Here is a 71,058-nt window from a genome sequence, read left to right on the forward strand (position 1 = left end):
AGGATACAGTTAATCAATTAGACACAGTATTTCCAAATAAGTTAAATTGAAATCTTAATATATTGTATTGTTTACTCCATTTAAATATTTTTTTTTTTTCTTACTTTAAATATAATTATTACAGATCTTGCAAAAATACTACACTGTGCATTGGCTGTCTGCTTGTTTAAAGAGTGCCCGGTGCTTCCTGGATTCAGATATGTACACTTCATTAGGAATGGAAGGGAGCTCCTCGCCACCTTGTCTCCTACGACCTTCGGTCGCACGACGGCATCGAGTCACCTTCGTTCTCCTCTTTCTGTCATTTGGTCAAATGTCAATTAACGCTGTGACGACTTCAAACCAATTTGAAACAAAATAAAAAAAGAATGCATATTCTTTTCTTGATTTGTTAAGTTGTTTTTTTCCAAAAATAGTCTAAAAATATATTGCATATGCCATCTTAGGAAATCGACATAATAAAATATTCTTAATAAGGAGAAATTGTAAAGTAGGAGAATACACAATATATATATATACATATATACATATATATATATATATACATATATATATATATATTACATATATATATATACGTATATATATATATATACGTATATATATATACATATATATATACATACATATATATATACATACATATATATATATATATATATACATATATATATATATATATATATATATATATATATATATATATATACGTATATATAATATATATATACATATATATATACGTATATATATATATATATATACATATATATATACGTATATATATATATATATATATATTACTTCTCTGAAGAATCTGGGCGTTAATAGAAATTAAAAAAAAACACCCAATCATCAGGATTTGATTTTGTTTTGGGGTCAGGGGTCATGCAGCTCAAATAGAGAAAAAGGTCAGAGATGGCTTCAGAGTGTTACGGCTTGTCCAATGTTGAAGATCGGAGCGTTTGCAGCGTAGGAAAGCAATCAGGGACTCTTTACGTCTTTAAAAAAAGGTTCACAGCACTCCGACACCACTCGTTTCAGAGCGACAGTAAAACACTTGCAGGTTAAAAGCAATGCATGAGTGCGGCCTGAATCCACCACAACTCAATTAAGGGTTGAATCAAACCCCCCCCCCCCCCCCCCCCCCCCCCAAAAAAAAATCCAAATCCACTTCTAACATGATGCTACGTTTGTCTGCACAACGCCTCAGATGCTTTTTCGATTCTAGTCACATTAACAGAGGGAGATATATATATATATATAGATATATATATATCTATATATATATATATACTGTATCTATAGATATGGACATATATAGATATAGATATACTGTGTATCTTCCATGGGATTCAACAGGTTGTGCATCTGGTCACATGACGAACACACTGACCGACTCCTCTACTGGTTAAAGAATAGAAATATACAGACAAAATAAAGCAGCCATGACATCCTTACTGTCTCCTTCTCTACGCAACACACACACACACACACACACACACACATGATACACAGTATGTTCCCCCTGGTAGGATATTAGTAGCTGGAACAAAAAAACAAACAAAAATAAAACGTAATTAAGGAATGGATTAGTGCAATACAATAAAGGGAACGAGGGCAGAAGTGCTGACGAGGAGGAGAAGTGCGAGGGAGTAGATGGGGACTCTGGCTCGTGTGACATCCTTTGGTTTATCTCCGGGGGGGGGGGGGGGGGGGGGGGGGGGGGAATAATTGGTGTGGGTGTAGAACTAGAACGGGTAGAGTAGACATTAACGCAACACGAGCAGCTCGAGCCACAGCAGATCGATGACGTGAGAAGTGCACAGTGTTTCTAATCGGTTTAGAGCTGCAACTGGAAATTAATCTGCAAATATACTGATAATCATTTTTAAGAATTTCTGAAAAAAAAAAAAGGTGCAGTGTGTGGGATTCGGCGGCATCTGACCAACTGAAACAAGTGTGTGAGAGAACTACGGTGGCTGACATGATGGGCCGATCCAGTTCGTCTGTTCTGGTTTATTCTCAGGTGATTATGAACTAAAGGAAACACAGCTATTAATATTATATTCCATTTCTTCCAATAGATTCCCCTAAATGCTACACACCGTCCCTTTAAGATGCCAAACATCGCTAAGCTCGTCAAATGTGAAGATGTGATGCTTTTGTAAATACCAGATACTTGGACATCTGGGCTGAAACCATACGAGGCGATTTCAGTGTTTTGAAACACTTAACTGACACAGAAATGAAATCAATCATCAGTTGCAGCCCTAAACTGGTTCAGTTTGTCCAGTGATCGTGTCATAGCTGTCAGCTGATCCTTCTCCTGGGATTACAGTACGCCTGTTCTACCACCTCCTGGTTGTATGTTGTGACACTAGCTGCCTAAAGCTCGACCTGCAAGTCATAAGGCAAGTCACAGGGAGCAGCTAAGGTGAAAGAAATACCAGGAACAAAAATTAAACCTCTCTAGTTTTCAATGATAAAATCAGTTTCGGAGCCATTTTTAGTGTCCCGACCAAAGTAGCAGAAGCCCTGCTGTAGAGGCGAGTTGGGGTCAGAATAATCCGTCTCACAAACCCCCTTCAGGTACAGTATTTTAGTTTGCGCAGAGCATCACTCGAGATGAAAATGTTTCTGTCAGTGTCAGTGCGCCGTGGCTCACAGGAGAGACGACGGGCAAAGAGAGCGCCGCTTCCTCTAAAGCTGCTTGTTTGGTTTGATTGCCTGAAGCCTCCTTAAAAAAAAGGGGAAAGAAAAAAACCGAAAAAAACATCATTCATACCCACATTTATCCAGTTATCCGCACCGACAACACTCGCTTCTCCCACTCGCTCCTACACACACACACACACACACACACACACACACACACACAGAAACGGCACGACTGAGACGAGCTCAATCAGGAGAAACGAGACGACGCCACTCTCCGTTAGCTGCTCCTTCAGGCCGGCAGGTTGAACACCGTTTGACTTCGAGCTGACAGCGCAGGCGTGCATCCCCCCTATCCCCCCCCCCCCCCCATCCCCCAGAAGCTCCTCAGCGCCGGACCATTCCTGAGCCATTGGCGTACAAATGGAACAAACATGATTGTTGCGCTAAGACGCTTTTGGGGGGGGGGGGGGGACGCGGTCCTGACAGTGGCACAGTTCAGCATTCCTGGCAGGCGAGAAGGCAAAGGGGGGGGGGGGGGGGCACACAAGCCTCCATGTGAGCTCAGGGTGCTGAAAAAAAAAACCCCAGCTGATGAATGAATTCTCCTCCGTCGCTCATCCAAACCAGGAAATATCGGTGCTCTTATTGAGGATGATTCGTCGATCACGTTGTAACCCCTTTGTAGTCAACTAAAGGGATCTGTGCTTCATAATGTGTCAAACACTTTTTGCTTCATCTCCAAAACCAGCCCCCCCCCACCCCCCCCGCCCCACCCCTTCACTCTGATAACTCATTAAAATCCCCCGCATTAAAAGACAGGGGCGTCTAGTCCTGCAGCACCCCGCCTCGCCGCCGCCCCTCTGTGCAGGAGGGGGGGGGGGGCTACGTCATGATTAATTCAGACCCTCCCGTCCGCCCCTCTACTGCAGGTTCTTCAGGATGCGTCCAAAGCGGAAGTCGTAGACGTGCCGGCAGAGATACACCAGCTCGGGGTCGACGTCTGTGGGCACACAGCGGTGGGAGGGGGGGGCGAAGTCGGGGCGGCAGGGCACCACGCTGGTGCTGCCGGGTGGGGCGCCTTCGGCACGCCGCTTCACCAAGGCACAAAATCTGAAAAAAAAAACAATAATTATAATTAATATATATATTATATATTATAATATAATTGTTATAATAATAACAATAATCAAAAAGGGGGACACAAATCAAATATGTCTTCATGCTTCTGTGGCTTTATTTGAAAAATAACGAGCAGCTGAACTTGAAACAGATCTCTTCCAATGATGTCTAAGCAAATGTTCACGGCCTGGTGTTTCCCTCGCTTCGCGAACAGCTGCAGCGTCACAGATGTGCGATAAGAAAGTCAGAATAACAGCCTTCCAATTGTGGCAGAAGCCGAGGCGTTAATGAAGAGCAACGATTTCAAACCCGTTTTTAAAAAAGAAAAGAATATCTGTCTATTGCTGGGGTGTGTTGCTGTTTCTGTACTTACCTACAGTACTGGGCTAGCGGCAGAACGTAGCATCTGTCTTCTATGCAGGCCACACTATTTTCATCCTGATGCCGAGAGGCGAAAATCTCATTCTGAAACCAACAGTGGGTGTACAATGTCACATCATCACAAGAGTCTGCCGTGCTGCCGGCTGAGGGGCGGAGGAATCGACGACACGTTTCAGCCGCGATTGCTCCCCGCGCGATACGACGGCGCCTCTGCGTGTTTCCACCTTACATTACAAAAAAAAAAAAAAGAAGCCCTGCTCTGCTCAACACGCGCTGCGGCGTTTCGCTTTCTGACGGTGAAATTGCTTCTCCTCTCTTACTCTCCCGTCTGTGCTAGACCGAGGTGACAGGAGATATCATCATTCGCCGTTGTGGTTACACTGAAGTGCTACCCGACGTTCAACAGTTTCAGGGCTGCTGAGGGAAAGATAATAATGTCTCCGCGGCAGCAGAGACAGCTTGTTCATTATTTTCTTATGCATTATCGCCTGTCACCAACGGATAAATTGATAATTGCAAAATGTCTATTATAGCGAATAAAACAAGAAATACGTGAAAGGAAATAATCTTTCCTCCCACGTTCAAACGCATCCGATATGTCTGTTAAACACACAGAGAAGATATTATTAACAAGTCATGAAGAACGTCTTTCACAATCGTGAGAGGAACTTTAAATTGTTTGTAGAACATTATACAAGCACCGGCAACAGTGAATGTCCTTCTTTTGTGACATGATGAAATGAGAAATCATATGAATATTTACAGTCAAAATATGTAATAAACCATGACAATTTGAAATCAAGTAAATTGTTAAAGCTCAGCTCCCTGCATTGCTCCACCTTGTTTTTGGTTTTTTTTGGGAAATGTTGATTTTCAGCGTCGTGATGAATGAATGTTTGGCATTTTAATATCTGCTTGTAAAAACTACTTAATAAGACAGCCGGCAATACAGGAGTAGATAAATATAGGTGATGACATTTTCAGTTTTTTTTCTTCTTCATCTTCAGAAAAAAATGTGTTCATTAAATTCTGGACCAAGTGGGTCAAATATGGAAAGCCCTTATGGACAGATTTTGTGGAGGAATGGAATGAATGACCCTGTAAAGTACTTTTAATTCAGCAAATTGATTTTTTTCTACCCCTGATTTATATTCATTGTTCTTGCACGCACACTCTCCCAAAATATACAACAATTACACCATTTTGAAAATAAAATACATTTTGTCCTGATGTTTCTTTTTGGAATTTGTAACTGCTGTCCAAAAATAAAGAATCTCAGAAAACTCGGCTCTTTATTAAAAAAATGTTCTGGAGTTTATTGCGGGTCATTTCTATTAAATTCCAGCAGTTTTGTTATATTTCACATGGTGTATTATTTTCCTCACGCACACTGCAGCAACAGTCTGAAATGCTGGAGTGAAATACAAAATAACCTTCAATAAAATCTGTTATTGTAAAGAAAAGCAGCATGAAATAACATTTTCATTAAAAAATGTATTGGATTACTTCACACTTTCATGGTTATATGTTGTCTCTGTACATCTGTACTCATATGATTTGTGTTAATCATTCATATTAAACACTAAAATGTATGTTTTTCCATTAATGTCACACATCTCCACGTCACATCATTCACCTCAGTTATTCGCTCTTAACGTTTGACGACAGGGCAACTTTAAATCGAGCCTCACCTCACAGTGTGCGCTGGGATCTCGGCCTCCCTGTGTGTGCTCAGGACGGTAGTACCAGAACAGACTCATCATCAGCTCTCCTGAGGAGGAAGGTTCACACACACACACACACACACACACACACACACACACACACACACACACACACACACACATAAGTAGAGGTAGACAATCTTGGCCATTTCGTCCTTCGTCCGTCCACCGTATCTATCCGTGACCTCGCCCCTCCTCGTCTCCTTTACCTGTTTTGGGGTCCTCCCACAGCGCCGATATCTTGGCAACGTATGGGAGGGATTTCTTCCTGGGGCCCGATCGAAGCAGCACAGTGTCTCTGACGTGAATCACTTCCCCGTCCCTCGCCACTCCTTCATAGCATTGCCGCGGGGCCGTCTCGTCCTCTCCCTGAGACAGAGAGAGAAAGACAGAGAGAGAGAGAGAGACAGAGACAGAGAGAGAGACAGAGAGAGAGACAGAGAGAGAGAGACAGAGAGAGACACAGAGAGAGAGAGACAGAGACAGAGAGAGACACAGAGAGAGAGAGAGACAGAGACAGAGAGAGACAGAGAGAGACACAGAGAGAGACAGAGAGAGACACAGAGAGACACACAGAGAGCAAGAGAGACAGAGAGAGACACACAGAGAGCGAGAGAGACAGAGAGAGACACAGAGAGAGAGAGAGAGACAGAGAGAGAGAGAAAGAGAGAGAGAGAGACAGATAGAGACAGAGGGAGACAGAGAGAGAGACAGAGAGAGAGAGACAAAGAGAGACACAGAGAGAGAGAGAGACAGAGAGAGACACAGAGAGAGAGAGAGACAGAGAGAGAGACAGAGAGAGAGAGAAAGAGAGAGAGAGAGAGACAGATAGAGAGAGAGACAGAGGGAGACAGAGAGAGAGACAGAGAGAGAAAGACAAAGAGAGACACAGAGAGAGAGAGAGACAGAGAGAGACAGAGAGAGACACAGAGAGAGAGGGAGACAGAGAGAGACACAGAGAGAGAGACAGAGAGAGAGAGACAGACAGACAGACAGACAGACAGACAGACAGACAGACAGACACACACACACACACACACACACATAATTCTCATTATAAAAGACAAAAAAAGGGGATCTGTCACACAAGGCTCGAGCTGCAGCTGGTAGCAGCTTCGGTTTTGGTATCATCAGGTAGTGGGATACAGGAGGAAAAAAAAAAGCCTCACTAGAGAGAGAGAGAAGTTCTCTAATCTCGTGCTCGTCCTCTCTACTCAAGAGACGCGCTCACAAACAACCTACCGCAATAAAGACATCCCTCTCCGTTGGCATTCCAACAGGCCTCCAGCCGTTGGTGGCCCGTCTGCGGCTGACTCTCCTTTGTTTGGCGCTGCCGAGGCTCGGCAGCGGCGACGGCTGTTTGTGGGGCAGCCGCGTGCGTCCCATGGACGGGGAGCCGGTGGCGGGCTCATTGCTCTGAGGGCACTCGGTGGCCAGCTTTAGCCGGGCCTGGGGCTGGTCTCGCCCCGACAGCGGGGTCAGCGGGTGGGGTTGGGTCTGGGTGGAGGAGGGCACGCTGGAGAGAGGGCAGCTGGACATGGGCAGGGAGGTGGGGACCAGCATGGAGGGGCTGTGGTCACCCTGAGGGGAGGAGTAACCCTCTGGAACAGCAAAGGGTGAAGAAAAAAACACTTTTTAAAAAAATCATACAGCAAGAAGACAGAAGAGGTGAACGATGTCACCGCTGAAAGACTAAATGACACAATCTTTCTCTCAGCATGCGAGGTCACAGTGAACTTTGACCACCAAATCCTTGAGTTTAAGTCGCCGAAATTTGAAGGAATTCTCTCGAGGCACTCCTGAGATATTCAATATTATCAAGCTGTAGGTCGCAGTCGCTGCCGTTACGCAAAAGTTACATAAAATGAGCTAACTGCATGGTTCCAGTGTAAATCAGCTTAAAAACAGCATGCTTCTTTTATCTTATTCATCAGTCCGGCTTTGATATATATAATATATAAATAAAACAATTGTTATACAAAACATTACATATGAGCCAAGAGCTTCTTATCAAGGAATATCTAAGTCACAGCCTCAAGCTTTGGCCACTTTCAAAGCTCATACCAACAAAAGAAAACAAAAATCTTCACACTTGTTGGGCAACACAACTAGCCTGAGGCAAACAACAAAGGGCTCTTTAGTTCAAGTCATATCTCTGAGATATGGCTTTCTTTTAGTAATAACAGCAACACAAAGAGGGTTTAAGATGACGAATAAAAGGAGTGACATAATAACAGTGAATTTGCCGTGAGCGAAACACTCGACGGATCTTATTAAAGACTCTAAATGTGGTTGTTTCGACAGTCACGGTGTTACTTGTTTAACGCGCTCCACTAACTCATTTCCTCCAGTAACTGAAATCGATCTCCATTTTCCACTCACCTGTTTTGATGCCGCGTGTGCATCCAGCGCATCCCGTACTGAAGGAGCAGCCCCTGCTGGTGACGGGAGGCATGGCCCTGTAGGCGTAGCCGCCCATCCCGCAGGCGTCCCCGTAACAAGGCGAGGCCACCGAGTTGCAGTAAGCGGGGTGGGGCAGCCCCGAGCCGTGGGACACCCGCGGCCCCAGCAGCTTGGAGCCGGTCATCCGATTGGGGCACAAGCCGGACGGGGCAAAGTTCAGAGGTCGCGAGGCCAGGCTCGTCGACGTTGTCGTCGTTCCGGCGTGCGTCGGGTGGGCGATGTGGACGTAGTAGCTGGAGAAGCAGTGGTCGGCGGTGCAGAGGCAAGGGTGGGGGCTGAGGGCGAGGGCTGCGTGCGGGTGGGAATGCGTCAGGGGCGAGGGTGAGGTCACGAGGCACTCGCGCTTCACGGGGGCCATGGCCGAGTTGAGCGGCGGGTCGTCCGATCCCCCGTAGGGCTGCTGGCCCAGGAAGAAGGCCAGGCGGTGGCAGTACTCCACCGAGCCCTCCGGGGGACAGCAGTAGTACGGGCTCAGTTCGGTCTCCAGCTGCTCCTCCTTCACTTGCTTCAGCGGGTATGCTAGCATGCTGCGGGACTGGTAGCCCGGTTTGGTCAGTCGACGGGTGCAGCTGCCGGTGTCCCACTCCACTTTGGGCTCAAAGTCGGCCTTCTTCTTGCAGGCCGTGCAGCCGCTGTGCAGGGGAGCCTCCTTCCTCCCCCTCTGCTTTTGCGAGCGCCCCTTGTGTTTGACCCTGGAGTGCCGCTTTGGGGTCGAGGCCACGGCGGGAGCCTTGCAGTCCGATGTGACGGTAGCTGTGGGTACATTCTTTACTCTCTGTTTACTGATAGCGGAGGAGCTGGTTAACTTCAGCAGGGCTGCAGCGTTGAGTCCAGCCAACCGTCTGGGGGCCGGGGCGTCCAGAATCTCCTGACTCATCTCTGCTCGGTTGACTTTGGCCTTGTCGACCTGCTTGGAGCTTTGGCACCGTTTGTGTGACGTGGAGGCTTTGCTGACGTTCCCTCGTGTGGCCTTCAGGCCTCGGGGGACAACGCTCCTGGCTGGTTTTGCATCCGGGGATGTCCCTCCGTTGGTGGGCTCCTCCTGTCTCCTGGCCTGCTTAGCTGCCGCCTGACTGTCATTCGCCCTTTCGAGCAGGAGACTGTTCACCGCCTCGGCATTGAGGGAGGCCAGCCTGCGCTTGCGAGGCTGCGGGACATTAATGCACTCGCCACGACTTGGGCTGTTTGACTTTGATTTGGTTTTTGGTAACGACTTCGCCCCTTTCCTTTCGATGCTTTTCAACTTTTTGGATTTGGGTTTGAGACTCGCATCCCTTCGCACCCTCTGTCCAGAACCCTCCTGCTCTCGGATGCTCTCCTCCAACCGGGTGAGGAGGACGCGACAGCTGAGCCCCTCCCCGTCTGAACCCGCAGCCCGCCCGCGCAACGGATACGACTTCCTGTCCCGTTTCTTGTCGCGCCTCCGGTCGAGTTTTCTGTTCTGTTCCGATTTTTCCGTCCTCCCTTTTTTGTCCTTCGCCGTCTTGGCCGTGACTTTCCTCTGCTTGACGACCTCACTTATCTTCTTCGTCCTCCCGAATCGGAGCGAGCGCTCAGACCAGGCGTCGGTCATAGCGCCACCATGCGGCCAAAGAGGGCAGCTGTCCCACCGCTCGGCCGCGCCGTCGCTCGGCCTGAGGGAACCCTTCTGCCTTGCGTGAGTCATCACATGCTTCTCCACGGGGCCTGGAGACAAGAGACCGACAAGTAGTCAAAACGTACGTTTGTCCCAGTTTCACTTACAATGTTCACAGTACAGTTAGTTACAAACAAAGCATTTAATTAGATCCATAGAGAGCTGGTTCAGAAACATCTCATCACATCTTTACGGCTTTTTGTTCCCTATAATCACACAGACGACGTTTAAGATCAGCAGGCACCACCGTTCTGGCCGTTTCAGAACAGGATCGATGGTCAGGGAGCGGTAAAATAAAAAATAAAAAAAAGGTGGATTATGGACAAAGCAGGGAACATTATCGTCATGAAAAAGAAAAAAAAAAAAGGTTTGAAGTGATGATGAACTAGACAAAGCTGGAGTTGCGGAAAGTTCTGAGGCACAAAGAAAATGAAAAGCGAGCAAGAACCAAGGAGACGCGAGCGCAACAGAGATATCGAGCGTCTTACGTAAGCCTTCGTTTCAGAAACAATCTGAAGCAAACGCATAAAGAAGTTTAATGACGAGTACATTCAGCCCAACGGCTTCATGAATTGATCCGATGGTTCGGCGAGCTCTCAGCTGTTTATAACGGGTTTGTGTGTGTGTGTGTGTGTGTGTGTGTGTGTGTGTTTTATGTAGCACGGAGGAAACTGATGCACTCTGTCATTCATTCACTGCCTTATCACCTCGTGTGCACACAGCATGCAAATAGCAGCTTGTTAGAGCCGATTGTTTAGACTGAAAGGAAAATGTCAAAAAGGGCCTTACTAATAACAAAGTTCAACTGAGGGAAATAAGAGAAATAAAGAAGCCGGCTGAACGGGAAGGCTTTACCTCAGGTGTGATTACTGTTTGAAAATCAATTTGTGAACGTTGAGATCGTGTAGAGAAGGGGGACGTTACGCATACATCTCCACGAAAACATACCGTGAAGACTCCCCGAGCTCGTTGTGAAATCATTTAGCAATTAAACTCAAACGGCAACGAACAATTAGCTTGGGAGTATTCATAAAGAAAAAACACACACACTCCCGTAGCTCATTGTTAAATTAGAACATAAACGGCCAATGAATGCCTCGTGTTTATGTTTACCTGTTCTTTAAACAATGCCCATATGCAGATCACGACTTTACCCGTGCGTTGAGGGAACGGTAATCTCTTTTTATACCTGGAGCTTGGGTCATAAAGATTTATTGTCTGCCTAATAAGATGGTTAAAGATTCCGTATTTAAGAAACAGTACACACACACACACACACACACACACACACACACACAAATCTGCACCACAAAAGAAAAGCTCCCCACAGCAAACACAATTATACATTTTTTTTCCGCCGTTCAACTTTCCTTTTGTAAACCGAACGGAGGGTTTCTTTTTCCAACTCACAAGAGCCTCTTGTTCTACCCCATTACATCCCATAATTAGCTATAATCGCTTAATGAAATCCCCACTCAAAAGAGGAACTACACACTAAATTAATATTTCTCTCACTGAACACATTCTTGTTGGCGTAAGTTTAAACAGGTTCCACAAATAAAAAGTGTGTGTAAAAAGTGTGCGCTTCCTAACTGTGACAAAGTAGGCCGGACTTTTATATGGAGCTGTCTGTTGAGCTAACATTTCCCTAAATAAGCTTTAAGAGACTAATAAAAACATAATACATTTACATATCGTCATAAAACTTCCCCTGATGATTCTTCATAATAAGACAATTATTTGTCGTATTACAGGTTTTCTGAAAATGTTATGTTTCATATGCAAATGATGATTACCTTATTAAATATGATGAATATATTTCCAGATCATAAATCTGAGCTGTAGATAAAGCCAGGTTCAAACCGATTGTTTCATTGTGTTGACATGTTAGACTCAAAGGTGTCTACGGAGGGAATTTTGGATATCTCTTTGTATCACTCCATATACCAGAAAACACTGCCAGCAGCCATTAAAAAAATATCTATTTTCGCCCTTGTTTTTAGTAATATAATCGAACATAAACCAGGTTATGAATGATATATGAACAAACCCCCTCTGTAAAAAACCTTCAGAATATAGAGAGGAATGAAACTGGAAAGGTTGCTGCATGTAAGTGTTTCTGAAATAGAGATTCTGGCTCACAAGTGAAATAAAACGGCCTTTAAAGATGTTTAGACTCTACAGCTGAATACAGTAAATTAACTAACACATCACCGTGAAACTTCCCCAGTTCATTACTTAAATTAAGACGATTCTTTTTTGTATAAAAAAAGTTTCTGAAATGTTATTTTTAAATATGCAAATGATGCATTATCTAATGGTAACGTTTGGTGAATTTGGTAGAAATCAGCATGCACAAAAAGATAAAGTAGTAGAATAAACACCTGAATGTGTATTTGGGACGTCGTCTTTCCACTAGTCTGAAAGAAGACACGACATGGATGCAAAATCATAAAATTGACCGGTGCATTAAATTAAAATTGCCCCTAAGGTGTCTCATCTTTATTTCATAGTCTGATCACAGTGAGCCGTTTCACTCGGCGTGAAGCTGTGCTTCAACAATTGCAGGCTTCTGTTCAGACTAGCATGTCTGCGTGAGGCTCCCAGGGCCTGATGCTTCACGCAGATTCCTCAACCAAGGCTGGAGATCTTTGGCCCAACCGACGACTCGCAAACAGTCGAAGCCCGACAGGATTTCTCAAACATGTTGGATTTCGTCTGACTGTGCTTGTGCGGCGCGAAGGCGGTTCGAGACCGAAATGTCAAGATTGATCCAGGGCCGAAGCCAATATGAGTGTAGCTCCAGGGTTCATGAAGATGAAGTACAACTTCCTGAACTACAACTCTACAGCGTTTCCCAGAGGAAAAAGAACAGGATTTAATATCATTTCTTCATCATATCTCCACCTCAGAAAAACTAAATGTTCCATAAAGTTTGAATACCTTTGAACAAACAGAAGAAGGCGGAGTTTGTCCGTCCGTCTTCGTCCCGTCGCAGGACGGATAACTCTCGGGCTGAAGTCCAGCACATGACAGATGAAGGCTTTAAACTACCTCGATAACCGAAGTCTGCATGTTGATTTAAAGCAACTCCCACATCTCACCAATAACCTCGATACACGGCTTTTCATCCAGATTCTTTTTTTTTTTTTTTTCTTCTAAACCACAAAGATAATTTTCCACCAGCCATTTTTTTTTTTTGGGTCACGTCTGAGAAGTGTAGGTGGGGAAACACTGCAGGGAATAACCTGCGAGACGTTATCTCACGCGGCAGCGTTCTGTCCGTCAATTTGGCTCTTCAAACACAGCGAGGCCATGTGATCCTCAGGAAGTAATCTCACGTTTACGGGAAGATCAATGACCCGTCGCTCCGTCTCTAATTGGTCAGAAAACCGACCATCAGCTCCTTTCAGAGCATCAAACAGCGAGCACACCGGGACGCTTCATTTTACTTTATTTTTTAATGATAAGACTTCCAAGATCTCCCGAGACTCCGGAGGAGAAGTGTGTAAAACAGCGGCCCAGATGATCACACAGAACCCAGGCTCATAAACTGACTGATCTACAGACTCCATTCATCTTTGTGAAGCTGCAGTTATAAAGCAACCATCAAAAACAAAACTAGAAAAATGCTGCAGTCCAACACAAGTAGCACGCACTGGCTCCCAAATCAGCTATAACCCTATCAATTATAATAGTTCATTAAAAAAAGAAATACAATCCAACACGGCAGGAAAAACAACTAATGTCACGGGACAGAGATCAAACTGACACACAGCACATCTTTAAACATAGAGGTGAATAACACACACAAGTTGAGTCACTTTAACACTTTCAACACATTAAGCAAAGTGGATCCCAAACTGTCAGCAGTGTTAAACACATCGCCTGATAGTTTAGCTTTATGTCCCCTTGTCAGGCTGAGAAATACTTTGTATGTCAGGGTTTAAACCTGGAATACTTAACAGCAGTTATATGATATTTATATTGAGGTTTATCGGTGTGTTATGGTTAGTTATTAAAGTGACAGTTCACCCCGGAAATCTAAAAAAGATATATATATTTTTCCTCTTACCTGTAGCGCCAATTATCACTCTAGATTTGTTGGTGCGAGTTGCCTATTTTTGGAGCGATGGTCCGTAGAGATGTCCGCCTTCTCTCCGGTATAATGGGACCATGTGACACTTTTATAAAAAAAATAAAAACGCATTACAAAAGACTCAACAGCGAAATCGTGACCCGATTATTCAAGATAATCCACAGACGTTGTTGTGAGCAGTTTCATGTCGGAAAAAACAGTTTCTATTTATTTTCATCTTAATAGTTTAGAGAGAAGGTCGACATCTCTACAGTCATTATCTCCAAAACTAGACAACCCAAACCAAAACCATCTACATTGATAAACAGAAGCACAGGTGAGAGGGGAAATATATATATATTACAAACTATATCAGTTTGAGTACGCTGTATTTATAAACTCTTTTCTCAAAGGGACTGTAAGAAAGTTAAACATATTTTGAGACCTTGTGCCATAACAACAGTGAAACATACAGACGGTCTCCATTTCTGTTTTCTCCGCAGACTGAATTAAATAAATATATTCCTGAAATGTGAAAAACTTGAAACACTTCCTGATTTCCTGACCAATACCTGACCCGACCCACCAGATGGTTTGTTACACAGAACCATCTGAGGAGCCGTAATTGAAAACAGTTTGGGAAAAAAGGCGGGCACTTCCTTAAAAAAAAAAAAACAACTTGGCAGGTGATTGGATGAACCATCTGTCAATCAAACTCTTGCCGACATGAGTCAGGAGACCAAAAGAAATGTTGCATCTAGAAACAATCTGATAAAAACTGATGCTACGCCAACCTCTTCAGGAGACGCCATTTTTTAACAACTGTCTCTCACACACACACACACACACACACACACACACACACACACACCTAAACCACGCCCACAGCCGCTAGCAGCATTACCTGACGTCTGACAAGATGGAGTTTGATGTGATATGTCATCCTGCGCAAACGAAAGCCTTCACTTTAGCAAAATTAAAATATATACCCCCCCCTCCCCCTTTTTTTCTGCCACCCCTCCCACCTCTAATCATTTTCATACAGTCCCTAATTTGTGGATTATACTTGTGAAACACTGAATATGCCTTCAAATCTCTCAACTTCTTCAAATAAGACGAATTTAAGAAGAACAAAATTGTTGGATCTGCTCACAACTCATAATTCCATCATTTATAATAAAGACGTCAGCAGTACAGAATTGTCTTAACTGTAAAGCGTCACAGTGAATCAACATTATCCAACCAATAAAGAAACACGTGCAACACACCAGATCACATGCTACAGCCACAACCACCCCCCCCCATCAGCCAATGTCACACCTGTAATTAACACACCTCAACCTTTTGGGGTTTAAAACGTCTCCTTTCACCTTTCAGGTGAAAGCAAACCAGCTGGGTAACGTTGGGACCGGATTCAGAAGGTTTTTGTTTCATTTTTAAACATTTCCTCATGTCACAGCCGGTGACGAGCAGCTATGAAGCTGCTGGCATGTTGAGTTTTATCAAGAAGAGATAAAAAAAAAAGGACAAGAATGTCAAACATTAGGTCAGTCTGGTTTGTTGTTGTTTGTTTTCCTTCTCAGACTCGCACCCGCAGCCTTGAGCTTGAACACCATCCGAGATGTGGAGGAAGGTTTGCATACATGCACACCTGAACGCACACATTCATACCCCATGCGTAAATATATAGAGATGCATACAGTGGCTGAGCAACACAGCAGGATGGGATACAGTACGGCTTGACGTAGCTTTCTCATCTGAAGTAGCCAGCCAGCCTCTAAATATGGGCTGGATAGAGGAAGGGGGGGCTACCCGAACACACCAAGCAAAATAAAGGGCAGTCACCACCTCTTGATCACATTTTAGAACCGGATTCCTTATTACCGACACGGTGGCTGCTCTGATCCCGGTCCTAGGGAGGATATGGCACGTATGGCACGTATAGCAGCCCCCCCCTCTCCACACACACACACACACACACACACACACACACACACACACACATACACCCAGCCCGTGTGTATCGCTTCTGGTGCACGAAGCCGGAAAAAAAAGAAGAAGAAGAAGAAGAAGGGTTTCCTGCGCTCCTTCTTCTCTGGACGGCTGAGCGGTCGGAGCAACTTCAAACATTCAGGGGTTGAAATAGCAACAAACAATCGAGCTGGTAACTTACGGCTCGCCGACGCGCGCGTCCCTCCTGCCAACAGCCGGGAACCGTCGAACAAATCTGCGGGTGAAGCGAGAGAGGAGGTGTTGGTGGTGGTGGTGGAGGGGGGAGATAGGGGTGGATGGGGGGGGAGGAAGCCGCCGGACTGGTGCGATGGCAGAGCTCCGTGAACTGGGAGAGCTGGGGAGGAGTGGAGAGAGGACGGTCGGTGGCGCTGCGAGTGTGTGTGTTGTGCGTGCGCGCGCGTGTGTGAGCTCTTCCTGGTTGAGCTTCTATGCCCGATTTTTTTTTTTTTTTTTTTTTTTTTTTTGCAGAAAACTTAATGTGAAGCGATGTCGGACCAGCCTCGCGTCACACCGACAGACACACCGTGGCTGATAAGTCGCTATACGTGTATTTAACTTCCACGACGCTACATCACGGCCGATGGATGTCACCCCCCCAACACCCCCACCCCCACACCTCCAGACTGCCTCACCCTGTCATTTTGTCGTGACCAAACCACGACCGGTGAACCACCAGACTGTTCAAACACGTCTGGAGAAATCCGAATGAAGGAGAAAGGCATTACAGACGCTATTGTCCCACGTGGTGCGTGGGAGATATATGGCTTTTTAAATGCTTCCCATTTAATAGAAGTTCTGATGAGTTAAGGGATGTAAACTCACTTTAAAGCGGCTCGTTATGACCCTGCTGGTGTTAAGAAATCAATTAATCCAACGTGCTTTAACAATAACTTTTTTACAAAATAATCAGCATTTTGTTAAAGTCACAATCAATTAAAGGCTTCGTTAAACTCTCTAGCGGGGGTTGGAACCAGGTAGCGATGGACCGATCTGACTCCTTCAGTCCGGATATCGATACCCGAGTACTGATGTGATACAAGTGTTTAATTAATCATCTGTATGTCTCACTATGTTGAAGAGACTGGGATCATTCCAAAGGAAGTATTTAGGCTCTGTTCAGAAATAACAGTAGTAATATCACACAATAAAAATACGTGACACAAAAGTCCTGCATGATTTTTTTCCCGGAGGTACAGGAGTATCGTCAACAAAATGTTCGTATCAAAAATAAAGAATTCATGATGCATTTCATTAAGCTGGTGGAAGTGGAGCTAACTCCTTCACATTATGTATAGCTACCGGTTACATAGTTTCATCATAACAATCTTATTTATTATATTTAATAATAGGGCCGTAGCGTCTAACCCTCCATCACCAGCTCTGAAGTCTCTAACATCCGGTAATTACATGGATTTGACCGGCGCTGCAGAACTCCAGATCTTGGTTCGACCACATCGTTACTCAGAGGAAGGCGACTCAGGTGCCTGAGCATCGTCGACATTCACTCGTTTGCTCGCAACAAAAAAGGAACATTTCCACACATTAACTTCACCGCTGCAATGCCCTTTAATTATTTATCGAGACATTTCTCGTGCTACACTTATACCCACATACAGTATGTACGGCAATTAAAGAGGAAGAGAAGAAGAGTCTTCATTGGTTTTCTGTGGGCGTATTTATGGGAACGTGGATCTTTCAGATGTATTTGAGGAGTGCCTCTGGTTTGCATGAGTCCTTAAGTCTGGGACTCTCACCGGTCTGGTCTCGCCCTCCCTGGTCTTAACCCCCTAAAGTCTTGGTCTTGTCTCGGTCTTGATACACTCTGGTCTTAGTTAAGCTGGTCTAGAACCCTGGATTTGATTTATTCAGTTTCCTACCCAGTCATGTTCATTGTCAATTTTATAGTCAAAATTATGTTTCAAAGCCTCATACTGAAATGATTGAGGCAATAATCTGAGTCCTTTTCATCACATTGATCAAATTTGAATGGATTCAGTTTAATCTACCTAGAAAATAAATGCCAACATTGTGTACATTTGTAACTGCAGAACATAAACTGTCTCCCCACAGGGAATACCAGGGACATGACCTCAGTGTCCTCAATCACAGCTGCGCTCCTCCATATCATTTGTACGCGTCCTAATCTACAACGTAACCCAAAGGTCGTATCAAGAACCCTCTGTGAAAGCTTTCTCTGAGAAGTTCTACAGAGAACCCTTCTAGGATCTAATGGTTCCACCCATAACAATCTCTGGTGGTTCTATCCAGAACCTTTCCACCCTCTCAGGGTGCTTACAAGAATCCACCGTATAGGGGTTCTACCTCAAACCCGTATATATTCCAAGGGTTTCATCTAGAACCCAACCAGGTGGTTCAACTGAGAAACCCACAACAAACATGGCTCACACTCACAGTTTTTATAAGGGGGGGGGGGGGGGGGGGGGGGGGGGGATGTTCTGCTGTGGGCGTTGCCTTTTAGTGCCTTTGCTTTGAACAATCCTTGAAGAACTCCCTCTTCCAAAAAGAGTTCTTTGGATTAAAAGGGTTCTAAAATGGAACCCTTGGTCTTACAAATAACCATTGAAAACCTGATTTCTTCAAAAAAAGGCTTCTTCAGAAGCAAAAGGGTTCTATAAGGAACACTCTTAGAAATATACACAGTAATAGAAGTACTTTATACTTCTACTGTCTATTGAAATATAAAGCGGAAGCAGTAAAGAGTAAGTAGCTGAAACGTATACATCAGTAGAGTACTCAGTTACATTCCACCACAGCATGATGTAAGGTAGCTTTGGATAAATCATTCAGGTTTGTGAAAATGTAATCCATTACATTACACACTGCTACTGTTGAACAATGACGAGCGCATCTCGGTGCATCAGTCACCTTGGAGCGCTGAGCGTCTGGAGCACGGCAGCTATTTTAATAAGGTGCAGCAACTAGAAGCACGTCTTCATTTGAGCAGGAGGAGGCAGCGGCGGTGTAGCCGTCTGGTTTCCCTGCACTTGCGCCAATAGAGGTTTCTGTTTAGGGCGGACAGGTTCTGGGTGTTGCTTGTGACTCAACTCCACTTTGCCACAATGTCCGTACACAGCACTGCCTCTTTCTACTCACGCTTCGTGACGCAACACTAGTTGCTTCACCTTCGCTAAAAAGCTCTAAAGTAGGTCTGCGTCCTGCAGACTTCACGCCTGTCAACGCTGTTTGGCAATAATCTGATAAATCGCTGACTACATGTGGATTAGAAGAAATAAATACTAACATTTGAAACTCCTCAGTCACCTATTCTTGATCTTGTCTGTCATTACAGCCATATAACTGGCATCACAGAACCGGCATCTGAAAATAGCAGGGTGCTGTTTACCCTTTAAACATGCACACCACCACTTAAAAACCCTCCACAAAATTAGGTTTATCCGTTTTAATTGCAGCTGACATTTAAAAAGCATTTTGGTGCTTTTTTTTTTTTCTTGCTCCAGAAAGCTTTAAAAGGCTTTTTTTTTTTTTGTCACATTAAGAATCAATACCTGACATTAATGAAAGCAGCCACTTTGCTACTTACAGAACTCAAAACCCTTTTTTAATAGCAACAAATGGTGCTGAAAGGGCCAAATTATACAGTTGAAGACACGTTTATTACATTAATTGAAACTGTTCAAAGAGTGCCTGTAACAGGTCGAGCCTTTTTTGGGATGTGGAGAAAGAAACTCAAGTGATTGTCACATTGTGAAAAGCCAAATAATCAATCGATCCAATCAGTACTGTTTAAATTAGGAACTAATCACTTATTTGTGTTAGAAAACAAGGATGTGATGAAGATCTGAGAACACATCTTCACCAACTGTAACCCTAAAAATCGGTCTTAAACTAGCTGAACATTTAAAATGGTCTAAAATGGGAATAACTGTTGGACACTTCTCAGGTGGCCAGACTGAATGTGAAATGTGTTCATGCCTTCACGTCACATCGTTCACACTGTAACCACGAGCAGCCAAGTCTGAACAGCTGTTCATTAAGTCTGGAATTCATGACGACATACATCCACTACTTGGTGAAAAAAAAACGTAACAGGAATGTCAAACTGTGGCAAAATAGCTGCAAAAGCCTCCGTCACCGGCGCAGTTAAATCCAAATAAACACGCCTAATTTGATAACATGGTAAAACTTTATGAGGTGATAAAATGTGGCGTCGTCAGCTTGTTCAGCTTTCTCCAAGTGGACCAAAAAAAAAAAATTAAAAATCCTTTACTGTACTGTAGTCGCCAGTGTAGTACATAAAACAAATGATTTATTTATTATACATCTTCTGACAACCTCTACGAGTAACGAGTATCACTATTACACAACTTTTAACCCCGACTAGCCCTAAATCCACAAAACCAACCTGAAAATTAGGCACATTTTTTTTTTTAAATGGCGTGAGAGTCGACGGAGCTCAGCGAGGCCCTATGATTGGCCAGCTTTGCGAAGGGTCAATTGTATAGAAGTCTAGTCTAAAATGACTCTACTTCTCTCTTGATTTATTCCCTCAGTAAACATTGTAAACATGAGTTTATGGTCTCAATCTCTAGTTTACAGTCTTCTTCAATACAGCATGATGTTCATTTATTAACGATGGTCCATTTAGAGTCAAACAGACAATATAGCAGGGGATGTTTTAGGGCGGGGCTACACGGTGATTGACAGGTCCTGACAGCGGTGTTGTCGGGTCTGGGAGTTGTCCGTGTTTTTGTCTCAGAACGTTTTAACCTTTCACACTGTGTCGTCAGTTCATGAAAGGTAATTGCAGCATTTTGGTCGCCTATAAATGTCTCATTCGGTTCTTTTGTACTTGGATGCATCCTCCTGTATCACTTCTGGTTGCAAAAAGCCAAGAGGGTGACGGACAAAATGCAGAACTGAAGCTTCAAACCCGTGGTCCAAAGAGAGAGAGCGGTGTAAAACATGTAATCAGGTGTTAAGCCTCACTTAGCTGCCTTGACTGTTTTTTTCCCCCCCAGTGACAGGACCAGGACACAACCAGTCACCAGTAGAAACACAGAACAACTCAGCAAAAGTACAGCATGTCTGTCTGCCGAATAAATGATTACACTGATGGAGAAGTTTCTTCGGATGTTATTTTCCTCACTAAATTTAAAAACTATGAATCCTTTGTTCTCCTTTGAAGAAGCAACAGCCACCGTTTAGGTCTACAAGGGTTGAATGCTTCACACTTTGCAAGGAGAATCACTTTAAAAAGTTAAAGTTGTAATTCTCTCATTCAATGGTTCATAAAGCCTGTAAAAGCCCACACAGGGCGGGCGGGAAGGGAGCTGGATGGGTCCAACAACCAGCGATCTCTCAACCAGGGGAACGAGAAGTCAAACTGATTTATTTGTCACTTAACTTACTTCAGATACGGCACTACGGTAGAATCTCTTTGCCTAAAACCTAAATAAGTATTTCACGATCTTCTCCTGAACCAAACTAAGCCGTTTCCTGTGAAGACGGAAGTTTATTTTGAAAAGCCTGCACGCGTGTAACAAGTGGAAATTGACGCGTGTTGCTGACGAACCGTCGTAGGAAGATACGTCAAAAACACTGACAGCTGAGAGTCACAAGCACAAGATGACTTGCTTCTATGCATTATGTTGGACACTGGTTATCATTCCTATTATGTTAGATTCATATCGATGGTTCCATAAACATCCTCTCGCTGAGAATATAAAGCTGAAAAAAAGAGTGTGTGGTGAAAGTTTGTTATTCAGCAGAGATGGATCGCTGAAAGTGACACACAGAGGCGATCCAACTTCTGTCCACACATTCACCAGCTGCCCCAAAGCAACACACACACACACACACACACACACACACACACACACACACACACACACACACACACACACACACACACACACACACACACACACTTGTTCAGTACAACTAACATTCTTCATTCAGGTGTCCTACATCTCATCGCCGGCTTCAAGCTGAGAGCCGACATGAAAGCATCAGCTACTGTGAACGAGGAGCGTGGCAGGGCATCGAAAATGTATTTAATAATCTGGGCAGAGCTTCTATACTTAAAGGGCCACCATGGGTTAATTACAAAAATCAAAACATATATCACCATGACAGGACTGTGCCACGCATGTTAGGGTTTCTGCTCCGGCTAGGTTTTCTAATATAAAATGTGTGAGGCATGGATGTGGTAGAAAACAGTCCAGCAGGTGGGATTTATTTCAGAGACGTGAAAAGGAACCGGGTGTCTGGTAACCGGGTTTCTTCAGGACAATGACAGCGAAGGAACATAAACAAGCCTTGATCCAATGAAACCAAGCAACCATGACGCCAATCTCGCTCCTCATCGGAAGGTGCGCCTACAGGAGGCTGCTCAAAAACACACACACACATGGGTGCACACATGATTTGAGGTTACACTCAAATGAAATGAAGCGTGCAGACGGTGACACAGATCTTAAGACTTTTAAAAAGGTGCAATAGATTCAGAGCATTCATAGCAGCAAACAGCTATTTGTGAAGACACAGTGGAGTAAGAGCTACCAGAGCAGAAGTTGCTCTCCCTCTATTAACGGAACTGGACCGTATTTAAAGTGCATGTGAGCGTGCGCCGCTGGCTAGGTGACGGCCGCCGCTCCGCTCTCGTACGGCGCTTACAGCGGATAACGGCGTCCCGACCAACCGCGGAAGTGTGGCACCCACCATCCGGTTCCCCCTCACGCAGAGACTGCTAGCTCCGTCAGCACTTTTGCCATAGTTAGCGCCGTTAGCGCTGTTAGCATCGTTACTTATGAGCCGTCGGCGCAGTCGTCGCCATGTTGAGAGCCGTTAAGAGGCAATCAAAAATGCTCCCACGTCCCGTAAATGGCACCTTTAGATGGAGTTGTGTTGCACTTTGTGGCATTACGGGTAAAAGTGAAAAAGTGAAGTTAGGAAGTAGTAAATGATTAGTCCAGGTGTACAGTAGCCAAATACGTTTCATCATAATTCAGCACTCAGTTTTCTTCAAAATCAACTAAACAATCCGCAGTTCATCACACTTGAGTGCAGTGGTGGAAGAAATACTCAAAATCTTTGCTTAAAGTTGCGATCCTTAAGGTTTCAGTCCTGTTTGCTTTATAGTTTGTTTGCTTTAGTCTTTTTGTCGATACAGGACCTTCAGGTTTTCAAAAATTGTGTGTCTCCAACGGAGAAAAACTGTACTAGAGCATTTTCTTTCATGGGAATGTCATCACAGATACATAGTCTGTAATAGTGCAAATACATAAATATTGCACTGCCTTCATCAGTGAGCCATAGGTTCTATCAGCATTGTGTTTCCTCCTGCAGTGACAGATACAGTAGAGTCTTATCAGACATTTGTTTAATCTTTTAGATTAAGTAAAACTAACAATACAACACTGGAAAAATATCCTATTACAAGTTAAAGTCTTGCACTGAAAGGTACACTTAAAAATACATATCAGCTAAATAAAATGACTAGTAATTAAAGTACTTAATAACACTACTTTTTGGAATATTTGATAAGCTTTTCAATTTTTTTTTATGTGCAACACTTTATTTTGAAAACTAAACTACAGCTGTCCGGTAACTGTAGTGGAGTAAAAAGTAGGCTGCAACAATTCCCTCTGAAATGAAGTAGAGTAGAAGTATAAAGTAGCATAAAATAAAAATACAAGTACCTCAGAATTGTACTTATATGCAGTACTTGAGTGCCGAGTTAAAATCCACCACTGCCTCAGATTTGTGCAGCTTTTAGGTTTTTCTGTTAAATGAAGTGTTGAAAATGATTTGCACTGCTGAGTGATGATACAAAGTGATAGAATACAATACATTTAAATAAGCACAGGCCATTTAAATATCCACAAATACACCACTAATCCAAAAGTTCCTCTAAAAAGGCCCGAATCTCAGTGACGATTTAAGCGTCTGACTTGGACGTTGGCAGAGATCCATTGATAATTCACAGAGGATTTCCTTCACAGTAACGGCTCAGTTATTAGTCCTGTATGGCTATTTAATGGCGGGTCTAGGTGGGAGTCATTCGAACACTTCTATATTAACTTTTATGACATTTATGATGTCTTAGTGGGGTGGGGTGTGTCGGATCAAAGAGGACATGTGGTAAAGAGGTGCTGCATGGCGACGTAGAAGTCTGCTGAAGAAACTCCAAAAGATTAATGTTCAACTACAATAAACCGGCGGGTCAGAGAGTCTCCTGGCACAAAAAAAGAAGCAAGTCATTCATGTGTGAACAAGAGATAATTACTAAAGGTGGCAGTCGCTTAGTAGTGATTATTAAAACATAGAAAGAACATTAATAAGTTACAAACTTCTACTTAAACTCAGCTCTCTCATTAAGATTGTATCTAGTTTTGTGACTGATCCTCAGTAGTGGTATGTACACCTACTCAAATACTCTACTTCAGTACAATTATGAGGTATTACTATTCAATATTTAAAAAAAGTATGTTCCCCTGCCTTATTAGAATCGTGACTTAACTAAACTTGATTAATTCAAAGCCGTCTCATGAGTTTTCAAAATAAAAAGGGAGCTACATTTCACTGAACTTGAGAAAACGAGTTTGCTAAATATGTATTAAGTTGAATTAACAGCCGTTCCGTCACACTGACTCACACAGTTACATGGTCTCAGTCCTGTTGGAGCGTCTTTGTACCAGAGTTACTACAAACGCAACTGATTATCGCTCATTTTCACATTAAAGGCATCAATTCAGTCCAACGTCCAAAATAGATATTAGTGTGTCAGAACGCTTCTGCTTTTCTTTGTTCCTGCCTCACTAATCAGCTCCTGACCCCTCAGATTGATCTTGTGACCCTTTGGAAGGGCCTGACCCTCAGGTTTAAAACCCCCTAAACAACCTGTATAGTAAAGTAGCTCCACCTCAACCAGCCGGTATCAAATATCAGGCCACTACTGACTCAGATTGCCGGATCGGGTATCCGATCTACTCAATTCAGCTCTACGTTAATAACCCGTGTACATTATATACTGGAAATGTGATTCCTGTTTAAGTTTTGACCAGTTTGTTGCTACATTGAGAAAGGTTTACGCTTGAATTGTAGGTTATGCATTAATAAAACATATTTAAGTTATGACAGAGGGATTTTTTGAGGGAGATCTGTACCACAGACAGATGTTTTCTAAAGTCTGTAGAATATGATGAGCAGGCCACAACATCTGTCCTCCTGCGATTTGAAAACCACAGTCGGCCTTATTGCAATTTGGACACAAGTAATTGAGCAGCCCAATAATATATATATATATATATATATATATATATATATATATATATATATGTGTATAATATTTCCACATTGTTGCATTTGTACTTTTACTGAAGTTGAAAAGATCTGAACACTTCTCCCACCACTGCTGATGAAATATTTAAACATGACTTTGTGATGCACTATCCCAATATTAAAAGTGCATGAATTGCAAGTATTAAAAAAAAAAAGAAAGAAAAAGGGGAACATGCAGCTACTGTATAATTGAATAGAGTTCAATGCACAGGATTGCATTTAATTCCAGTCAGTTCAATATCTGCACAAACAGGAAACTGTCAACACACAGGCAGAGCTCTGTATCTTTATACATCAGCGGCATGCATGGACTGATTAATGCATCCAACTGGCTTCACATCAAAGTGTTTGGTCCATGTCTCATCCGACCAAAAAGGACTTCACTCAATAAAATAAAATAAAGAGCCTTTCTCTTTCCACTTTTCTTTCTTTCCTGCCGAAGATCATCCACTGACTACCCACGCCTCGGGAGGTTTATCTATGATGTCATAATACTATCATCCGTCACTGCCTTTTGACCTAATTGGCCAACTGTGATGTGGGCTAATTGCGTTGGCCTTTACGACGCCCCTTCGTTTACCTGAGCGGAGCAACACACACACACACACACACACACACACACACACACACACACACACAAACTCCAAACGACACACACTGTTATTTCCTCCTCTCTCATTTTAAAGTGGCTCTCATGTTCAAACATATAACAGTAGACCGTTAAAAGAAGAAGAAGAGAAAAAAAAGGCCCAATACGAGCACGCATTGAGCGGATAAATAGATATTATTACCACCAAGAAACGCCACAGGCTTTATGTGCCGTAAAGTTTGTAACCCCTCGTGCGTGCGCACACAGCTTACACACCAACACACACACACACACACATATCCAGGTGAACACATCGCGCATCCATCCAGCCAATCATGATATTAGTGAGCTCACAGGCTGCTGTGTCCCTTTCCTTGACCTTGTTTCAGTCTATTCCGCGGACAAAGCACTATTATCGCTTTGACATTACACTTTGGAGGCTGCTGCTGGTGGTGGTGGTGGAGGAGGTGACGGGGGAGAGAGAGAGAGAGAGAGAGAGAGAGAGAGAGAGAGAGAGAGAGAGAGAGAGAGAGAGAGGGAGGGAGAGAGAGAGAGAGAGAGAGAGGGGGGTGAGGCTATGATAACACACATTGCACGGTCAGTCCGACTGAGTACCACTCCCTGGGAATCTCCTTCATCACCATGGCCATTATCTGCCTCTGCAACGTCCTCCAGACATGACTAAAAAGCATACACACATGATACAGAAAGAGGAAAGCTGGCCATGCAAAGCCCTTATGCTCTGCCTGAATGCAAAAAAAAAAAAAAAAAAAAAAAAAGCAATGAGGAAAGATAATGTGGAGCAGCCGCTACTTACCGTAACGTAGCTCTCTCGCTCTCTCTCTCGCTCGCTCTCTCGCTCTCTCTCTCTCTCTCTCTCTCTCTCTCTCTGCGTGGCGGGCACTATCTCGTCTAATTTTTTCAAACGGTGCGAGGAGCCAGTCGGTGGGCAACCTTATGGTTTCCAAACGGCAAGTCAGCCTCGTCCGACTGCTGAACCGATGCAGCTCAAACTGGAGGAAATAAAAAAAAAAAAAATACCCGAATGTCGCCGATGTGTCGCCACTCCACTCGAGAGGAGGAAAAAAAAAAAAGCCCTCTTCTAAAATATCGACGGAGAGGAGAGAGGAAGAAGAGACGGAGCAAAACTACTCTCTTCTCGCAAGCACTCCTTTCCGAGAAGAGCTGGGTTCGCCCGGGATGGTTGTTGTTTTTTTATTTTTTTTATATCCCATCCACTCTTGCGACGCCAACACGGCTTCAAAAAAAAGAAAGAAAGAAGAAGAAGAATTAGAAACCCTTCGCGTGTTGCTGCTGGTGTCCGTATAGCCTGCACACACGTCGCTTATATCCGCCACTTGGCATTAACACCGCACGCAGCTTTTTCAGTTTGCGCACCAGTCGGCGTGTTGAACAACAACTAGCAGCACAACATGACTGCGGCGCTGATAGACTGGGGGGTGGGTGGAGGGGGGTGGTGGTGTTGGTGGTGGTGGTTTGGCCCCTACTGCCACGCAAAAGTGAAGAAATCCTCAGCAGACTCTCCGGTCCCGTTTTAAGAAACAAAAATAAATGTGTTTTACATAACAACAAGAACATCCTCATCCTACTTCTGTGCTGGAGCATGTGATGGCAACATGGTGAGCCTTTTAAAGGGGTATCCACGCGTAACTGCAGGCTAAGGGGGTTGCCTCTTTTGGGACCCACCCCGTCAACTTTCTTAAGGGGGGCGGTGGGTGGGTGTGAGGGGGGGGGGGGGGGGGCGTCTCTGTGGCGTTAATTGGACACGGTGATGACTGTCACTGGGAGCACCTGTTCGCGAACCCGTGTGCCTCTTAAGTGAGAATATTCAAACCAGGAAGACCTGCTTGCAAGGGCTCCGTGCCAAAAGGTTGCAAGCGTGGGTCCAACACAATTATTATTTCCCAATGACATTGAACACGGTTTAGTATATTTACCCTATAATCATGCATGATCCCCAAAGCATAAACCAGAGATTTATGAATCAGAAATCAGCTTTATTTCGTCAAGTATGCATGATGATGTACATACACAGTAATAGAAATAACATCTACTGTTGTGTGCACAAGTAGTGGAAAATAGGAGTAAATTCAAGTATTATCTAAAATATATATATATATATATGTGTGTAAAAAGTACCCACGACCAACAATAAAGTAAGAAATAAAACGTCCATACAAGTCAAGTGTTGTGTAAGTTGTGAACAAAACAAATACAGCAAAGCGTTATGGAGGCTTTACTTTGACAAGAAATCCAGGCAACTGCCTTGAACTCATGCAGGTTCACTGACTGCATGTAATTCAAATATTTTTTTAGGATAATTCACCATAAAATACAATTTCAACCAAGGGAGTGTCCTGAATTCATGGCCCAGCATTATTAATCTTGTCTTTTTGTTGTGGAAGCTTCTGTGTATTACGTTGTGCTCATGGAGCTTATTCCTAAATAAAGGCGTAGTTAATCAAATTACTTAAAACTAATTGACAATCTGACAACCTGGGACGAGATCGTTTTTCAGTTTTTCAGCACAGGAGTCTGGTTCTTGGGGATACAATGAAGCGTGCAAAGTGGGGTGTGTGTGTGTGTGTGTGTGTGTGTGTGGGTGGGGGGGGGGGGGGGGGGGGGGTGCATTGACGTCTCCATTTAACCCCCATTGAAGATGAACTTCTGTGTTGCAGACTCACTGCTGCAGCTGAGATTCGGCGACGTGCTCCAGGACGTTTGAGTGTCGATGCTTGCTGGTGTTGCAGTTGAACCCACTACAATAGTTAGCCTGTGGCTGTGGAGTTAAAGCGTTCGAGTGGTGAAAAAGTAGAGTCTGAAACCACAAGACATGGCGCACGCCCTGTTGGATGCGCAAAATCAACCGTGCATTTTAGTTTTTCAGTCTCCTCTACAAACTATTCACACCTTCGCACTTGATTAGCTCCGCAGGAAAGTGTTGTAATAATTCAAGTGTCAAACACACATTTTAATTTGGTGAACTGGAAATTATAAATGTAACTTTTGCACAAGTAATATATTTGTTAAACAGCAGCTTAAAAGGTGCAAGACTGGAAGCATTTTGATTGGCTCTTAATAGCTCTCAACATGGCGACGGCTGAGCCAGCAGCTCAAACTACAGCAAAAGAGCTGACGGAGCTCACAGTGTTTACCTGGGGGGAGCCGGAGGGTGGGTGGTGTTGGTCAGGATGGCGTTATAACACACACACACAAAAGGAGAGTGACTTTACTCTCTGCTCAGGTAGACAGTACTCCGCTATATCTTTACACAGCAAAATAGTTTGCTGCAATATTCATGCTCTGAATATCGAATTAAGCACCTTTAACTAAGTGAATGGAAGGTGATTCATTTTGATTGCTGCAGCATATTAACATTTATATGAAATCTTAGTCAGCTTTGCAGCTGAGGTGCCATCGTTCAAGTCCAAGTTTAGTCTGAAATCCCAGTTTGACTTTAAATTATGAAGATCATAATCAAGTTAGGTCTGCAGTACTTATAGACCGAGACCAAGTCTCTACTTTGAACAATCCGTACAAGAACTTAATAAAAACCTTAATTTAAGACATTAATTTAGACATTTTGACATATAGCCGTTAACGACGTCTTTAATGATGGCTCTCTTTTTATTGAAGTTCCACAGCAATTTAATCTTAATTCACACCTCTTTTCTTCTGGATGTGACAAGTCAAAATATCATCAGTGAAATGGGATTATTTCAATTTTTCGGATAGTTGCAATTCTTAACATCACATGTACTTTGAAAGACAGTATAACATTTAAAAGTCCAAAGTGTGGAGGTCTTCATCTATTTTAGAGTCATTAATGTTCATCTCACAAGTGATAAGAACTGTGAATCCACACAGATTTTTTTTGGATTACTGTAATCCACATCGGTGTTTTCACTTATTCTGATTAGAGGTTGAAGGTGGGCGGAGCTACGCTGGAATTGCGTCATCTCACCAAACCATATAAACCAATAATAATAATAATAATCCCAACCCCGAAACTGTATATAAAGGGAGTCGCGTAAATGGAAGTTCAAAAAGCTCGATTGTCACATGATTCAGGTAGACTTAAGATAGTTCCAGGAAGTACTTAGCGGGCAATTTGCACGCGTGGATTTTGGTACGAACAGAGAGACAGAATTGCATTTTTTGTTAATTAGTAGAAGATAAATTAATCGATTTACAATGTTCATATTAGAGCAACGACATATGTATTTAGATACATACATTTAGTGTTTTTTAACATTTGAGTAGTTCCCTTGTTTAAAGGAACAGAGTGAGATTTATTGGCCTCTACTGGTGAGTTTGCAGATTGCAAGCAACAACATACCTCCGTTCACTCGTTCCTTAAGCGAGTCGGAGAACTACGGCGGCCTTTATTACTACAAGGAGCTACTCTCATCAATACTCTGTCCTTTTTCATGACTAAATAATTGCTTTTGAAAACATATATAGAATAAAAAAAAACTGAATTAGAAGTTATTAATAATTTAGATACAACAAAATAGTGTTTGTAGAGCAGCGACATTTATGGTTACAACAGCAAAGTCACTATATAAAGTCATTAATATCTCACTGGAAACAAATCTAAAATATCAATACCATTCCTGAGTTAAGTAAATGATTATAAATGATGAAGAACACAGACATCATCCTCTTGTCCTCTGTCCTCCTGCTTTGTCTCAGCCAGTAGAGAAGTTTACAAGAACTTAAACCTCAACAGACTTCAGACGGACAGATTTTTTTTTTAATCTTGTTCGTAAAAAATGCTTTTGGCCGATCTTTTGCGCTGTGCTTGTGTAAACATAGCTGTGGTGGATGAGGGATGCAGATGGAGCCGATTGATTTTGGGGTTGCTTTCGATCATGTTCCTGCTTGTTGAACAGATGTATTGATAGAGTATTGGCTTTTTACTCGCGAATGTTTAACAGTTACGAGCAAAGTTGCCGTCAACTTGAATAATCTTCACTCCCCCTGGTTCACTTCAGTGTCTCCACCACAGCCTCTCTGCCTCTGCTCTGTATGCTGACTTAGTTCTGTGTCTGTACTTGTGTGTATTAGTGTGTGTGTGTGTGTGTGTGTGTGTGTGTGTAGTTGGAGGAGCTCAGCCTGACACAGAGAGCTGAGGAGATGCTCGCTGCAGCGTGATAATAAATTACAAAGTGCAAAAGCACCAGTAACTTCGGGGCTTATCAATACTCCGGTCTTTGATTATTTACCACTGGGGCCCATTTAATCCTGAGTTTCAAGTACCCATCCCTACCTTTATTTAATGTAGAAAACCCAAAGGGCGCTCGCTAGAGCCAGTGTTTAGTTTGTCCATTCTGGGCTGCTGTAGAATCATGGCGTCGCATCATGGCGGACTCCATGGAAGCCCCCACGCCTCCTGGGTGTCGTCAAGGACACAGAAGTATTTCCCAAGAGTGCAAGATATTCTAATACATGAATACAAGCTTAAACAAGCCCACCGATTAAAACAGACAATTACTAAGCTACTTTAACAGTTGTACTTTAAATATATCAGCTCATTTAGTATCATTTTAATGTCACAATGGTGGTAAATAGCCATTAAATAGCCATATTTAAATAATTAATCGCCACACCCTCTCGTTCTGTGATCCTGGTAAAACATAACAAAGATAATCGTTATTACATTTCATACTACCACAAGCGAACAACTTACCACATCAGGACAAGCGGCCTGGACGGGAACTTTACTGTCTGGAAGTCACTCCTTGTAAGTATTTGGAATATGAGGGGACAGGACCACCATGAACCGGTTAAAGCATAGAGAGGTCAACATGTCTTACCTTTGCCAGTCTGAAAGAATCTTGGAAGAAGATCTAGAAAGAAGGGGGACTGACCTGTGATTTGATGCGGAGTGGTGTTGTAGCTAAACAAGACCTGTGGGAGATACTCGGGTTCTTCTGCTCAGCCGACAAGATGCAAGATGCGTCCCTCCCTCTTCCAGGGCGTGGCCTCGGCTCGCACATCTGGGAGAGTGTAGTCAGGTTGTTGGTGCACTATACGTTTCAGCTCCCTGTAAAGATTTAGATGAAGCGCATGTTCAACAAACTGATGAAGTGTGGGAGCATTGCGAATGTGAGAACTCTTACAGTGACATCCTGCTGCTTTCTGAATCCAAGCCGCTGCTCCTTCCTGCTCCTTATCAGTCCTGAAGTTAAAGGACCAAGTCCCTCAATCCTGTAGTTCACTGGCCATGATTGGGGTGAGAACCCGTCCGTACATGCACAGACTATGCAGCACTTTTGCTTAGCAGGGAGGAACTGAGGCAAGTCAGCATTAATATCTAGCAGGTCCCTCGATGTGTTCACTGCAGTTTTGTTTGAGTCAAAAAAGAAAATAATAAAGAAAACAATCCTCTCAGAAACCAAACGCACAGCCAATGTATCAAGCACACAACACCATAACGTGGCACGACTACATCAAAGGCCTAGTTTAGCTGCTAACGTTAGCTGCTAACTTTGGATCCCAATGACCCTTTCACTTTACGTTAAAGTGAAATAACTACAAACTTTGCCATAAAGTCTGCATTTGTAAATCTTGTGACGATTCCTCCGCTCCATAAGGTGCCCCTGGTTCTTCTCTATCTTGCAGGATCTGGGTTTTCAAGCAAGTACAAGCCGTTAGCATGGCTGTAGACTTGTTTATATGCTAACCCAGAAAATATACATATATTTTTGGAGGAAACCCAAAGCAAAAATCAATGTTGGCCTTTTCTAATTAGGGGGATTATGGCGTTGTTTCCATTGTCATTGAGAATATGTTAGCGTACTGACATTAGCATTTGGCTCAAAGCACTTCTGTAAAAGTACACACCGCTAGTGTGGCTGTTTGTTTATGTGCTAACCCCTAATTCTTTTGTGTGTGTGTGTGTGTGGCGCCGACTCAAAGCAAAAAACGGTGTCGGTTCTGTCTAAAAAGGAGATAATAGGATTGTTAGCGTTGTTATTTTGTATGTTAGTTGTGTCACTTGTATGTTACTGGTGTTAGCATTTGGCTCAAAGCTCTGCTGTGTATAAGTACAATTCATTAGCGTGGCTGTAGACTTGTTCATGTCTAATCTATGTCGGTTCTACCTAATAAGGGGGTTATAGTTTGGGGTTTTCCATAAAACACAGTCCAGTGAGTTTACATACAAAATATGTGGGTCAACAAACGTGATATGTGGAAAACTCCAACTACATCTCACTGTATTAGAAACAACAGTGATTTATGGTTTGGAACGGCGTTACAATAAAAAAGAATGGCTGATAAAAAACACAAGCTATTAAGCAATAAATTAACTATATTGCACCTTAATATAATGAAACAATGAAAAATGTTTGATCAGCTCTCCGATTGATAATTATTGAATGGTGGAAAAAGGACTTTACTAAGCTGTCCAGGCTCATTACGTAACACTTAGTTTACCCATTTACTGCCAGTGTAGGGCTTATCCTTAATTACACACACACACACATGTCCACACACACACACATACACACACACACACACACACACACACACAGTGGGATTCACAATTAGGCTAAGTCAGCATGCAGGGCTTGATTGAAGAGAAAGTCTGCTAACTAGACGACTAAAAGAGGGAAAGAGACAAGCTGGAACATGAACTGGTCCTGGGTGAACAGCAAGGGTCCAGAAGCCCCTGTCCCATCATGTCTGTTCATCTGTTTGTCCACCACACACACACACACACACACACACACACACACACACATAAACACAGACTCTTTATGACATTTCAATTATTTACATTAAAAGTCTTAGCCACTCCGGTTAAGGGAAAGAGATATTCATCCAAAACTCATTGTATTGGTTCGTCAAAGTGACTATATTTGCAACTGACTCAGTCCTTCTTTCACAACTCTTTAGTGTTCTGAGTCTCTTATTCTGAAACTTGTGTTTGGAGACACAACTGACACTGTGAACTTGTAGCCTCAGCTACAAAGATTTCTGCAAAACAATGCAAATTTTCAAAACAGATACTGGTAAATTAAGTATACAAGGTGGATATTACCAGTTATTTAAGGTCACGCCATTTAAATCACTGCTCTTTTTCAAATCCAGCAATGGAATCACAATATCAGTATCTCAATACCTTCCTGAAGAGGCAGCAAAGGCTTTGACACTGTTATACACCTATAATTAATGGGTGGAGAAACACTACTCGAGTAGTTAATGGGGGAGATGTTAAAAAAAGATGTTATTAGTAGATTTTATTTGGGGGGTATTGCACAGTTGTGTGTGGTAAATCAAATATATAGCATGCCAATTAAACCACGAAATGACAAAAACGAGGCGAGGAACAAGTGTCAAAGGATGTAAATGAGCTCTTGCAGGAATTGCACTTGGTGATGTCAGCCAGTGGAAAAAAAAAACCCCTGCTTTAAATCTTACACTGTGCTGGTCTCAAGATGAAGCTTTGAAAAGCTCAGAGGTAAAACTTTAATGACTCCCAGCCTTCAATGTTTCCAGCCTCCCGTCTATAATGAGCACAGCCAATCACCGAGTCACGTTTTTTGCCACCTTTGAGAACTTCATAAAAAGGGTGTCTGGTCAGTCACAAGAGATGATACAGAACTTCTCTCCGTGCTGGAAAGTCATATCTCCGTCTGCTTCTGTGGCAAGAGGAACACATACAAGACTTGTTTTGTGTGATCCAGCTTATAGGTTCAACGATGGATGGTTTTTCCATCAACCTCCTGGGCTTGAGAGTCTTCATTTTGTGCATAGGACTCATGGGTAATGTATTTCTCATCCTCGCCATCATCCAGACCAAGTTCAGCCGAGTCAAATCCTTTGATTTGTTTCTCCTGGGACTGGCTGCAGCCAACTTGGAGGAAATTCTCATCGTGACCGTCTTTGACGTTATCACCCTCCGGACTTCCTCCGACGGCGTCGACGCCTGGTCGTGTCGCTCGCTCAAGTTCCTGACGAAGTTTGGGGAGATTGCCAGCATCCTCTTCACCGTCCTCATCAGCGTCTTCCGCCAGCAGAAGCTGAGAGATGCCAACCAGAGGGCCAGCCTCCCGATCTACCTGGACAGCATCAGGTCAGCCTGGATGGCGAGCGGGGTCTGCGTGCTGCTCGCCGCGCTGCTGAGTCTCCCCGTTTTCATCATCGTCCCCGAAGGCCCTACGGGGAACTTCTCAAGAAACGGCAGTAGCTGCCCGCTGGACTTCTTCCAGTGTAGTGAACGTTACTGCCCCACACTCAACGCCGTGTACAAATACCTGTTCCTCCTGGTGTGCAACCTGCTGCCTCTGGCCGTCGTCACAGTGACCGGTTGCCTCATCATCGCGGTGCTGCTGGGCCAGAGGACGAAGGTGACACCGGCGTCAGGAGGCCGGAGGAGCAGAGGTTCGAATCTCCATCGAAGCACCGTAGCTGTGCTGGCAGCCATGGGGTTGTTCCAGCTGGACTGGACTCTCTACCTGATCTTCCAGCTGACTGTTAGCCCCACAGACTTTTCTTTTTGGGCTGAGGCGGAGTTCCTGATCTCATTTTCCTACACGTCCATCAGTCCGTATGTTTACGGGATCGGGAATAACCTGTTCTCTCTCAAGAACTTTAAGAAGAAGTAACTCAAAGCTTTCCTTCTGGCCGGACATGTTTTTGAAATTGGGATGAGCTCTTATTGTTTTTAGCGATAAAATATAATTAAAAGCTTTTTGCTCGCCAAAATATGCCATTTTTAATTACATGTTGTAAACTGACGGTGATATTATGATACTGAAGTCGCTCAGTTAGTTCGGGGAGAGAAGAGGTTTATTTTTAGAAATGCTTTCATGCTCAGACATTTCATTACCTTTCTACAGCTTTGTTGCAATTTTAGACCTTTGATTAAATCTAATTTTAAAAGTTACTTTGCTACAAATTTAGCTTTTGCCATTTTTTTTAATCAAAAGTTTTCAGTCCCAAAGTTTTACATATTTATATAAGAAAACAGTTTAATCAGCCTTATAGCAAAAGCCTTTTTTTTTTTTATTACAAAACTACTGGAGAACTGTCATTCTTTAGGCTGAAAAAACAAAATGTTTTTGCTCCTGGAGATGCTTTCTTACAGCCCGACAGTCGCAGGAGGGCAAGCAAATCTCATGCGGTGCAGTGTGAGCCAAAATAGCCTCTGTTTTGCTTATTTTTCAATGCAATTCCTCATATAACAGCTGCATTTGTATAGAAACGCTTGTGCACAGACACCAACATAATTAGTTTCTGCAGTACAATAAGTTGTCCCCTTTCACTTTTCTCTTCTGCAGTTTAAGCTTTTGTAACATCGCTGAAAAGATGTGTCAAATATTAGTCCTGGTGGTTTTACTGTGACCAGTTTAGTTAGATGTATTTAGATGTAGGAGCTTGGAGATTGGTGTTAAATCTCTGCTGATACAGGGTTGAATTTGTAAAATGATTTAGCTTCCCACAGCAAACTTTAACGTTAACTTTACAGTCTCAAATTACATGATGAACCACAGAAGATACTCAATAACACCATGAGGTACGAGTGTCTGATAAGGAAAGCTTCTGAAGAATTGGTCATTATTTTCCTTCCTGTCTTGGCATCTTAATTTGGGTTTTTAAACATAATCCTGACAAAATACGGATCCCTTTTGTATCATGTCCACAGCCTAAACTCAAAAGCAGTCCCTTATTAACACCAGTCTTAAAGAGGCGATGATCGACTAAATATTGTGCCTGTTCATGGGAATTTTAAATTTGGTTTGACAGTTGTGACAGAAGCTCACAAAGGCCATTCAAAGTCTGTGCTCTGCTCTTTGTCTGTGCTGCCACCTCTGATTTTACATTAGTGACATTACAATTAGGTAGCTGTCTATATACTCTGTATTGTTTGTTATGGAAGTAAAAAAAAACAAAGTCACACTTACTAAAGAGTCTTAATCTTATTAAGAGTCTAAAAACTCTTTAATAAGTGTGATTTGTTATGCAGCAAATGCAGATATTAAAAACACAAAAGTTAATGGTTAAATAGTAATAATGTGGGTTTTTTCTATTAAAATGTAAAAAAATAAGTGTTATTTAGACTTAGCTGTTATATGTCTGCACCATTGTAGGCTAACATCCTGATTTATTTATTTTTCTACCAGAAAAGAAGTTCATTATTTAAGATATTCCATATATATAATCCAATATTGAAGTTGTACAGCAAATACCTTCATGTTAGACACTAAAATAAATTGTCTGTTCCTGTGAAAACATTTCAACTTCCTGTTACTGGAAAAATGACTATGGTATAAAATCTTAATATTTGAGTTTTTATGGGAGGTTTTGCCTCCTGCAGATTACTGTCTTAATATGACATGTGGAAGCAGCATGTAAAAACCGTTCCATGTATATTCCTGACTATCAAATACATAGATTTTTTCTATAATTTATCAAAGCCACATAACTGCACAGGTTTTAGGATAAACTGCTGCTCCACAACAGGAACGTGGCAGCAGCATGTCGGCACGAGATCCCCACGTGGAACACAAAAGATCGGTAGGTTCACGTGGGCTTTTTACCCCCCACTTCCTAGTTCTCCTGGTTAGACCCCGCCCTGTTGGTTTAAACATACACTCCTGATGTTGACATAATTCAGCTTTTCCATTTGTGTGGGACGAACTATAACCCTACAATGGGTCATAATATTTTAAGAGATGTAGTGTTGTTTGTTGTGTTTTATTTCACATGAAAACACAAACAACTCAGATGATATTTCACTTAATCAGCTAGAAAATGTAATTTGGCGTCAAACCCATGTTTACACTCATGCACAACAGCTGTGATGCACGCTCCTCATATTTATTCCGTTTTATTTATTGAAATATGTTTTACTTGAAACGTCGAGCCATTGGAGCCCAACCCCCCTCCGAACTGAACCATCTTCATTCAATTTCGTTTGTTCCTTAAATTTACCAACACAATCTTTTTTTATTTCTCAGTCATAATAAGACACGATCAGTCCACTTGTACAGCGAGCTACAGTCAGTGACCAGTCCAGTGTCGCCTGCAGGAGCTTTTGGTGGCAAATATGTGGAATATCTCACACGTTTAGACATTATTTTGGGTGGATGATGTACTTCCGGTAATAGATATATTACAAACCCATAAAAGGGGCATTCAGTGAGTCCAGCTGTCCTTACACATTTAAATTAAAGCGTATTCTTTGTTATAGATTGAGTTGTTTGAGTAAAGTATTTAGCATATTTCGCATTTAGCCGCCATCTTATCAGAGGAAACAAAGCCAGTCAACGTTGTTTTGCGGCTTCATTTTTTTGAAAAGGTAAACCTGAAGTTATTGATTTAGAATATGCGGGTCCATTTTTTAATTAATTGTGACGAGGGGGGCATTAACTACTACAAGCTATTTTTTTTTTTTTAAAGTCAGCGGTGTTTTTGGGTCAAAGTCTCAGACCCACCGGCAACATGATGACACAACTGTCCGGTAAAGTCCTCGGGAGGGGAGCCTGCGCATTGGCTGCTGGAGCTCAACCGCCATGGTGAACGTGTGACGTCACCGCTCGAGAGCACGGATGTGTGTGTGTGTGTGTGTGTGTGTGTGTGTGTGTGTGTGTGTGTGTGAGCGCGAGAGGGACAGAGAGGAGAGTGTGTGTGTTTGTATGAGAGGGTGAGAATAAGATAAGAAGTGAACGAAATACAAAAGCAAAGGAAGATAAAAGTCCGTTCATATCAGGAATTATTTAAAAAAACAAAACGTTTTTCGCGCAAACTTGGTGAGAGTTGTCCTGCGCGCGCGGACTGAGCTCGAGGTGGGAGCAAAGCGAGAGAAAAAAAAAAGATCTCCGGGATGGTGGACTCCCGCTTTCCTCCTCGCGCTGGCGGCCCGGGAATCACGCGCCATTGAAAACGAGAGAGGGGGGGGGGGGGGGTGGCTGATATCTTGTGCATGCGCTTTGGCTTCACTTGCGTGCACGCTCGGGGTCGGTCGGTCGATGCGAGCACACTTTGGCGTGGCTCTCGGCCTCCATTTGCCAGTTTGTGTTCACGTTCGAGGGATTCACTCGAGGCCCCCGTTCAAACGGCGACGACGACGACGCGCAACAGTTGTGGAGTTTTTACCGTAAACGTTGACGTGACGTCGCAGGGCCACGAGGCGTTCTAAACCCTCGACGACGGAAAGGTGAGGCGTTAGTGAAACCTGCAACTTTTCCAACTTGGTGAGTGGAGGAGCGGGCGGCCTTGTGTGTTTGTGTGTATGTATGTATGTATGTATGTATGTGTGTGTGTGTGTGTGTGTGTGTGTGTGTGTGCTGGTTCTTCTTCTTTTTAAGGATGCAAAATAGTTACAGGGGAGAACAGCTGGGAGTTTGAGCGGTAAACACGCCGGTAGCAACCGATTTAACGCCCTCGTTCGACCGGTAAACACCTTTTTAGTGCACAGCATCTGTGTGCTGGTGTGTTTATTAAATTGACCCAGAGAGGGCAGGACGTCAAGGAAACCGTTCACGTTACTAGCTCGTGCTCTGTCGTCGACGGAGGTAGATCTCATCAGGTACACACGTGCAGGTAGAAAACAAAATGTCCCGTTTTGAGGGCGTTATCGATACTTAAAAAAAAAAAAAAACACGGGCCCGTCTGAGCGTTTCAGCCATGCATGTCCTCAGCTGTGTGAGACAAGGCAGGCTATTGGTCGGTCACACCTCGCGGAGACAAAGTCCACTTTTCTCAGTAGAGAAATTATATATTAAACTTAAAAAAAATAATACTTCAACTCCCTATGTGCCATTTGATAGTTTACTGTTAGTCAAATAGTGTTTTTGCAAGCCAAAGGTGTATATATGGGGGCGTGTTTGTTTATGGTGTTGTCTTTTCTTAATTCCCGCTACTTGTTTACACCTGGTCTCTGTCTTAGTTTGGTTTATTTATTCACACAATCACCCTCTTCTGCAGGCGTATTCTGTCCAGCTTTAGATAATATAGTTCATAAATACATATTTTACATGTCCTCACTCAGTGAAAGGAGTCTCCACTAGCTCCTAGAAGAACCACGTATGATATGGCCCGTGGTTGTAAATAAATCATCATTTTTCATCCATTAGTAGCTGATTTATTTAAGTTGCTCTGGTTTGATGCAATGGCTTTTTGACACAATGAGACATGTGGTCTGGTGTTCTCTCTAGATTACAACACATTCACACAACCAGCCACGTGAGAAACCCACGCTTTACTGTTTACATTTTGAATGATATTTGATTTCGAGCATGTTTGCCAGTACAGGTAGCACTGTGGCACAACAACGCTGAATCTGATGAATGCTGAAATATATATATTCATTTTAAATGTCAGTTCTTGAGGATGAAGTAAACAACACTACTAGGGTTGTTTTTAAACCTTTGTTTTAAAGTAAAACTGCACATTTTTGGATGTATTGACTGCTAAATTGTTTACATTACTTGCCTGGTATTTGCTGTGCTTGGGGATGCATTGTAATGGATTTTGTCGTTTTTTTTAATCTTCCGTCTTCATGCTTTTGTCTGATTTCATCCCTTATGTTTAATTAACTGCTGTGCTGTTTAGTTAACATTGTTATAATTATATTGTTTTCTCCGTCAGGTATCAAATGATGCGGGACAGCCGTTGGTGATGGCCGCCACCGCCTCTGAGCCCACATCGATGGAGGACCCCCATGCGTTGGAGGATGAGGAGGGGAGCTCCACTAACATCCCCGCTCCTCCCACGACCGTCCCGTCCTCGACTCCTCTTGAACCGACCACGGCGAGACCCGATCCTTTCCCGGGCGAGACGAGGCTTGATAAGAAAGCCGTCTCCGTGGCAATTAACGGCCGCAGCTCGGCTCTCTCTTCGCCTGCTGAAGCCAGCCCAGCCAAGCTGGCCGCAACACCGCCTGTTGAAACAAACCCAGCTACCTCACGTATAGCGTCGGCGTCGGACCCCCTAACGGGCACGGGGGCGAGCCTCGTCGGCATATTGTCGCCCGTGTTGCCATCTACCACATATGGCAAACTGGGCGTGGTGAATAACTTCCCCGCGGTGCTGAGCTTCAAAGGCGTCAGTGTCACTCTGGAGAACAACAGCGTGTGGAAGCAGTTCTACGGCTGTGGAACGGAGATGATTCTCACTAAACCGGGGCGCCGCATGTTCCCGTACTGCCGCTATCGCCTGTCCGGTCTGGAGCCAGACCGGCAGTACAGTTTGGTCCTCTCCATTGTTCCGTCGGACCCGTACAAGTACCGCTGGAGCGCAACCAAATGGGAGATCACCGGACCGGCGGAGCACCAGGGCCAGGGTCTGATCCGGGCGTTTTCCCACCATTACTCCCCCGGTCTGGGCTCGGAGTGGATGGGCACCTTGGTGTCCTTCTACAAACTCAAACTGACCAACCATCCTCAAGACCTCGACGGTCACATAATCCTAAACTCCATGCATCGCTACATTCCTCGGCTACATGTCATACCCGTCCCGGACGGGGACGTACCCTCGCCCGCCCAGCCCGTGGTTATGGGACCGGAGAGCATGACTTTCACTTTTCCGCAAACCGAGTTCATGGCCGTGACGACTTATCAGAACTTTCGGATCACCCAGCTGAAAATTAATCACAATCCGTTTGCCAAAGGCTTCAGGGAGGACGGGAACAACACCCGGCTGATCCGGGTCGCTACTGAGGCGCCACCTGTGGTGCTGATGGACACTCAGCCTGCTGTTTCAACACCTGCTGAACCCAATGAGAAGGAGGAGGAGGAGGAGGAGGTTGTGGATCTGAGGTGAGTTTATGTCTCGTTTTTATGCCTTTGTTCTTTATGCAAAACATAATAATAACATTCATATTATCATGCCAACAAAGCCACATGGAGTTGAACAAAAATGCCCCTCTTTGTTTCACATAAAGATCCTGTTGACCTCGCCTTAGTGAGTGAGCACAACACCAGCACTGTTGACTCTACAGGGAGACGGGCAATGAGAGGCTTCTTAATATTCACAAATGACGGGTTATTACCGTTTAATCACAGAGGTGGTCCTCTCTGGTGGTAATGCATATCATTTAAGGTCTCTTTATCCAGGAAGTGACACGTCTTCAGAGGGAGACCCAGCAGAAACAATCCAACGAGCTTCTTTTGACTTTATTTAAAGCAGCTAAGCTCCTTGCCGTGATCCTTCTTTTCATCGATGAATACAACTCCTTTTTTCTCTCCGTGACATTTTTAAACGGAGGTGATGAAGCTGTTATCCGTCTTGTTGTCTCTGAATAGAAGATGTAATCTGTGGAGTTTGCAGATAAAGCCGGTGTTGAAACAGCGTCGAGTGTCAACAGCCTCATGCTGGTCATCCACTCGAGGTGTTGCTGATGTTTGGCCCAACCCAATGTAATGCAGTACAGTACAACAACTGTAATAAACACAAAAGCTGTCCATTGTAAACTTAGAGTATGTGACAGAGCTGTTGCACTGGATTGCATTAGATTTAGATTTTTTCGGTGTACCTAATAAAGTGGCCAGGAAGTGTTTCTACATCTGGTATTTGACTTTTGGAAAAGCTTTTTTTCGTCATTCACGATGCATTTTTCTTTCAAAGTTTTGCATTTTGATGTCTAATGTTGTCAGATTGACTGTTTTGGTTTAGTTTATTTGATGTCACACTAGCCGCAGAATATTAACAAGCATTTATGCACACGGACCAGATGCTCTGTGTTTAGTGTTTGTTTTACCTCACCTGTACACGAGGGGAAATACAGACACAAAGACGTACGCAAAAAGATATACCTAAAGAAAAATCCTCCTATTATAACTGTGGTATGCAAACAAAGTCTTCAAAGTAACCGGAACCCAATTGTTCATCTCTGTAGCATGTTGAGGATGGATTCTGTCGGGTCACTTTAAGAAACCTCCATATTTAAGGCGGCTAGAATAACTTGAACATCTTCACATATGAAGTCCAGTGCAGTGTTTCAGGGGAATCTGAAAGCGGGTCTTTTGCTTAACAAGAACAACACCACAAAAGTGATTTGAATTCACAACCAAAATTCTGGATTATATGGAGTTTCAAAGTCGGCGTTTGTTGCAGGGCTGTTGTATTGGGTCGCGTTGCAGAGATCCGGTTTGGCCGATCGCCTGTCACCGATGGCTGAAAGTCATCAATCACTCAGCTCAACGTTGTGTCTTTCTTCCAACTTTTGTCACCCATGACAGGTTTAGGATTTGGGGCATGTTAGAATGTAAACGTGTTACGCAACAACGCATACACAGAAGAGGGGAAACGGTGGTCTTCCACCAGTTAAACTACTGTAATTACCGAATGAGATCGTCATTTCAACTTTTTCTTCCAGCACAAAGACTCCCGCCGTCTCTGCTTCTCTCTCCAATGAGCAAAGGACCCGACTGGTCCTGAAGCCCATCATGTCTACTACCTCCTCCACCAAGGACGACCCGTACGTCCACTGTCTGAGAGGCAAGCATGCCCTCGGCGAGCTCGTGCTCGTCCAAAATCGTCGTCCGCTCGTCGAGCCCAAGGAAGAACCTCGGGCTGCGATAGCCGTCTCCACGCCGACCCCGGGATCGTCACCCGGGTACCACAAGAGGAGGAAGAGGATCAACAGACGTTGGTCCAATTCGCGGGGAAGAGACTGGAAAGCTGCAGCTGCTGCCCCCCCCACGGTATTCCACAGCCCATCATTGACTGTCGCTATGCAACCAGAGCTGGATGATGTAGAGGGCCTGCTGTTTGTGTCGTTTACCTCGAAGGTAAAACCATAGAAAATTTAGTAGAACGCCTCAAATGACTGCAACGGTTGCTCTGCACGTATCTGATGATGGGGGTTTGTTGTTGAATACCAGCGTGATTGTGGGTTGCGTGGTCGTAAATGTTTCAGGGTGTTTTTAAAGCTTTTATCATTTTTAAATGTGACAGGAAGCTCTTGAGGTTCACGTCGGGGACAAGCCGGCCAATAGCACACCGGCAGCGTCTCCAATATCCCCGTTGACACCGGTGCAGTGGAAGGAAAAAGGTAAGCGGTGCAACGACTGACTAATCTAGCTCTGAGCTGTTATACTGTGGATGTTATAGCTACGTTATTGAAGCATTAACCTCTTGTCACCTCGTTTTAACTAACAATGACTCGAATGTCATGTGCACGATCCTCCTGAAAACATCACAGCGGACGTGATTTCAGAGACGGACGAGGAGAAGATTGTCCGCTCGGAGGCCATCCTGCTGCAGGACCTCCGGGTTCTCAAACACGGACAAGTCATCCATCCTGTGCTGCAGGAGGGTGAGTTCATACAGACACGCATCCCAGCGGTTACGCAGTCCAGACAAAGTGATAAAGTGTTGATCATTTTTGTTTTCTAGTGGGCATGAAGTTGAGCTCCTTGGACCCAATGAAGTCCATCGACCTCCAGTATCTCAGGGTTCTTCTGCCGCTTCCTCCCCCAAACCTGCCAGAAGAGAGCAAGGCTGGGGCTCTGTCTCCTGCTGGTAAGTTGGACTGATCTTTGACCGTTTTGAGCATGTTTATTGAAGGTACGTTCGGCCCGGGGCGAGTCGTCGATGTCATTGATGACAAATATACGTAGATTTGTGTAATGTGCGTTGGAAGAAGACACTGAGAAACTCTTATTCTACTGTAGCACTGAAACCAATAAACCCTTCAACATTGAATGCTGTTGTGCTGATTCCGTCACAGATAAAGGATTCATGTCACGGACAGGAAAGACAAGTGACATGACAAAAATAAAGGGATGGAGGAACAAGTTCATAAGAAACAAAGAAACGTCTCCTTCCAGCTGTGACGGTAAGCTTCATGTTGCAGCTACAGTGTCTCTTTTATCATGCAAACGGGACTAATTACCAAGTGATTAACTGTACTGAAACCCACCGTATGTACTTGTGTCTGATTCCTTTTTCCTTTTTAGTCGACGGATTAAAGGGTCTTCGTTCGTCCTCTCCTAAAGGATCACAGAAGAACCTATCTGCGTTCTGCAGCAACATGTTGGACGAGTACTTGGAGAGCGAAGCTCAGTACATCAGTGAGCGAGCCGCGGCCTTCTCCACAAACTGCGAGGACTCTGTGGCCTATCGGCTGCCGGTCAAAAGCTCCAGCTACGTGAAGACCCTGGACAGCGTTCTCAAGCATCGAAAGGCAGCTTCCAAATTCCCCGTGGGGGCCAACAGGCCCTGCCCGCTGTCCCACAAACCCCTCCTCTACTCTGCCCTGGCGTCACCGGCTCCTCCTCTGACCAGCACCGAGACCCCTGTTCAGGCCGGAATCAAGTCCACACAGCCGCCTGCATCTTCACACACTCAGCCAGCAGCACAGAGGTACGCCTGTGTTTGTAATTTCACTTCCAGGGATTAACCTATTTATCAATTAACCTATTGATAATGTCTTAAAGTGACATTTTGAAGATTTAGGGGACGTCTTCACATTGTTTTTTGTTAAAATCCAAAGGTTTCAGTTTACCATGATAAAGAAAGACAAAGAAAAGCAGCAAATATTCACATTTTAGAAGCTCGTACCATCAAAGCCGCAGTGTTGTTGAAATGTTTCTTATCTGATGACATGACTATGAAATGACTAGAGACGTACATTTTACACGATTCGTTTTCTACGATTAGTTTCCACTTGTAGCAAAAATGCTAGTTTTACTGGTTATATTTATTCATTTCCTCACTTTCAGATGTCTTAAACTCTAGGACAATGGTGACCCATGAGCAGATGCCTTTATTTTATATTTCTGTGTACTTACAGGTGTGAATGTTGCAAAATCCATATCGGTAAAATAAAATGAAGCTTTTAGAGGGCTCTATTTCTGTTTGAATGTTGGAGCAGTTGTTGCATGTTCCTGCGTTTCCTCTAAACGGGCTCCTTTTAATCCTGCTCTAGTGTTTTAATCAGATCCTCCTGCCTCTTCAGATTATCCACGTACCTCCCGGGACTCGGCCAGGGCCCGGCGGTGAGCTCTGGGCAGAGCCCCGCGACGACACACAGACTTTCAGGCCTCACTAAGTTCCAGCGCAGACTGATGCAGATGGAGCACGGAGCTCTGCACCAGGGTCTGAGCAGAACGCAGCTCACTGCAGAGCGACTGTCGGTGGCTCTGGCTGGTTTGCTGACTAAACAGGTATGCTAAATACCGAACAAGTGTTCTCTCGCAGGGGGTCCGTTTACAGTGTCATTTGACATCAACGATGCGGCTGATGTACTTTAAATGTCATGTAAATTGGTGAATCTGCTCCGGGACTGTGCAGGACTGTGCAGATGTTCGGTCCAGATTGTCTTGTAATGTGAGGGCTTTACAGGTCCAGTCCTAAACCTTCACAGCCTCGTCGATTATACCCCCGTGGATGTATTAAAGAGGCTGTAGGCGGCGCCCGGTTCATTCAAGTTGCACAGTGGCACATGAAGCAAGAAACGTCTGACTTAAGCGTATGAAATTCAGATAATAATACCCAGATCTTCTGCTTTATGGGGCTCATAGAGCAAGCGCACTAGCGTTTCATTTAACCCTGCCTCCCAGCCGTCGGTCCAGCCTCGTTCTCCGCCTCAGTCACTTAAACGGAAGCAGAATAACTCTAGATTTGGTTATTAGTCTATTTTACAACCGATTTTAAATATGGCAACGTTGATTCTCCTTAAAGAAAAGTGTCTGCTGTGTCTCTTTCCACAGCACAAGTCAATGGGGGGGAAAGACGGACATGACGGACCCGTACATTTTAATTCCACCTTATGGCCACTATGTCAAATTTGCTCCAAAGCCTCGCGCTCTTCCAGGGGGCTCGGTGCCGCCCAGATCATTTCAAACACTTAAACTCTGGATGATAACGTCTATACATTCGAGCGGGACCGTAATGGCCGAGGAGAGGGGCGAGCTGGGGGCAGCTGACAGTGTTTCCAAGCAACGTGTAAATGTTCTTGCCCTTGAGGCTAACGTTGGCTCACACTCTTCTGTTGACAGATATTAAAACTGCCAGTTAAAATCTCACCTTCAGTTCTCACTGAAGAATAGACCACCTGTGTTTGACCGCGGCTCTCTTTCTCATCCCGACTCTCGTTCAGCCTTTTCTCTTACTGCTAAGGATTACTACGGCGAGTTGTAGCGCAGCGTCAGTCTGTTTTTATTTACATCTGCTTCCCCGTGAGATCTCGGGAGGTGGTGCGTCGCTCCCTCTGGCACGATAATCTTGATAATATCCTCTTAATGTGTGATGTGCCATTATTTACAAATCATGTAGCGCGTGTGCATGTTTGAGATTAGAGAGAAGAACATCTGTGGAGATGCTCCGTATTGTGTGAGTGTGAAGCAACCAGATTTTAAATCTCCCGTTGTCAGAGCGTGGCTTAAGTAAGAGGACAACAATGCTCTCAACACACACACACACACACACACACACACACACACACACACACACACACACACACACACACACACACACACACACACACACACACACACACACATTTGACATAGTTTTGATGGCTCTCTTTTTTTTTCATCAGATGCTGCCCAGTCAGGTCTGGAAAGTAACCAAGTATCCAAAGTACAATCCGACGGGACCTGAATGCGGTCAGGAGTTCTGCACGCTGGGCTGCGTGTGTTCGAGTCTCCAGCATCTGAACAGAGCTCCCTTCCACTGCCGGCGGCCTGAATGCATGTTCGGCTGCGCCTGCTTCAAACGCAAGATCATCAAGCAGTTGAGCGCGGGGGAGAGAGAGGAGCTGATCCAACCCGTTTACTGTAAGATCAAGTTATTCTGATATCCTCTGTTCTTTGCATCTCTACGATTTGTGGTTCTACCTACATATCTATTCTTATCACTGGACTCTCGTACGTTTTGAGGAGATTTGTGTTTTGTTTCCGGCTCGGTTTGGTCACCGACCCTCTGTAACTCAGACGTGTCAATGAGATGCTTGTATCCCTCCCCAGCTATGACTAATATGGAACATATGGTCCAGCCTCACCCGGGCTCTCATGCTAATAGACTGTGGAACCGCAGCACTCATGAAGTGGATCCTGAACCACTCTTCATCCCCAAAACTGTTCCACTGTCTTTGGCTCCTGGGAAGAAACGCACCAGTGGAGCTCGACTAACGCAACCGGTAAAATCAAATATAATGAAATCTCATTGATGACATTTTAGAGCCAACATCATTTGATTCATGCGTTACACTGTTTTTCCCTTTTTTTTGTTATTTAAAACTCATTGCAGATTCGAGAAGAGGATAAGGATCCGGTGTATAAATATTTGGAGAGCATGATGACGTGCGCACGCGTAAGGGAGTTCAACAGCAAGCCTCCCCCTGAACTCAGCATTGAGCCCAAGATCCTTGATATTTCTGCACTAAACACAGCAAAACCACAGAAAACAACCGCAGATGACCCGTCCAAGAAGCCCCACAGCGCTCTACTGGTCACAAAAGCAGGTATGGACCAAAGAAGATGCACTAAGAACATCATTCTGTTCTCAAATCCTTAAATCCTCATTCTTTTGTATTTGTTTTCGGTTTCCTACTGTGTGATATTGAAGATATTCTGCTATTTGTTGGTAAACACAACCGTATTGATTATGTCCCCCGGCAGGAAGGGTCTCTGAAGGAATCTCATCCGGTGAAAAAGAAGCGAAAAAGCAAATCGAGATCCAGTCGGCGTGTAAGTGGGTAAAGGACCGCAAAATGGTCCTGGAAGCTTTATGTCAGCGCATGAATCAGAACAAGCTGTCTCGGCGCTTCTGGGTAGGACCGTACCACATCCACCCGGTCACCAAGATCTTCATGAAGAAGCCCAGCGGCTCCTTCGTCACCTACAGGGTGAGTCTCTGAGGAGCAATGCGCCTGTGTGGCAGTAACCAGCGATTTTAAATGGTTATGAATGAATCTTATTAGACCATCCTCTCTGTTATAAGCTCTCATGTCGCGTTTGTCCTGCTCTACCTCCCCTTCTTCTAGTTACGCATCAGTAAACCGCCGAAAGCCAGCGACAGCGAGGAAGATGAATTCGACGACAGCGATGAGGAAAAGCAGCCCGATAAAAGCTTCGACGGGGACATGGATGCAGAAGAGGACGATTGCCCAAATGGAGAGACAGATGTTCAATTTGGAGTCACGCCGTTTCTGAGTGGAGTGTTACCTGCTGGCAGACTGAAGGCCAGGACCAAACCTGTTGGCTGCCAAGCATATGGACTTATACAGGTCAGTCTGAAGGGAATGCCATTTAAATATAACTATAACTATTAGGGCTGGGTATATTTCTATGGTGCAAGCTTCCTTTAACCCCGCCTCCCGTCCCTCTGTCCAGCCTCTCGGGCTCATTCATGAACGGGAAGTTGATTCACCCAAAAACAAGTCTTTAGGGGAAACAATGATGTCCTTGTCAACTCGTACTATCAATGTATTTCTTCCTTTTTTACAGGTAAATGGTAAATCCTACAATCAGGCCAGACTGTTGCTGGGGAACATGGGATCTCTACATCCAGCCAACCGCCTCGCAGCATTCGTCACAGGCCGACTGCATCCCCCCGGCGGCATTTCTCTTAAAGTCTCCCGGAAATCCGACCCTACTAACAAAAGCCCCACTCCCGATGCTCCGCACATGAAGGCTGCTGGCACAGTGGTCCCTCCAGTTACAACTGCAAGGAAAAGCACTGATCTGAAGCCACCAAAACGGCCTCCAGGTAAACTCGTCTCTCCCTGTTCCTGCACTCCAGCGCTTAAGACCCGAGCTTGAAACTGATTGCTTCACAAAAGGAGGGGAAAGTAATCAACTCAAGAACCCTCCAACACAGACATACCTACAAGCTACTGCTGAACATTGAAGTCATCCAAGCAAATCAAACCACCGCCACCTAAATCAGTGTGCTCAGAAATCTAGTTTCCAACGGATAAATAATACATTTACCGAATGTTACGGTCGTGGTAAGGAGGAGAGAAGTGGATACTCTTGTGTCCATGTTACGCTCAGAAGCCCTAATCTTGCTTGCTGTCAGTAGTTACTGGTATAAAACACAAAGACTGAGATGCATCAACATTAGGTTAAACAGTGCTAATTGCCCTAATGTAATATTAAGTAATTAACAGAAGCATGTTTAGGATTAAACTACTTTAAATGTATAAAAATCAGCCGGTATGTTGAAGTAGGATGGTTGTTTCTTTGTCTCACCACCCTGCGTTGTTTTCTTTATGCAGCTCAGATAATCCTGCCAGACTTTTGGACGAAGGGATCCGCCAACTCCTGCACCGTCGACCCTTTCACCTCGGTCCTACGCAGCTCGGTCAGGCCCTTCCAGAACAGCTCCACATCCTCGCCCGTCTCTCTCACCGTATCGCCGGCCCTGAAAACCCCCAGCTTCTTAGGACAGAGCGGCACCTACTCATTCAGGATCTGCCCTCCGGCCAACCGGGGCACCAGAGGCCAGAAGTTGCCAGGCGTTACCCTGCCCGGGGGCTTCACCCTCATTGAGCTCCCGACGCATGGAGCCGATGGCGCCGCTTCAGAAGCTGTGAACACTACAAACGCGCCTGCTGTGGATAAAGCCCGGCCACAAAAAAATGCCGCGGTTCATTTTGGCCACTCGGCAGCGGATTCGGATGCAAAGTGGCTCGGTTTGAAGACTTGCGCCGCGACTAAGGAGCTACCCAGCAGCACATCGGTGCAGCCTGGCCCCTCCCCTGAGCTGCTGTGTGACGTGAAGACGCCATCGGAGGAGAATGACGAAACCAACAGCAGGCAGGTGGAATCAAACCCGGACATCGCTTCAGAGGACTTGAGCTCTGACTCCGACTCCAACTCCTCAGACTACTGTGGAGAGGCTGACGAAGATGTAAGTGTGAGGATTAAGAAATGTCTTTTTTGTTTCTTGTTCAAAAAATGTAAAAAAAAATGACAATGCAAAACACATCTGCATATCTCCTCCCGTTAATGCTGTAGTTATTGTTTCAGATTTTAAAAAAACTGCATGTTGGTTTTTCTCAGGATGAGGTGGTGGACATCGAGACCGTAGAGGAAGTAAGACAAGGAGTGGCCATCGCTCAAATGAAAGAAGTTGTCCGCAAGGCACTACAGAAGTCTGGGTAATACATGTCAACCAAATATTCCACGTGTGGACCTCTGCATATGTTTTGCCAATGCATGAATTTTGTCCCTCAAAGTTTCGTTCCATTCTTCTCTACACTCAGAGAATCCAGCGCTGCTGTTGGATCAACGAAGGAACTCGACGTCCAGGTACAACACAGACAGATACTCCTTCAGAAATATCTCTATATACACATACAGCCTCTGTCTTTCATATTCTGACACCTGGTGCTAATAACATCTGCCTTTTGTTCTTGTGAATATAAAGTGTGAGATAAGAGTAGTGTCACTATTATTTGTACTTTACCACCATCTCCATTCCAGGATGAAATGGAGGATTGTAAGGATAACCGGAGGCGGAAGAACCACACGGTGCTGGAGAGGCAAAGACGCTCTGAACAGCGGACCCTCTTCGACAAACTCCAGACTGTCCTGAAGAGCGACCCGCGGGCCCCCCGGCTCCACATCCTCTCACTGGTCAGTAACCCACAGCTATGATGGGCCACAGATTACAAGGGAAAAACTATGATCGGGTCACAAAAACAGATGAGGGTACTTGAAACAAAAACCACAGAAATCGATCGTGTGAAATAACCAAAAACAGTTTGAACTTTGGCAGAACATTGTGAGTTCATGAAGGACCCCATCACCTGGTATTCAGGGCCTTTTTTAAATAATTATGACTGTAGTGAACATCGCCAGAAAATGTACTTTCTGCTGCCCCGAGTTCATTAGTTTAAGTTGACATTAACGTTTGCAAAACAAATCGGCAGTAAACATTAGAACTTGTTTGATTTACCACTTCTACACATGCTCTACATGCATACTTAAGTCATTACTAATCTCAAAGTAACTAATCCAAAGTTAACTGTGACTGACAGACTGAGTGCCCTCTAATGTCCACATCAAGTGTAATTCTTTCTATAGAATGTATTTTTCCACCAATTAGCATAAAAAAAGAATGAAGAGTAACTGTTCCCAACAAAGAAGGTCTAAATCCATGTATGCATGAGATATATGTGTGGCTGCTCACAAAACCAGTTTCACAGATGAATAATTTAGAATGATACAAGTTTTAACAAAAGAGCTCTGGTTCCCGGTCTTCCCTCTTGTCTTCTCTGTTGTGTCGTGTTTGCAGGCCCTGAAAGAAATCCGAAATCTGGTTGAGACGTCCAGGTGTCTGGAGGAGAAGAAGAGGCGGCTGACTCGGATGCAGTCCGTCTACGTGAAGGAGCTTTCCCTTCTGTCTGGTATGCTCAGTTTAGTTGTACTTGAGTCTCGCTTTGTGCTGACGTATGAACTATTCAAATGGGAATCTGTCGTAGAGAATTAGCTTGTTATGCAGAACAAAGGTACTTGTGTGAAACATCTTGTGCTTGACATGATGATGGTTAGATCGTTTCACTGCCACCAAATAAAATGAATTTCACAGGGAAGTAAAAAAATCCTTCTTGACGTGTAACATCTCTGACTGAGATCTGTCTTTTTTTATTTTTTTAGGAAAGTCGGACACGCTGATTAAAAACAAGCTGCAGGACATCTGCGAGAAACAGAAAGTGAAAGAAAAGACGACTCAATGGAAGCCCTTCTTCTCCAATCTGCTCCAGTCCAGAGCCGCCCTCCTACAGTCCACTGCTCCTCAGTCCAAGCTGCCGCCCAGACCCCTGTTAATGCCGGACTTCTTCAAGGCTCCATCTCAGCCTAAACCGGCCACGAATGCAGCCCAAAAACAGCTGATGACCCTGCTTCAGTCCAACCTAAAAAGGGCTCTTACCCAGTCCGGCACACAGCCACCCAAGTCCCCATCGGCGTCCTCTGCGGCCCAGGTCGAGGTCCCTGCGCCCTCACCTCAAGCCGGTGAACATCAGAAGAAGTCCGAGGAGCAACAGGAGAAACCCGGCGCCCCGGCACAGGTCGGTGTGCCCACCTCCCAACCGGAGTGCTCTGTCGCGGCTACACCTCTGGTCGCTGCAGCCCAGGAAGGAGCCTCGTCTTCATCCCCGACACCCACATCCAGCAAGCCGCCCGCTAAACCCGCCCAGTCCTTTTCTCTTCCTCTGATTCGCTCCAAAAACGGCAGAATCATACTTCCCTCGTCTCTGAAACCACGTAAGTTAAGACATCCCGCTCTGCCCATGAGTCAAATGATCTTCATCTACATGTGTAATTATATTTTCTTACATGTGTGTTTCCCCCCCCCCCCCTCTTCTCACAGTTGGTCATGGCTTCTATACACTCACGGTTATGGAACCCAGGAAGACAGGAGAGGAGGAGGAGGAAGTTAGCTCTCCGGCTACTAAGAAACCTTTAGATGTGGAATCATCGGTGAAACGAGACGACGGCTGTTCTGAACTTGACCGCCTTTTAGATTTAGGAGGCAATCCCATTTTGGAGAAAGAGAAGACTGTACCAGCGTCACAGATTAACCCAAAGCGTTCAGGTGTAACGGCCCCCGTGGCTGAGCTTGCCCTCCTTGACAAATCAATCCTCATGCCTTCGGTGGCTCTGCAAGCTGTGAAGAGTGGCCAGGAGGGGGGCACAGCGGTGGGTTTGAACACAACTCCGCCAACTGCCTGCTTGAGTTTTAACCGTGTGAAACAAGTTCCCACTTCTGCCGAGCCGGAGCCCAGACCTCCGGCAGTCAGCCGCTGCAGAGGCAGGCCCCGCAGGCCCCCCGTTACCCCCGCCGGTACGAGTAAAAAACATCCGGTGGTAAAAGACGCCGGAAAAAGGGAAACGTCTCTTCTGGTCGAAGAGAGACAAAACGAGAAACTGACTTCGAAGGTGACCAAGACGCGAGCTGGGGGCTCCCCGGGAACGTCCGGTGACAGCCCCGCGCCAGCGAAACGAGGCAAAGGAAGGCCCCCGAAGAAGAAGTCCGTGCAGCTGTGGAGTCCTCCGGTTGCGCATGCGGGAAGTATTCCGTCCAACTCCACGGAGGACAGCCCCGTCCGACTTTCTCGCAGTTTAAAAAGCCCCGATTCCAAAGGTCCCGCAAAGACCCCGCTGCTCAGAAATGTCAACGCATCTCGGCCGCTAACCCGAGGCGCTTTAGGAAAGGACTTCCCCAGTGCAAAGAAGCGCTCCTGGATAGACGTCGAAAAGGAACTGGAACCAGAGCTCGAGTCTGAGCCCGAATCGGAGTCCGAATAGTCGTCATATCTTCCTGTAGCTGCAGAAGCGCGCACACACACACACACACACACACACACACACACACACACACACACACACACGTGTGTGTTGGCACAAAACTCAGTGGACCTTTTTTTTGTACTAGAGGAGTTCTTTGGTATAAATAATATAAGGGAAAGCATTAATTGACCTGCTGAATGTATGAACGATAATAATAAACTCCCACATTCAGCTTCGATAAGTTTTCTAAGATGCATTTCTGTCACCTACTCACGACAAATGGAGCTTTATTCAAATCATGATTTTTGTTGAGTTCATTAGTTACTGATCTGTCCTATGCAAATAGAAACACGACTACAGGTTACAGTTCCAACACGTTCAGCCTTTCAGTGTAAGTTCAATCAGACAACTGCTTCATTAACTTATGTCTTTTCTTACCGAGAGCTAGTTTGACGCTTGTATCCCTTTTTTGAAAGTTTTCCGTTAACTCGGTGGAAGTCGTATGTAGTAGCACTTTATGTTTTTTGGTAGAAACCACCCATGATTTGGTTGCTGTCGTCTGTATGGTAGCAGTAGTGGTGTGTGAGCTCAGTAATGTGCACATAAACCTGTGTCAGAAGCAATCAAGAAAAAAAAAAAAGCTATTCGCCATATATTGTATCTATGAAAATAACCTTCTGTAAATATGGTATTCTTTTCCTTTTTTTTTTTTTTTTAATCGCAATACGTGTACTTTGTGGATGATTTTGAAACACTGGTTGTTACTTCAGTTGAATTGAAAATGTGAAAAATAATGTGGCCTTTAAAATGAATAAAAACTACATGCATTTACTACGGCACTTCTCAGTCACTAAATCAGACGGTTTGTATTAAGTTCTTGTCTTTTAAGAAGAGAATTTATGTTTTTGTAAAAGGAAGAAACATTTGTCTTGGAAGATAAAACACTTTATTTTTATTTATTGGTTTGTTTGATAAGGGACCGTGCACATTAATAATAAAAACATTGCTGTAAATGTGCCGGAGAGCCAAAACGCTATTTTTCATCTCTAGTCCCAAGAGGCAGATGTTACAAAATAAACCTAAAAACAGAATATAAGAACATATATATATATATATATATATATATATATATATATATATATATATATATATATATATATATATATATATATATATATATATATATATATATAATATATAATATTGACGCTTTACAATGCGTGCAGAAACAAGAAGTGAGAACATTAATAGTATCATTCAGGAGACTCTTATACAACACAGGCTCTCAAATTCAACACAAAGCTGATACAATGAGGGATCACTGTTAAATAGAAACATGCACTAAAGACTTGTGCTGCATTGTTAGACACCAAAAAACATCCATCCAAAACAAAGCATGCAGAGTATGTGAACTATATAAATCAGACAGACCGCTAAACCACTATGACAGACGTGCATGCAGGTAGACGAGGGTCGACAGACAGACAGACAGGTGACAGACAGACAGGTGTAGGCTTGTACCTTGAAGCGTATTACCCAACTGTTTAAAAATCGGCCCGTAGCAGCAGAAATAAGGGGCAGATCACACTCAATAGAAGAAATCAGTCCGCCTAATCACTTCTCCATGATAACGCACCTCAGTGAACTGTCCTGTCAGCACTTAGAGCAGACATGTCTGCTGTGATAGAATTCGAGGGTGAAGAGCAACGACGTACAGCTTCGGTGTTCTGACTAATAACTGCAACTTTACTATTAATCAGTGTTTCCTAAACGTTTTTTGAGAATGACCGCTGTTAGGATTATTTCTTTGTAAAAAAACAACTATGTACATATATGATTTTTTTTAATTATTTTTTACTTTGCAAAAAAAAGAATAAAATCTGCAGTCCTTATTATCCCTAAGTTTAATAGTGATTAGCTGTATTACATATACAGGAAGTTCTCTACAGTGATTGTGATTGGTCTGGCGTCATCGAGGGGCGTGGTCTGTTTTTTACAGGAAGCCTAATCAGGCACAGCACGTGCTTCTTTTCAATGCACATGCCACATGTCAAACACAAGGCTGTCAGACTTAAGATACTGTTGTAACCTGACTTTAGATGATAATGAATGTATGTTAGATAAAGTAGGACAGTGCGAGACACTATGTTAGGAAAAAAACGAACTATTCAGCATCTGATTGGTCGATTTAATGATTCATTACACCAAACAAAAAGAAGATTGAAAATGACTTTAAGTTAAGCCAATTTGCACATAGTCTAAAAGAACAAGTGGACTATTATGCATTTAAAAGATACGTTCTTATCGTCCAATCAGCAGCCCCAACAAAAGATTGTGACCCAAATACCGGCCGTGCAGCTTTAAGACTGCCTGCGGTCTGTCTTCTCTCTGTAATCCTATTAAATCACTGAGGTACACAACAGCAATCATTGATGTAATCACGAGACCGGTGCAGGTTGAGATCCATCCAATGATGGCATGCAGGCCACCCCCCTCCCCCCCACCGCTCCCTCCCCCCTCCTCTGTCAGTGCAAATCTCAGCGTTGGGACAAGTTGACATCAGTCCAGAAGTGGTGGGAAGCTGCAGGAGGAGCGCTTGATGCGAAGCGGCGGGCGGCAGGAGACAGCGGAGGGAGAACAGTAAACCCACTCAGGAGATTAGCGTCCACATGTCCCTGCAGCAGCAACACTGTCCGACTTTGTTAAACCTCCATAGTTTGCGTTGCGGTGGGTGGAGAGTCTACAGGCTCCTTATTCACCTCTGCAGCCCCCCCCCCCCCCCCCACCCTCTCTCCTCCCCGCCTCCTGCATTCACTCAACAGTCAGCAGTTCTGCGAGCGGTGACCACCAGACAAGATGCCCGGCGATGGGTTCACGATCAAAAGTCGCATCAGGAATTTGCTGCGTTCCCCGTCAATCAAGCACAAGAAGAGCAGCAGAGAGAGTCTCTCCAGTAAGGTATTTAACCACATGCATCCCTCTTTAATAAGAGTAGAGCAGACTGAGAGAGTGAGTAAACAAACAGACAAACAACACACAGCAGTCATGTAATGCTGTTTTTCTTCTACTTCTAGATATTGATTATCGATCCAAACATCATGAGAAACTGCGACATTTACTACAAGATCAAAACTCTAAATTGCCTTTAAAGAGGACAAGTTACCACCTTCTATTAAGACACCCTTTATAACGTGTTAAAAAGTTGCAACTAATGTGTTAATTAGCGTGAATAAAGCATTTACTAGTAATAACCTTTGGGCAGCAAATTCGAAAATGTGCACCAAAAGTCTACTAACAACTTTATAGAGCATTTATCAATGATAACTAACATTTACATCTGCATTATTACCACATATAAATTATAAACACCAGCCAAATTGATTTCTCTCAACTTGGAAACCCCAAATTTGCTCTAATTAATGGTTTTATCTCATCTACATCGGCTAGTAAATTATGTATTAAACATCATTGAAGTCATTGGTTTGAACTTTTTTTATAAAAGGGGTCTTTTTTAGAAAGTGATAGTCTTTCATGACACTAATTAGAAAACGTTAAGCTTAAAATAGTTGGGTTGAGACTGTGTTTCATCATCAATAAGCTTTATATTATTCACTATTAATATTTCATATTTGTAGGTAGGACACCACAGACTCCGGTGCATTTATGTTACTCCAGACTAATTAACCTGACAGACAGACAGACAGACAGACATGTCTTGTCACATCTTCTGTTTAATGACTAGATCTTTTACATCTGTTTTTACATCTCTAACACCCAAGACATTAAATGATAATATCTATAACACATTTCAAGCTTATGGTCTGATGAACCTCGTCCATGTCAGACGCAATAGTTTGTCACAGAGAAAGTAAGTACATGTGGAACAAATCCAAAGTTTCAGTGCAGGCATGCACAAACTAATTAATCAATATGTATTTGGATTACAACAGTGAGATGCAATAAAATGATCTATCAAAGTTCTCGAAGTGCAAGATTACAGAAGGCACGTGTTCACTGTTTACTAGAATGTCTATTCAAATACTGGAAAAATCTCCGTCATTATGCATTCAGATATTCGCCCAAATATTCCTCCAACCGATTCCATTAAAACTCCAGACAATCCTTTTGTTCTTGCTGGTGGATGCATTTTATTAAAAGTGTTTGTCGGAGGAACGCCACACAGTGGACAATGTGTCTGTGCCTTTTATTTACTAGAGGAACCTTTTCATTTGTATTAAGTTTGTGGATTCATTTTACAATGCAACACCCTGAAAAACAAATGTCAACATATATAAATATGTATCATGAATTCTTAGTTATCACATTCCACGGAGATCATTGGTTTTAAATCTTAAAAGTGACGTGAAAGTCAGTGTTTTGAAAGCATAGCAGCAGAATTAGAGAGGACACATGAGTTGATCCTTAGCTATCGTCCTCACATGTTGCAACCAAACCAATCTATTCCTGTCTTTGATTCATCACCGGGTGCTTAGTTACATCCCTGCATGCCTTGAGTCCAGTATTTATCCCTCCGTCAAACAGCTCTGCTTTCACGTCTCTCTGTGATTAAATCCTCCTAAAAAAAACAAACCCCCCCGCTGTGTGTCTCTACAGGTGACTTTGGAGAAGGTGCTTGGAATCACAGCGTCAGGAAACAGCGGTCTGGCTTGTGACCCCCGATCTGGACTAGTCGCCTATCCTGCAGGGTAAGAGGAGAGAGAGAGAGAGAGAGAGAGAGAGACCACGTCTGCATCCTTATCTCAACCTCTGACGTTTGACTTCTCACCGCTCCATGCTTCCCCTTCATCTGTCATATCTGCCTCACGCAGACGTTTCGTGTGCAGATTTGCATGTGTGTGTGTGTGTGTGTGTGTGTGTGTGTGTGTGTGTTATCGCTGCACTATCTTAGAGGAGCGGAGGAGGAGAGCTCTGTGGGCTTTCTCATCAGAGAAACTCCAAAGCTTCTTTTTATCCTGTCCCCGGGGAGGCTTCCTTTGACTCTCTCAGTGATGTAAAGAGCGTTGTGTGGTATTGTTAATTCTGTGCCAACAGTGACTCTGGCTGTGTTAACTTAGCTCAGTGCAGAATGAGAGAAATGTGAGCTGCAGGTTGGAGGATTTAGATCCAGAGCTGCTGCACCACCAGGGTGAAAACTGACTGTACCAACAGAAACAGTGCACTGAGCCTCTTTTGTTTTGTTCTCAAATCTTCTGACAAAGCTGTATTAATACTAAGAAGGTCAATGGCTGTTTACTGTATTGTTGTGTCACGGAGTGCATGTTCGTGAATGTGGCCTTGTGTGCGTGTGTGTGTGTGTGTGTGTGTGTGTGTGGTTCTGACTGAGATTTTAGAAAGCCATAGCCTACTTCCCAAATTGTGCTCAGTCTGGCAACCCACCTGCTTTCTCAGTCTTAATCTGCACAAGCTGTGGCACCAGGAATGCAGTTTCCACGTGCTCTCAAAACAAGTTGTGAAGAGGAAGCTTTATTTGTAGGAAACAATACGGTGATGGCCGGATTATATAAATATGGAAAATAATAATTACATCAAACGGGAATGAACCATAAGGGGCAGGCTAAATAACATAAACACATCATGAAGCAAGACTTTCTCTACTTTTGTTGTAAGTTTAGGTTTATTTTCCTCCTTTACATACAATTTCATTTTATACTCCTATCTTAAAAGATTATTTTGACATTTAGGAAATGCACTTAGAAGACCCTATTCTCATGTCTGTAGGGTAAATATGAAGCTAGCGCCAGAAGCTAGCGCCTGAAGCTATGGCCTGAAGCTGTGGCCTGAAGCCGATTAGCTTAGCTTTAGCTTTAAACACTGTTGTAAACAAGGGGACACAGCTAGCTGGTCTTTGTTCCAAAGTAGATTACAAACGCCACCTACCAGGACCTCTAAAGCTAAAAAAATTAACTGGTTGTTACCAATTCCTTTAATTGTGCAGTGTCATGTGAATTATGTTTCCAGTCTTTATGCTAGCTAAGCTAACCGGCTATAGCTTCAAGCTATTCAAGCGCATAGCTAGATGTGTCCATACCCATCTATGCTAACTGTCGGAGAGAAAGCGTAGCCAGTGTATCTCCCAAGGTGTCAAACTGTTCCTTGAATATTGAATAATTTAACAATGTTATTGTCAAATGTGGTCGCACACAGTTCGGGTCTTTATTTTACAGTTCAGCAATGCTTCAACGGTTTTGTAGCAGTAATTGTAATTTTATAACGTTAACTTCAGACCACCATATGTTGTCCTTCACAGTTAATTAATATATTAGAAATAAACATCCAGAAGAGACAGTGCATGGATAAGTACAGTGTTATGGTCTTTCGTGCTGTAATATAAAAACAGGTCACAGAATAAAGTTTATTTCAACTGAAATTAGTACATTTACATTACTTCTGTTAGTTGCTATTAACAGTTAGATTAAGCTAGCTATGTGGATTCCTGTGTTACATCAGAGCTTAAATGTTTAAAAGGTTATAGTTTATAATCAGTAAGTACGTTAAGCAATACCACAAGTATGCACTGTGAAAAGGCAGTTTAATTGTATTCCACTTATCCATGGGAAAGTGTTTGCATTTCTTGCAAACACATTAACTAAATATATTCAAAAACTTTTGAAAGTTGGTAATGGGATTTTCAACTTAAACTATAACCTCAGTACAAGGAATGTATACAAAAACACATACCTCATACGGTGAATTCTGATTCTCTTCTTCCTTGTGTAGGTGTGTGGTAGTTTTGCTGAACCCCAAGAAGAAGAGACAGCGCCACATTATTAACACGTCAAGGTGAGTTGAAGACAAATACAATCTGCATTTAAACGTTAAACTGTCAAAGCGTGAGACACGCTGAGCTCTCTTTCTCGAATTCTCTCACTGTTCACAGAAAGACCATCACAGCTCTGTCCTTCTCCACTGATGGCAAGTACTTGGTCACAGGAGAGGTGAGTCTTCTCACGGTCAAGCTACGTTATTCGTTTGGCCTTATTCATCATCTTGCAGGCTGCAGTAGTCCACAGTATAAGGAGCTAAGAATGATTGAGAATAACCCAGCAGGATGAGGGCCTGCAGTCTCTTGTTAATGGTTCTCATGCAGAGTTTATTGTAGAAAGGCCCAAGACTGTGTTCCCGCATGTTCCCCTGCAATGTGTCAGTCGAGCATCTGCAGTTATGTTGTAGTTACACGGTGTGCCTCAACACAGCGCACTATCTTAATCCGCCCCAGCCAATCAAAGCCGATTAAAGACTTCTGAGTGTAAGTGGATCAGCGCACAGTGGGCCGAAGTTCAAAAGACCAAATGCGATGAGGGAAGTCTGTTGTGGGTGCAATTTAAAAGAAAACTAATTCTAAATGTTCTAGACTATCCACAGTGCGCTATTTGAATTCTTGAAAGTGATTACGGAACAGATTTTTTTTATATTAAACTACTAAATATACAATTTTACAGGACGACTCCTCCAAGCCAAATGTTAATATATCAGAAGCTGTCACAGTCACAGGATTTCCTAAAAGCCTTGAAAGAGGAGAATAAATTCCTGAGCGAATGATCGGATAAGAAACACATACTCATTCACCAAACAGAAGCTGATTTACATCAAGGACAGGCGGGCAGCAGACATGCATATCTATTTTTCTGTCTTTTTTTTTTCTTTCTATCTCCTTTGTATGCAGCTCAATCTTGTCATCCATCTCTCAGCATCCCGGCTGCTTTTCCTCTCACCTTCCTCTTAACTATGACCTTAGAAAGGTCTTTCTGCCGTATTAAATTTAGAGGCCACACAAATATAGCTCGCCGACCCTTTGATCCCTGAGAGAGAATAATGTGAGCGGGTCAATCTGAATACAGAGAGCAGAGGACAGAGAGGATAATCTCTTAGAGAGCTGGATAGACTCGACTGCCAGATGACTACTCTGTGTTGTTGTAGCGGATTGAAAGAATGGAGACAACAAAACCAACACAATGTAGCACTTAGACATAGGAAGGAGCCCTTTCTGTAATCAATGTCAACTACTCACTCCCTCTCCACATCCCTTTTTCACCAGAGCGGTCACCTGCCAGCGGTGAGACTGTGGGACGTGGCAGACCGAAGACAGGTGGCGGAGCTCCAGAAGCACAAATATGGCGTCTCCTGCGTGGCTTTCTCCCCCAACAGCAAATACGTTGTCAGTGTGGGAAACCAGCATGACATGATGGTCAACGTCTGGGTGTGGAAGGTACGCCTCACTGCAACGGTCAGCTCCTCTCGGCAAGGCTGATGCCGACACGTGATTGTGTTTGTCATATCGGTGCAAGCTATGAGGCATTTAGCTTCTGCCTTTTCACCCACACACTCCTTGTTATGTTAAATCAACATTTGTAGGAAATTAGCGCTGCAGGTATAAATTATTTTTATTGTTTTGTTATAGCAGCAGGTATACAAAGCTCCAGACTTTTTTCTTTTTTTTTCCTCTCAAAAATTATTTCAACCGTCCTGAAGTAACTGTAAACCATTAAAAGTTCTGAAAGTCATCATTTTACTTTGTTATAGTCATCTATAGTGATTATTTTCATAAAATTATTTGTAATTTGTTCAAGTGTCTCGCCCCAAAAACTGCATTTTACGAGATTACAGTTGAACACACCATGATAATGTTATAATTTATTCTTCTCAGTTTTACTGAACTTATCATCATAATGCATACGTTAGCCGCTTTCAATGCAATGTAGCATTATCGATCTCCTTATGACGTTTTTCTTTTTACCGAATTTTGCAGGTAACTTAAATTTGTGAAAACTTAATTTCACACTATGATTGATAAATTGTGTATTTAATCTGCGATTCACATGCGTGGGGGGGGGGGGATCTGTAGGATCAACTACTGCTAACGTTACACCACTAGTAACTAAGCATAAAGACTGCAAACCCGGCTCTGCACAGACATGAATGCTATGTCCTTAGCATGTATTGTTTTCTTGCAGAAAGACGTTGTCGTGGCTGCCAACAAGGTGTCGAGTAAGGTGACAGGTGTGTCTTTCTCTGAGGACAGCTCCTACTTTGTAACTGTGGGGAACAGACATGTCAAATTCTGGTATCTGGACCACGGCAAGACCAGCAAGGTAATCTTTTTATGTCTTTTATAAAGTGTGTGTGTGTCAACCATGTGAGATGCAACTTTGCTTTAAGTCCCGCTTCGAGTCTTCCGCTCCCTTCAGAAGAATCTACTAAACGTTTTTACGCTGTATGAAAACCTTCATTGCTTTGGTCCATGCTATAAAAACTATCGCAGTCGAGTGGGAGTTTGGTTTTGTCACACTTACCATTTATTTGTTATTTCGTTGTCGGTGAACTTCACACAGTTGTCTTCACAACTTCACGACTGATTTACAAATAATCAGATAACGAAGTGGAAAATGATTTGGTAATACAAGTCACACACGTTTGTTTTCACACCAAGAAGTTCTACTTTTAAAAGAATGGAAAAGATTACAACGTGTGCAGACATTTCAGACATACACAGAAAGTAACTGTGTTTTAAGTGTAAATCATCATCTAACTCCCACCCCTCTGTGGTATTTAGGCCAGCGCTCCTGTCCCCCTGCTGGGCCGCTCGGGGCTGCTGGGGGAGCTGAGGAACAACTTCTTCTGTGATGTGGCCTGTGGGCGGGGCTCTACATCTGACTCCACCTTCTGCATCACCTCCTCCGGCCTGCTGTGTGAGTTCAACTGCAAGAGGATGCTGGACAAGTGGGTGGACCTGCGGGTGAGTGGCTCACAGGAAGTATCCGACAGTGACAATAAGTTGTCTGGGCTCTTTAGCCGCCACTACTCTTATGAATTATTAATCCCATACTGGAGTGAAGCAGGGGATATTGATTGGACCGTGTCGTTCCACCTAATGTCGGCGCTAACATTCATTGCCGTGATATCTCAGCTAGCCCGGCTCTGTCTGAAGGGGGAAAAAGTCTGCCTTCCAGCAATTCTGAAGCTCACGAAGTATCTTTTTTTTAAATACACGTTGTGGTTTTAGGTGGATTTTATTTTTTTCTCCTGCCTGTAGCTGAAAGTGGGATCGATGTTCTTATCGAACTCTTGGCAAGAAAGTAAATAAGCGTACTTCCTTATTTAATTTAAATTAATTTTCTTTTAAATAAAGGTTGTGCCAATCATGTAGGTTGTAACCCTCTCTTAGCTTTAGCACTACTTGGAGTCGAATTCCCTTTTTCTACCGCCAGAACAATCCTTTTGCTGCCAACTACTCCTTATAAGATTGACATTAATACGCCTGGTTTGAAAACTTAAGTGGTGTCATAGCATTAAATTCAGATTCCTTACTTTGAAAGGCCGTAAATGCTACGCTGCTGGTTTTTAATTTTGTTCTTTATTGATTCAGTAGCCGTCGTCACCATTAACGGGATATTTCACTCGTCTAATTAGCCTTCAGCGGCGTCAAATCAACGGTAAATGTGTGCATTTATTACGTCGTGCTGTAAAACCAATAGTGCTCGTGGTCAGAGTCCAGCTGTGGTGTTTAATCAAGAGGTGAAGATGATGATGAAGGTGTGTGACTCCTGCTCCGGCCTTCTGTCAGAGGATCAAAGAGGGATTAGCAGCAGGAGCGAGGAACGGTGCAGGATGTGTTTGGACGTATTCCAATAAAGACGCATGTATTCCCCTCGTCGACCTCCTGTGACCTTTATCGTTACCTTAGCGCTGTGAAATGAGCTGATTGTCCCTGTTGTTTGGTGTCCTTCCTCGCAGACGGGCGCGGCCCAGTCTCTGTCTCTGTCGGCGGACATGATCTTCTGTGGCTGCGCCGACGGAGCGGTGCGAGCCTTCAGCACCGTCGACCTTCGCTTTGCCGGCACGTTGCCGCGGCCGCACCCCCTCGGCTCTGACGTCTCGGCCGTCACGGAGGCCAGGTGAGGAGGAGCTCAGGAGTAACGCGGCCTTTTTCCTGGGCAGGGATCCACGGCAGGATCAAACGCTCTCGTCTCACGTGGCTCCGTTTCACAGACTAAATAACTCCTGAATGTTACTAGCTCGAGCCGTAGTCTGAATCGATAGAGCAGTATTTTAAGCTCATTGTATGTCACTAAACTGCACCACATATATTCCAAGTCCAGACACAGATATGATGGGAATATTGTATTATACAGGGCTTAAAATGACTGAAATAAATAGTTTTCTTTATGATTCAGTAGGCATACATTTGGCAATTTCTCAGTTTATGAGCAATACTGCTGGTTAAATTATTCAGTAGGCCTTCTCTGCCCCTGGTCAAAATGTGTTACTATTTTTAGAAGAACATCTGCCAATATTCCAATATCTTTGAATATGTATTCCAATCTCATTCCCATCAGCCACCTGTTTTCCACCAAGACGGACGGCCGTTACCCAGACGCCATTGCTGTTACCTATGACCCCGTCAGCCAGTGGCTCAGCTGTGTATACAATGACCACAGTGTGTATGTGTGGGACGTGAGCGATGTCAACAGGGTGGGGAAGGTGCACTCTGCCCTCTTCCATGCTGCCTGTGTCGGGGACCTGGAGGTAAACAAGGGATCGATCCGCACCTCTTTAACCCCGCTGACGCATGCAGTGTGCCTCTGACCAGCACCTGATTCAGTGTAGTTAATAATTATACAATGGATGGAGTGTTGCATTGACTGGGCTACTCATTCAATATATAATTGGGCGGCCTTGGGCAGTTCATTTCTCTACTGAATCCAGGACCAATTTGGAAACACTAAATGGATATTATTATTGGATTCTGCTATTGAATTACATTGAATACGCTATATGTTAATATTAAACTCTTACTTGCGTTTTAACTTGCTAATCACAGGCAGTAAAAGGTCATTTTTGTGACATTGCATTATAGATGGAACTTTGCAGCGTTTGAGCTGCAGTTATTCTGGCTGTAGTTTTAAGTTCGTATTCATTCACAGTGAGCATTTTCACAATCAACAACATGCATTTGAAATGGAAAAGTACCAGAGCTAATGCTCCATGTTGAATTTAAATCAATGGCATGCGCTGCAAATTCTACATCATTTATATTCCCCCTCTCAACTAAACACCTTCTCTCTTGTTCCGTCCGCAGATGTTCCCAGATGTTCCCGGGGAATTCGGTGCTGGTTTGTCATCAGGTGCATTCCTTAGTTGCTCATCTGACAACACCATCAGACTGTGGCGCATAGACGACAGGACGCACACTCATTTTCACTCTCAGAACATCCTCAGTAGTGTGAGTTCATCTGGGAAGAAAATAATTCACATTTCAGAAGCTCACAAATCCTCCTCTTGATGGGTTGTCTCTCTATCCGTGTCATTGCTTTTGCAGGATCTCCTGAAAATAATCTACATAGACGGAAACACTAGTGCCTTGCAGGATCCAGAATGCTTGACAAACATGAACGCAGACAAACAAGGAGACGGACAGACGGCAGAAAGCCGGACCGGCATCCGGACCATCTGTGTCAGTCCAGACGGCAAACACCTGGCATCTGGAGATCGCAACGGGATGCTGAGGCAGGACAAGACGACTTCAACTGAGACTGATGACTGACTGAGGTGACCTCCATCCTTAAAAAATGTTGTTTTTTTTATTTATACTCGACAGGGTTCACGATCTCAGCAGCATGGAGGAGATTCTGAAAGTGGAGTCCCATGATGCTGAGATCCTGTGTCTGGAATACAGTAAACCGGAAACAGGTAAGCGCGTGTGTGACAGCGTTAGTGATTATAATGACGCTTGCGGAACATCGGCGCGTCGGCTGCGTACACGATTATGTGATTAACTTGTCTTTTTGGCGTCAGGTCTGAAGCTGCTGGCCACAGCTAGCAGGGACCGTCTGATCCATGTCTTGGATGCTGAGGATGACTACAGTCTGGTGCAGACACTTGATGAGCACTCTTCATCCATAACAGCCGTCCGCTTTGCTGGTGAGCCACTTGAGACACTGTCAACATCTGACAGCTAATCTTTGCTTAATCCTCGCTTTCATCTCCATTCAGTCCCACGCTTTAATGTCGCTTGCAGCTCTGCTTGTTTAGATAATAGATGACAACTATACATGTGTTAGATGGAGCTTTGTTTGTTTGAGTCTTTTCTGTTATTTGCCCACTTGATTCAGATACTGCCCTTGATTTTGATTTTGGATTAATTTAGTCAATCATCTTTTAAATCTTCTATGTCTCTAGACTGTTCCTTGAATTGGAGAAAAATACTGTTTGCAGCTGACTGATGAAAACCGGCCCTCAGGCCTTAGTAACGTCTTTTCAAGTTCAAAAAAAGTCAGGATCAAATATTTCTTTGTTCTTCAGCCAATGACAACAAGGTGAGGATGATCAGCTGTGGGGCAGACAAGAGCATCTATTTTCGCACTGCACACAAGGTAAGACACGTCGGAGCGAGATGCAGTCCGTCAGCTCTCACCATCAAGACATGCATACACACAGGTAGACTATCGAATAAACACACATACATTATTTATTGCTTGTTGTTGTGTAATAATTGATTTGCCGAGAGTTAGATGAGAAGATCAATGCCACTCTCACGTCTGTACACTAAATATGTAGCTGGAGCCATTAGCTGGTTAGCTTAGCTTAGCACAAAGATGGAAAACGTATGGAAACAGCTAGCATGGCTCGGTCCAAAAGTTAAAAATAAATCCACCCAGCAGCACCTCTAAAGCTCTGTTAATACTTTAAATCTTGTTTTTTATTCAAACTTGTCCTTTAAATAATGAATTATTACATATTAAGTGATATAGTTGGAGTTGGGGTATATGCTAGTGATTTTCAGTTAGTGCATCAGCTACATATTTTATGCTGTAAAAACATCAGTGAGCAGTATTGATTTTGTCATCTAACTCTAGGCAGGAAAGCGAAAAAGTGTATTGAAACGTCAAACTAACCTCTTAATATGATAAAGTCTTTGTCGTTGCTTTTTTTGTGGTCATAATCACGTGACATCGCATTTCATAAAAGCAACACACAATTTGAGGCTATAAGCTGCAAACATTGAAACGGCACTGTAAAATGCCTGCTTTCTCCGTACTTGCTTGATTTTGCGACAGAGGAACACTCTGAATAAACGGCAGAGATTACTTCCTCAACCCCAAAAATGATTTTCCGAAAAATTCTGATAATTATTTCTGGCCATAAATAAGTCAATGAGGCGCTAATCTTGGTTCAGCATTCTCTGCTGATTCATTGCTTTTGACTAAAATGAACTATGAATCAATTGATTCCTCACGCTGAGGACTCACCACAACAGTAACACAATCTATTTAGCTTGTGTTGGTGAAGACAACTCTACAGCACGCACCATTCGGACTGCAGGTTGTCTGCTTTCCTCTACATTTGCTTCTGGGTCGCTGAGACGACCTTCCGTTCGGTCAGAGTTCTATAAGTAAACTTAAGACACGATTTTAGGCCACGGCAGGGACTCATTCAGTTTTGTAGGGCACAATGAACAATGGCTTGTTAGTCTTTAGTAAAATCTCATCTATAGAGTGTTCATTTTATAAACTTGTTGTGACAGGCCTGTGGTCCCCGGAGGACGTCTGTTATCGGGCTCTCCTGTTTTCAAGGGTCCTAATTGAACCATAATAGTCTTTTTTGACCATGAAACATGGCCTAAACTTCCAAACGAATTCATTCCGCCAAACTTTAACTGAGACTAATAGTCTGTGTTTTGCATTTCATGCATTTTAAGCATAACAACTGTGTGCTTATACCCACTTTAAAGATGCACTCATTCATATTGATTTAAACTCTGCAACAATAAGATATCCGAAGATATTCATCAATCGGTGTGGTCCTCGATCTGAGGCCGAAGTGACTGACCGTGAGCCGGGTGCTCCAGACAGTCATTCAGGTGTCCTCATACAAATACTTAGACGTCCGCATAGACAACCTTCTTTGCTGGGAAACGCACATTGATAACCTGTGCGGCAGACTTTAAGGCGATTGAGGCAGTATGGAGCGTGAGCAGCCAGATCACGCTGGGTAAACCCAGAGAGCATCGTTAGATATGGAATCACAGCATGGTTTGGCAACCCAACAGAGGAACTGAAACTGCCAGCGTGCACAAAGCCGCTACGAAGGTAATGGGGAAGAAAGACTACGAGGTCATGCGGATTTGACGAGAAACAAAAAAATCATTGCAGACTGCGAACATCCCCTCTCCTCTGAATCTGATCCTCTGGCATCAGGAAGAAGACTCTGTGTGTCAAAGTTTATCTCAAACCGCTTGAGGCTATCCTTTGTTCCAGCCCTCCAGCTCTAATACTGAACCTTACTTACACAAGTATTTTAGCCCATTTTTATTCTGCAGGTTCTGTTTTTTTTTTTCAAGCTGCCATGTTGTCAGAGTCAAATGTATAATCAAATGTCTCTTATGTTTGGAGGTGTTTTCATGTTGCTTTTCATGTAAAAGCGTCTGTAGCTCCGTGCTCCAGACGCGTTTCCCCTCGTGGGCAGAAAGGTTTACTCGAATCCACCTTTCTGTGTGTTCCACAGACTGAGAGAGGAACGGAGTTCAGGCGTTCTCACCACATGGTGAGGAAGACCACGCTGTACGACATGGGTGTAGACCCCACCTGCAAGTACGCTGCTGTCGGCTGTCAGGACCGCTGCATCAGGTGTGTATGTGTGTGTGTTTTTGAAGGTGAATGGGGTTTGCAATGGGAAACAAAAGACTCATTTTCTTTCCTTCTGAATGCAGGATTTTCAACATTAGCAGTGGCAAGCAGAAGAAGCTCTACAAGGGCTCGCTGAGTGAGGACGGCAGCCTGCTCAAGGTAGCATGTTCCTTCATATTCTGTCCTCCAGTCCACATTCCCTCCCCGTATATACAGAGTATTGACTCTTTTGTCCTCTCTCCTGGCAGGTTCAGCTTGATCCATCAGGTCAATACGTGGCCACCAGCTGCTCCGATAAAAACATCAGCATCTTTGACTTCTACACTGGGGAATGTGTGGCCACTATGGATGGACACTCTGGTAACAGAACACACACACACACCTGCACCTCACATACGCATATTTTATGATGTCAACCTGAGCTGTGAAGAAATTACAGCAGCAGGGAATCTGTCGCCTATAATTAACCCCTTCCCTAAGTCCCGCCCCTCGAACGCAGACTGGCCAATCGTAGTGTTGCATCGTCCGGCTCCGACCAGGAGCCGACAACCATCTGGCTCTGCTCCATAGACTCTCGTGCAATGGTTTCAGGTTTTCAGTGACAGTGTGGGCTCCGTGGTAGCTCACAGCGGGGCTTAGAAAAAGCTCAATTATCAGAAACCATAATATAACTCGCTCCGCCATGTTTTTTGTTTTGCAGAGATCGTCACTGGGATGAAGTTTACCAACGACTGCAAGCATTTGATTTCTGTGTCAGGGGACAGGTGAGAAGCAGTCCTGTGTCTGTGGTCCTTGTGGCTCCCTTGGAATCACGTATATAGTATACTGGAGACAATTAGAATATTATAACTACGCTGTATTTCTAAAAAGATAACGAGCATTAGTTCTATATTTAAAATTAGAGATCTAATAACGAGCAGACATCCAAATATGAACAGTGTGCTAGAATAAAATTACTGTAGATAACCAGGAGTGGAGCAGCAAATTAAAATCATTTTCTGGCCTCTGCTGCCAGAGGAAATGAGGGGGGAAATGTGTTTGCAGACAGTTTTCTCAATAGTCAAGCTGAAATGAAATGTTGAATTTTTAATGCCCGAATGCTTTTATCTACCAGCTGTATCTTTGTGTGGCGACTGGCTCCAGAGCTGACGATCCGCATGAGAGAGAGGCTCAGCCAGCTCAGACAAGACCCGAACACGG

General features: G+C 43.8%; 4 protein-coding genes across 5 annotated transcripts in view; 3 read left to right on the top strand and 1 right to left on the bottom strand.

Annotated features, from left to right (window-relative positions):
• Positions 1-3,442: 3,442 nt before the first annotated feature.
• Positions 3,443-27,600, bottom strand: LOC137871251 (bromo adjacent homology domain-containing 1 protein). Of its 2 annotated transcripts, XM_068708982.1 has the most exons (8): positions 26,806-27,600; positions 16,236-16,289; positions 8,268-10,034; positions 7,128-7,486; positions 6,095-6,254; positions 5,853-5,932; positions 4,154-4,245; positions 3,443-3,771 (listed from the first exon to the last, which is right to left on the bottom strand). In XM_068708982.1, the coding sequence occupies exons 3-8, from the start codon at positions 10,012-10,014 to the stop codon at positions 3,582-3,584; spliced, it is 2,628 nt and encodes an 875-aa protein (XP_068565083.1). In that variant the 5' UTR covers positions 10,015-10,034; positions 16,236-16,289; positions 26,806-27,600; the 3' UTR covers positions 3,443-3,581. The 2 variants fall into 2 exon arrangements, with proteins under 2 accessions (XP_068565083.1, XP_068565082.1); XM_068708981.1 differs by lacking the exon at positions 16,236-16,289.
• A 7,120-nt stretch (positions 27,601-34,720) lies between these two features.
• On the top strand, positions 34,721-35,626 carry ora6 (olfactory receptor class A related 6). Its single transcript, XM_068708291.1, has one exon. The coding sequence runs from the start codon at positions 34,721-34,723 to the stop codon at positions 35,624-35,626; it is 906 nt and encodes a 301-aa protein (XP_068564392.1).
• A 3,402-nt stretch (positions 35,627-39,028) lies between these two features.
• magl (MAX dimerization protein MGA-like) lies at positions 39,029-55,045 on the top strand. The gene is made up of 22 exons (XM_068708991.1): positions 39,029-39,217; positions 40,614-41,782; positions 43,342-43,756; positions 43,923-44,019; positions 44,170-44,283; positions 44,364-44,489; positions 44,698-44,805; positions 44,927-45,332; positions 45,928-46,135; positions 47,512-47,749; positions 47,939-48,111; positions 48,222-48,435; positions 48,593-48,819; positions 48,958-49,200; positions 49,421-49,682; positions 50,194-50,828; positions 50,981-51,078; positions 51,184-51,229; positions 51,404-51,556; positions 52,218-52,329; positions 52,580-53,188; positions 53,295-55,045. Exons 2-22 carry the CDS (start codon positions 40,644-40,646, stop codon positions 54,230-54,232), a joined length of 6,561 nt encoding a protein of 2,186 aa, XP_068565092.1. The 5' UTR covers positions 39,029-39,217; positions 40,614-40,643; the 3' UTR covers positions 54,233-55,045.
• Positions 55,046-57,070: 2,025 nt separating this feature from the next.
• Positions 57,071-71,058, top strand: part of LOC137870839 (mitogen-activated protein kinase-binding protein 1-like) — a 24,572-nt gene continuing 10,584 nt past the window's right edge. Inside the window, exons 1-19 of the mRNA XM_068708292.1 lie at positions 57,071-57,172; positions 58,829-58,920; positions 60,953-61,015; positions 61,113-61,170; positions 62,271-62,441; positions 63,187-63,324; positions 63,786-63,968; positions 64,967-65,127; positions 65,569-65,758; positions 66,312-66,455; positions 66,552-66,739; positions 66,831-66,922; positions 67,028-67,153; positions 67,535-67,605; positions 69,737-69,858; positions 69,942-70,017; positions 70,107-70,218; positions 70,559-70,622; positions 70,973-71,058. The exon at positions 70,973-71,058 is cut by the window's right edge and continues 25 nt beyond it. Of these exons, the coding sequence (XP_068564393.1) occupies positions 57,071-57,172; positions 58,829-58,920; positions 60,953-61,015; positions 61,113-61,170; positions 62,271-62,441; positions 63,187-63,324; positions 63,786-63,968; positions 64,967-65,127; positions 65,569-65,758; positions 66,312-66,455; positions 66,552-66,739; positions 66,831-66,922; positions 67,028-67,153; positions 67,535-67,605; positions 69,737-69,858; positions 69,942-70,017; positions 70,107-70,218; positions 70,559-70,622; positions 70,973-71,058 (2,239 nt within the window). The remainder of the gene's footprint in view (positions 57,173-58,828; positions 58,921-60,952; positions 61,016-61,112; positions 61,171-62,270; positions 62,442-63,186; positions 63,325-63,785; positions 63,969-64,966; positions 65,128-65,568; positions 65,759-66,311; positions 66,456-66,551; positions 66,740-66,830; positions 66,923-67,027; positions 67,154-67,534; positions 67,606-69,736; positions 69,859-69,941; positions 70,018-70,106; positions 70,219-70,558; positions 70,623-70,972) is intronic.

Source organism: Cebidichthys violaceus, unplaced genomic scaffold (genome assembly GCF_023349555.1).
Source record: "Cebidichthys violaceus isolate CVI_PGR_0920_01 unplaced genomic scaffold, fCebVio1.0.p SCAF_14, whole genome shotgun sequence".
In the NCBI taxonomy this organism is placed as follows: domain Eukaryota; kingdom Metazoa; phylum Chordata; class Actinopteri; order Perciformes; family Stichaeidae; genus Cebidichthys; species Cebidichthys violaceus.

What these genes read in the sequence shown, in the direction of transcription:
- LOC137871251 (XM_068708981.1), bottom strand. Translation starts at nt 10,014, where the DNA reads ATGACTCACGCAAGGCAGAAGGGTTCCCTCAGGCCGAGCGACGGCGCG. An exon ending in CACACGCGGCATCAAAACAG is followed by an intron (nt 7,487 to 8,267) that starts GTGAGTGGAAAA and finishes TTGCTGTTCCAG; the next exon opens with AGGGTTACTCCTCCCCTCAG. An exon ending in AGAGGGATGTCTTTATTGCG is followed by an intron (nt 6,255 to 7,127) that starts GTAGGTTGTTTG and finishes TCTCTGTCTCAG; the next exon opens with GGAGAGGACGAGACGGCCCC.
- ora6 (XM_068708291.1), top strand. Translation starts at nt 34,721, where the DNA reads ATGGATGGTTTTTCCATCAACCTCCTGGGCTTGAGAGTCTTCATTTTG.
- magl (XM_068708991.1), top strand. Translation starts at nt 40,644, where the DNA reads ATGGCCGCCACCGCCTCTGAGCCCACATCGATGGAGGACCCCCATGCG. An exon ending in CTGGTTTGCTGACTAAACAG is followed by an intron (nt 46,136 to 47,511) that starts GTATGCTAAATA and finishes TTTTTTCATCAG; the next exon opens with ATGCTGCCCAGTCAGGTCTG. An exon ending in GGCTCCACATCCTCTCACTG is followed by an intron (nt 51,557 to 52,217) that starts GTCAGTAACCCA and finishes TCGTGTTTGCAG; the next exon opens with GCCCTGAAAGAAATCCGAAA.